Raw genomic sequence first — 72,089 nt, forward strand, 5'->3', positions numbered from 1 at the left:
GAGGATACCACTCTAACAATATAATGGAGGTGGCCCATGTAAAGCACATGTAAGACCCACACAGGGACGACCAGGGCTAACTGTGCCCACTTTGTCCATACACGATCCAATTGCCACCCAGACATAAGTGACCACTTCTGACCCATGCCCGTTTAACCCATACACAATCTATATGGGACCCAGACATAAGTAACCACTTCTTACCCATGCCCGTTTAACCCATACACAATCTAGATGGGACCCAGACATAAGTTACCACTTCTGACCCATGCCCGTTTAACCCATACACAATCTATATGGGAACCAGTCATAGGTGACCCATTCTAACCCATGCCAGTTTAACCCATACACAATCCATATGGGACTCAGACATAGGTGACCTGTTCTAAGACCAGACATGGTTGCCTAGAATTCCGTATTTTCACTTATGGAAGTGGCGGTGTATACACTGTTATAAATCTCCGTGCATTAACGGAGGAATTTCCTTCAAAACTTGAAAGAACACCTACCATTTTCACTGGAATGGAAGTATCTCCATAGAGCATCGCAGTTGAAGCCCCACCCCGTCCTCTCTCTGGTGTCGGAAGCGTTTTCCGCATTCATTTCTTCCATAGACATTTCATAAAGTATTTATTTAAACGTTTTTAAGCCTTGGACAAAGCCATCTCGGCTGGAGAGGGATCATGTCAATATTCACATTTTTTTTAATGCAAAGATAAATTAGAAAGCTGAAAAAAAGTGCAGGGTACAAGACTGTGTACATCATTATTTTTAAAATTGCGTTAACTACACTCCCAGAATGCCTTGCGAATGTTGTTGTTGTTTCCTGAAATATAGCCCTGAAATCGCGCTCAGTTTAGTTATCCAGGCCAGCATATGGCCTGAAATGTAGTGCTTGTTATCTCTGTGGACGCTCTTATCGTCATCCGTAACATAGTGCATCATATTTGTAAAAGAAAGACGATCGCTCACGGTGTTCTTCTGACGTGCAATAATCCGCCGGGAAGACAGGGGGCAGTAGCTACTTCCGTGGTAACCACAAGATATGTGAAAGAAGAAGAAGCTAGACCAATCACAGACGTCGATTTCACCGGATGTACATTTTTAGCAGTATGGGAAATGCAGTTCTTCTCCGTGCGATCTCGATTAAAACGTGTTTTTACTAAAACTAGAGTGATTGCATACATACTCGGGGGTTCTACAGGAGCATATAGAACCATTTTACAACCACCAGCCTAGTGGTAACCCTAACCCTATGGTGAAAATGAATGGAAAATGGACTTCCGACACCTCACTGCGTCGCAGTGACTGCGATGCTCTATATTGTGCAGCTTGCGCATGCGCACATCGCAGTGAGCGTCCCTCAGACATCTGAGCAACGCCCCGCCCATAAGGAGTTGGTAAAAGGAATCATTTTTGAGGTATGTGCTGAGACGACTGAAAAAGAAATCATGGAAAACTTAAAGGGAGGAGCAGTAGAGAGTGTAAAGAGGTTTAAAACCCGAGAGGGTGGAAACCCAAATGCCCCAGTGTTGATTACCTTTCAGGGACGCACACTCCCAGCAAGAGTGTTTATAGGGTGCCTATCATTTGTGGTAAAGGTGTATGAAAGGCCACCATTGAGGTGCTATAAGTGTCAGCGTTTCGGTCATGTGGCCGCCTCCTGCAGAGGAAGTAGACGTTGTGCAAAATGCGGGGGGGACCATGACATCCAGAAATGTGAAGAAGTAGCAGCATTAAAATGTTGTAATTGTGGAGGAAGCCATATGGCTTCATCAAAAGAGTGTACACACTTTGTTAAGGCAAAACAAATCCAGGATGTTAAAAAAGTGCACAATATCTCCTATGCAGAAGCCCTTAAAAGAGTGGAAAGACCCAGTGTGGGAAGGCTGCAGGTGGGAGCAGCAGGGCCCTTGGAATCTAATGTTTCCCCACCCATACAGGCAACCCCAGGGGGCAGCCAGCAAATAGTGGTCTGTAAGGAAGATTTGCTTGCATTTATTGCTGATGTAGTCTATTTGACCAAAAAACAGGAAACAAGATCTGATATAGCCAAATATGTGACTGAGGCAGCAGGCAGGTTTCTGGACTATGGGGGGTACTACTCTCCACAAAAACTATACAAGTTTATGGCCAAGAAGGGTGTTCAAGATAAAGCAAGAGACCAACCAAAAGCCACAGAACGGGGGGTTGAAGGTAGACCCGAGGAGGAGGCAGAGGAAAGTATGGAGGGAGACGTAGGTGATGACAATGATGACGGTGATGTTTAAGCTTTTAATTATGTTTTGCATACTCCAATGGAATGCAAGGAGCCTCATTGCTAATGGGCAGGAACTCAAGAAATGTATTAGGGACAGTGAAGTGAAACCGCATATTGTGTGCATACAGGAAACATGGCTTAAGCCATGCTTAGATTTTGTGATACCTGGATATATATGCCTGCGCAATGATAGACCTGGCACAACAGCAGCTGGGGGATGTGCAACATTTATTAAATGTGGGACACAGTACAAATTGAAAGAGTGCGGGGTGGCCTCTGAAAGTTTAATAGTGGAAGTATGGAGCTCTAAGGGGAAGATAAGCATTGTTAACTTCTATAACCCATGCAAGCCTCTAATATTAGACGAGCTTGAGGAAATGGCAACTAAAGCGGGTTCCCCTGCTATCTGGGTGGGTGATTTTAATGCGCACAACCCCTTGTGGGGAAGCCGGGAAAAAAGCGCAAATGGTGGTGTAGTTGAGGAGCTTTTGGATAACAGTAATTTGGTTATTATGAATGATGACAGGCCAACCCGGTATGACATTAAAACAGGTAAATTATCCTGTTTAGACTTAACATTTGCTTCACCAGGTCTAGGGAGAATAGGGGAATGGGAGGTCCTGAAGGACAATTCAATGGGAAGCGACCACTTCCCTATTATGAGCAAGTTTGGGTGAGCGCTGAGTACAGATCCTGTAAATACAGTTAAAAGATTTGACTTAGGCAAAGCTGACTGGGCTGCATTTATGGAAGGCACAATGGCCAGAGTAGAGGAGATCAACGGTGAAGGGACAATTGATGAGATTAATGAGTCTTTAAGTGAAATGATAATTAGTGTGGCAGAATTGACAATTCCCTGCAAAGCGCCCCCTAAGGACCGCATTATAGTGCCATGGTGGAACAAGGAATGCGATGAGGCAGTGAGGAAGAGGAAGCAAGCTTTTAGAGCTCTACGTAGCATCCCTACTCAGGCAAATGCAGTCGAATACAAACGATGTAGAGCAGTGGCAAGAGAAACGATTAAAGGTGCTAAAAAGAAATGTTGGAGGACATACTGTGGGACAATTGGGTCGGATACCCCGATTAGGGAGGTTTGGGCCAGAATCCATAGCATGTCAGGGAAAACCGTGAGATCAACAATGCCAGTATTGAAGAAAGGGGACAGAGAAGCAGCAAATAACATGGAAAAAGCTAATATGTGTGTTAGAACCTTTCAGGATGTGCACAATTCTAAATCATTAGGAGAAAAGGGCTTGAAGATGAGGGAGGAAGTCTTGGAGCTAGAGAAGTGGAGATTAAGCCATGATTGCGAAGGAAATAGTAATATTCCATATAATACATATTTTTCTCGGAAAGAACTCAGGGATGCAATACAGGCAGGGTCAAATACCACTCCAGGCCAAGATAGAATTAGATTTGGTAAATCGCTATTCGCAGATGATGGTGCTATCTGGAGGAGGGGGAAAAACATTGGGCACCTATTTAGGCAAACCCAAGAGGCCTTGAACAAGATTGTTCAGTGGGCAGACAAGTGGGGATTTAGGATTTCCTCCTCTAAAACCCAGTTCATGGTGTTCGGATTTAAGAGGAAAATTCCGGCCTTAAACCTGATTATGAATGGACAACCCTTAGAGAGGGTAAAGGTCTTCAAGTTTCTGGGAATGTGGATGGACGAAAGACTGACTTGGAAATCTCATATAGAGAAAGTACAGTGCAAGTGCGAGAAAATCAATAACATCCTCCGTAGTCTAGCTGGAAGTGATTGGGGGGCTGAAAGGGAGACCTTGCACATGATCTATCAAGCAATGATAAGATCCACTTTAGACTATGGTAGTATAGTGTTTGGGGCAGCTGCAAAGTCACATCTTTGCAAACTAGACCGAGTGCAGTCAAAAGCATTGAGAGTCTGCAGTGGAGCTTTTAAAACTACACCCATTCCAGCCTTGCTGGTTGAAATGGGGGAGGCACCGTTAAGCAACAGAAGAAACAAACTGGGACTACATTACTGGGCCAAGTTAAGTGGCTTTCAGTTCAGCTCTGCAGCTAAATGTATTTTGGAGGAGAGTTGGGAGTTTGTGGGGAAGAAGGAAAAAGTCCCCTTTTTCCACCACATTAAGCAGCTTGCCACTGATATTGGGCTAAAGCAACATAATATTATATGGTCTGTGTTTTCTCCTGTTCCTTTTTGGTTCCTCCCTCAGCTCGAAGTAGATCTGTCCTTGTTGGACCGGGAAGAGCTTACAAGCGACAATGTGCATAACTACCTAGATAAATTTAAGGATGAGTATGTACGAATATTCACTGACGGGTCTAAGGACCCAGTCTCTGGGAGGACAGGGTTTGGGATGTATGTTGAGGGGCTACAAATCCAGCAGAGCATCCGAATAACTGATAATATGTCTGTGTTTTCAGCTGAATTACTAGCAATCCTATGGGCCATGTGGTGGGTAGAGGAGGTCAAACCTGTTAAAAGCATTATATGTTCAGATTCAGCGGCTGCTCTGGTGGCTTTGAAAGGTGGGGAGTCAAAGGCCCGCTCTGACCTAATCTGGGAGATAGTATGCTGCATGTACAGGATCGAGAAAACTGGTTGCCAGGTTGACCTTGTGTGGGTACCTGGGCACTCCGGGGTCAAAGGGAATGAAACAGCCGATGGTGTGGCCAAAGAAGGCATAAAAAGAGAAAGTATTGACCTGAAGGTCCGGCTAGGGAAGTTTGAGTGCTTCAGCATTTGTAAAGAACAGTTAGAGGCTCAGTGGCAAAAGGAGTGGGCAGAAGAGGAAAGGGGAAGGATATATTTCACTGTGCAGCCGTCTGTTAAAAAAAGGGTGTGTACTATGCATTCGGGGAGGAGGGATAACGTCGTCATGACGGGGTCCTCCCTATGTTCCCAAGGTTCTATGTTTCCAGGTTAGGTTTAGGGTTAGGGTTAGGGTTAGGGGTAGGGTTAGGGGTAGGGTTAGGGTTAGTTAGGGTTAGGGTTAGGGTTAGGGTAAGGGTAAGGGTTAGGTTTAGGGTTAGGGTAGGGTTAGGGTTAGGGTTAGGTTTAGGTTAGGGTTAGGATTAGGTGGTAAATGGGGAATATAGAACCCTGGGAACATAGAACCTTGGGAACATAGGTACGGTCCCGTCATGACCAGGCTGAGGCTTGGGCATTGTGGTCTAGCCAGCTGCCTATATGTCATAGGCAAGCATCCAGATGGGCTCTGTGAGTGTGGACAGCAGGAGACTGTGGGACATGTCTTGTTCTCATGTGAGAAGTATACAACTGAGAGACAGCAGCTGTTTGAGGAGTTGTCAGACCAGGGTCTCAACGTCTTTTCCTTTAAATCTGTTTTTACTCAGAATGTGAAATCTCAGAAAATTGAGAGAGCAGTCATTAGATTTCTCCACTCCACTGAAGTGTATTCAAAAGTGTAGGAAAAAAGAGTAAAACCTCGCCTGTGGAGGGCAGCATTACACACACTAGTCTACTAGTGTACAGCCTGCCGGAAACAAAAAGAAGAAGAAGAAGAACGCCCCGCCCGCCCGCCATATTTGAATTCAAACTGCCTTCAGTGCTGTCGTTTCATAGTTCATACAGTTATATTTCAAAAGTAAAAAATATCTGGATATTTTGCTTGCTCGCGGTTGTGTTTTGGACATGGAAGGAACATGCTTTTCACCCTTAGGCGTCTTACTGGTAATTATGCAACTAGGTTGGTTCTTGGAAAGCAGCTCGGTGAAGACGAAGGACAGACGGAGCTCAAAGCAGCATGTCGGCTTGCTAACATCTCGGCAGGCCGCCGGTCGGATTAACATGCTTTTTATTAAAGAATACGGAAGATATGGGTACTTCTGCAGACTCCTACTTTATTTTAACATCCGTGGCCTGGGGTAAGTGCTTTATATTTGAAATATGAACGTTTATGTAGACGTAATGGGCAGATATAGCCGAAGGCTAATTATTTAGCCGTTGCTAAATCATGCACTTGCTAAATCATGCACTAGCCCTTAAACCGGGGTAAAGGCTGTACACCCTCTCCTCTGTAGTAAAAAATAATTATACAGTTTCGCTACGAAACAAAACAAAGGCTGTTTTATGGAGTTGAAAGACTACTTTACTTAGTGGCAACACTCTGATTCGACCACCTCACGTCTAAAATACACTTTATGGACAGAAAAGAAAATATTACACCTGAATTCTAAATCTGATCAATGGAATTTTCTATTGACAAGATCTGTAGAGGGCGCTGTGGAATAGCTAAAATCTCCGGCGAAAATTTTCCTTTTCTTACCATAAAGTGTATTTTAGACGTGAGGTGGGGGCTCAGAGTGTTGCCACTAATGAAATTAGGCTTTCAACTCCATAAATCCATAAACAGTCTTTGTTTTGGTGAGTAGCAAAAGTTTATTGTTTAGTTTTTTACTAAAGACGAGAGGCTGAGCCCTGGTCTACCGCAACTGTGAGTGATCACAATATAGGGCTACGGGTGCTAACGTTAGCCTCGTTTAAATTCGCCACAAAGCTTTCTTCCCCTCTAACATTCGGTCCAAATGAAGTTGTACAGTAAGTAGTCGATAGGTTTGGTATACGTGTGTGTGTTGTGTTAACACTTGGTCTTAAAAGAATGGTAGCATAACATAGCTATGATTATAATGGTAGCTAACGTTAGCTTCGCCGTTAGCTGTTGTTCCAAACGTAGGAGACGGTGTTTGAAGGAGCGCTCGTTTTATGGTTAGATATGTCACACTTATAGGCCTGGGCAAGCGCACGATAAACGCCCGCGCAGTCCAAGTGACCACAGCCGAGCGCTCCAGACCTCCGCTCCAGCCAATCACAAGCCGCGCCTTCTAATTTATGCAACCCCGTCTCCTACGGTAGGAATACTCGCAGCCCGCTAGCTTCTGTTGGCGCCACACTCTGTGTGTGTGTGTGTGTGTGTGTGTGTGTGTGTGTGTGTGTGTGTGTGTGTGTGCGCGCGCGCGTGTGTGCCGCGCGCGTTTTTTCACGGTTCAAATGCAGTAGTAAGTAGTCGATAGGTTTGGTTTACATGTATGTGTGTTGTTGTGTTGACACTTATATAAGAATGGTAGCTAACGTTAGCTTGTGTGTGTGTGTGTGTGTGTGTGTGTGTGTGTGTGTGTGTGTGTGTGTGTGTGTGTGCGTTTTCACAATTGAGCCTTAGTAGGTTGAAAGATATAGTTCAGTGGTTTCTTTCAACCAGTGGTCCGGCAACCACCAATGGTCCTTGAGGGGGTTCCAGGTGGTCCAGGTGGTCCCCAGCTAATGATTGAAGGATGGAGAGTTGGTAACCAAATGGACCCCTATAGAGCTTTCATAGACTTTAAAATGTCAAGAGTTAAATTAGCCATAGTCATAGAGGACCCTTATGGGTCCATTTGGTACAGTTTGACTGTATTTGTGTGATTGGAACATGTGTTTGTTTACTTTAATATTTATATTTCTGTTAGACAACCAGTGGCAGCATTTCAGGCAGGGCAGTGGTCCTTCCAGACTTGTGATTGATAATAAGAATATTGTCTCAAAAATATATATAGTTCTTTTGGCTGCACCAATTATGATTCAGTTTAAAAATATATATTGTGTCTGTAATTTTTAGCAATAATAATACATCTGTGAAATACTGCTTGTCTCAGTGACAGAACTATAAACACTGAAGTACTAAAGCTACAACATTACCACCACACACAGTCAAACCTAGATTTAATGTATTGTTAAAACACACGTTGCATGACATCAGTGAAAACAGCAGATCTGCAACCTTGTAGATTGAATTTTACACTATGGCTAATTTAACTCTTGAGAGCTTAAAATCATTTTAAAGTCTATGAAGGCTCTATATTGGCTACCAACTCTCCATCATTAGCTGGGGACCACCTGGAACCCCCTCAAGGACCACTGGTGGTACCCAGACTACTAGTGCTGTCACGATATGACATTTTACATGACGATTAATTGTCACTCAAATAATTGGCGATTAACGATTTAATTGTGTTTTTGTCGTTGATAATTACATTTCTGTTTGGTTTTCAGGCTTTGAAGTTGTACATGGTAGATATGAGACATAACCTACAAAGAAATTACTGACATATTTGACAACTTACTACTTAAAAAATAACTTTGATAGTGGAAATAGCCGATCTACAAGCTCACAACGCGTCACGATGCGACACGTTGTGAGCTTGTAGATCTGCTATTTCCACTATTTTTGAAATACTTAAAAATATAATATATTATGAACATTTTTCAACATGAAAACGATTATGAAAAATAATCACGATTATGTCAAATAATCACGATTAGACGATTATTTAATAATTGTGACAGCCCTGACCACTCTCTCTCTCAATTCACTGTGGACCAGGTCAACGCGCTGGTGGGGACCTACTTCGAGGTGAAGATCCCCTCCGACACCTTCTTCGACGTGGAGGACGGCACCACGGACAAGCTGCGCCTCTCGCTCAAGGAGAACCACTACGAGGCGTTTGGCGAGCGCTCCTGGATCCAGTTCAACACCACCAGCCAGCTGCTCTACGGCCTGCCGGACGCCGCACACGCCGGCAAGCACGAGTACTTCATGCACACCACCGACAAGGGCGGCCTCAGTGCCATCGACGCCTTCAAGGTGCGTGGTAGAAATATTTATAGAAGTAACAAATATGTGTATGTACTGTAGTCTACTCATTTAGATGTACCTGCAGCTGTCAATCTAACAGCTGAGTTCTCTCCCCCCATCTATGCTTAACTTCTTAGTCTGTCAGCAAATCCTTATTTCTGTAACTGTTTCTATGTCGCTGTGTTTAGAACATATCGTTGTCCAATGAAAACCTTGTATGTCCATAACCGTTCGTTTTGCATTTATCATTCAAAAAATGATTTAAGCTAGTGAAAACAGCCGATCTACAAGCACACAATGCCTCGCACCGCGAGGCATTGTGTGCTTGTAGATCTGCTGTTTTCACTACTTTTGTGTGACGGCCTTGTATGATGAAGCAGGGCTTTACTTTGCGAAAGAACGTACAAATTTGAAACTTGGAGATACGAGGTTTCCACCCGACAACAACGATATCCTTATAAGACCATGTTACCATGTTAGAATAGCATCACTGTCACAATGGACTATAAGAGGCGTATGAGAATGGGGCAAAGGAGGTCTTCTGCCCGACAGGGCAAAGCTCTGGCCAGCAGGCCAGAGCTCTCTGATGCTGTGAAATGCTGTTACTCTGTTGCTGAAATCTTCAATAAATGTTTGACTTCACCCTGACTGGATATTAATATTTTTCTATAACAGGTGCGCGTGAACCGCTGGCCCCTCAGCGACAAGAGCCCCGTGCTCTTCAGGGCCAAGTTCGACGGCGACCTGCAGTCAGTGACCAACAACGTCCACGCCAAGATCCTGCTGGTGAAGAGGCTGGCGCTGGCCCTGGGCGACCGCAACAGCAGCACGGTCAGCCTGCGGAACATCACCAAGGGTTCCATCGTGGTGGAGTGGACCAACAGGTAACAGGTTTACGTTGGTTTGACATGACGAACGATAACATAGCGACCTAGCTTGCTAGTGCTACTGTGTGCTGATGATGACCAGTGATCGGACACTATACTATCGTCGTAGGGTTAGGTAACGTGGTATTGGCACTGCTATGTTTAATCTTACACATTAAACCAACGTAAATAGTAAAGCTTTTCACACGGAAGGCTTTATTGAGCACCTGCACAAAGTCCCGTGAAACTAACTCACAGAGTGGTGCGTGATTCTCATGCAGTGTATCCTACACAAGTTACAACGCGTAACATCCCTCCCGTGCTGGAGTTAAATACTTATGCAAGTTTTTCTATGTGAGTCGCGGGTAACAGCCAGGATTTCCACGGCGGAGGTAAAGGCTCAGCCATCAGCCGCTCAGGGCAGGGTGGCAGGCTGCATTGTGCCACCCTCTCCACCTCTCCTCTCCGTGAGGAGAAACATGCTCGCAGGCGGCGCTGCAGAGCAGCCTGATGTAGGCGAAATGTGAAGTCCATCTACTGTATATTAGTCCCAAATCTCAAAATGTACTATGTGGTTTTAAAAGAAATCTACATCTTTTCCGTGCACCGTTAAAGCCCCGGTGAACATTTGTGACGGTGGGCTGCTCTGGACATGTGTATGTGATGAAAACAAGCATGCACTGGTGACGTTTAGGGCTTTTCGCTATGCGTCTTGGCCGGGCGCTAAAGATTTTAGGCCGGGTGGCCCGCCTGGCCAATAAAGCACTGCAGGAAACCCTGGTATTCCAATATTAACCTGCGGGCCGCATTATGTGAAAGTGGCAAATCAATGCATCCTACTCTTTACTGTTCAACATAATCTTTTACTTTAATTGATTATCTTGTGTTTTTTTATGTCTGTCTTAGGCTGGAGCACATGAGAGCGAGGACCTCAATCAGGCTAAGGTGTCGTCACTGGGAAATGTCCTTCTGCACTCCTCAGGCGTTCATCATTCTGGCTTTGGAGGAAAACACTGCTTCGGGCAGTTGATGTGTTTCAAGGTATTTACAGTATATTGTTTGCAATGAGTACCCAAAGCACTGTGTCCCATATGGGAATTCCTCCAGAATGTGGTCTATTGGGAGGACAGGAATCCCACAAAAGGGATTTTTTGCAAACAATAGATTGCTTTCCTGTCTTTTTTTAATTTGTTAAAGAATCCAAATGAAAGCATGCACATCGCAACTAATATTTAAATTTGTGAACAAAAATATGTACACTGGAGAAGGAAGGGGAGTCCAAACCAGAATGGATTGACATCACAGGAGGAGGGATGTCTGATTTCTGTATTAACAGATTGGCCATGGGCTTTGAATTTAGAACAATCATAATTCATAAAAATGGCCATGTCATAGAGACTGATTCTTGACTAAAGCAAGTATTCTGACAATACTCATGCTCCACTAGCTTTGTTATCTATCCAATCAAGTGTCAAATGCCCTTGTGGACTGTTTGTCATATAAGACATCCTGTGACATTCTGGTACTTCCTACCTCTCCATGAAAAGAGGTCTGAGAATGTCCTGTGATAACCCTTGAGTCCCAATTCAGGAAAACATTGTGTGTTGTGATCCCTGATTGTTTTTTTTTTTGTTTTTTTTCTTTTTGTTTCTCCAGTCAACTCCAGCGAAGTCTGAATTCTGTGAAGGGGAGCGTAGCCCAGTGAAATCTGTGGATGCTGTGTGGCCAACCATGGGACCTGCTACTGAGGAACCATGCTTGAATTCGACAATACAGATAAGGTCAAAACTGCCCGAGTGGCAGTCCTCGCCTACGCTGCTCTGCCCAAACAGCAGTGCTCCCCATTCATGTACCCTGACACCTCATGCCCGAGGTTTTGCCCTGTCCACCCATGTACACTGACACCTCTTCCCGAGGTCTTCCCTTTCTCCACACCTACACACACTCACCCTTGCGAAAAAGAACTGAATTAAGGAACACTGAACACTCACTCTCATGAATCCCCAGAATCCCTCACGTATTGTATATAGTTATTGCAATTTTTCTATTTTTGAGAGCTCTTTATTTTTCATATTGCAGCGCTGCAACTGTAATGTTTATTGTTGTTGTTTGACTGGCAACAACTAACAAACCTAGGTTGATGTCTTAGCGCAGGGGTCTTCAACGTTTTCAGGCCAAGGACCCCTTAGTTGAGAGAGAGATGAAGCAGGGACCCCCACAACCTGTTCATAGATTCCATAGTTTCATCGTTTGACAGCACAATCATCAGTGTATTTTGGATTGATGTCAATTTCAGATATTTAACCACTTGAGCCATCAATACATAACAAACTTGACCTTTCATTCTGTATTGGTCTGCTCTTTTCCCCCTTTGCACCAAAGCTCTATGCCGAAAATAGCCTATCTACAAGCTCACAATGCCTCGCAGTGCGAGGCGTTGTGAGCTTGTAGATCGGCTATTTTTGGCTAGTTCTAAGAATATGGGCGCTAGGGTTCAAGTGGTTAATATATATAAAATAAAATAAATTGTATCACTCAAAGATTTGGAGGACCCCCTTTAGTAACTCTGAGGATCCCCTAGGGGTCCCGGACCCCCTGTTGAAGACCCCTGTCTTAGCGCTTTTTGTTCTTTGTCATCGGGGTGGGATGGGGGCGCTACATTTCCTTTTAGGGGGCCCTGGAAAAAACATTTTGAGATGGGGATCCACGGCTAAATACATATTCTTTTGGGGGTCCTTGACATGACAAAGTTTGAGAACCACTGATACAGCAACATGTTTTTTTTTTAAAGAAAACTGTTATCTATACCTACATTTTAGAACTGCAGCCAGTGGTTTTTGTCAGTGTGTAAGTGACTGACTCAGACACGACCAAATGCAGCACTCCAATTGGCTAGGAAGATCACGTGGCAAACGTGCCGACGTCCTCACGCACACGTCCTCACGTCACACCAGCGCCACACAAAAGTCAACACAGAGAGAGAGAGAGAGAGAGAGAGAGAGGCTTTACAGTCCCCGTGGCTCTAAACCGAAAGTGAAACTTTACAACGGCATGGAGAAAGGCAGCACAGCAGTCCTCAATTATTCATTACTAGAGGTTCGCGGCCCTTCGGGCCGCTCACATCTAGAGTCCACGCCCGCTTCTTTACTAAAAAACTGTTTTTTTCAACAAAAAAAAAGTGTTTTGAAAAAAAAAAAAAAGTTACAAAAAAAAGAAAATATATTTTTTTTTAAAAAGAAAAAAAAAAAAAGTTTAAAAAAAAAAGTAATAAAAAAATAATAATAAATAAATAAAAAAATTTGGGGGGGGAACTATTGTGGCGGAACTATTTTTTTTTTTACTTTTTTTTAGTCAAGAAGCGGGCGTGGACTCTAGATGTGAGCGGGCCATAGGCCCGCGAACCTCTAGTAGATATACAATGGGGGAAATAAGTATTGGATACACTGCCAATTTAGCAGGTTTTCCCACTTCCAAAAAATGGAGAGGTCTGCAATTTGTATCATATGTATACTTCAACTATGAGAGACAGAATCTAAAAAGAAATTCCAGGAAATCACATTGTATGATTTTTAAATAATTAATTTGCATTTCATTGCAAGAAATAAGTATTGGATACGCCTACCAATGAGCAAGAATTCTGGCTCTCACAGAACTGTCAAATATTTTTTTAAGAAGTCCTCCTATTCTACACTCATTACCTGTATTAATTCATCCTATTGATCCACGTTTTACGTTGTTACCTGTATAAAAGACCCCTGTTCACACACTCAATCAATCAGACTACCTCAAAATAATTTGTTCCAGGGACCCCCAGAAACAAATATTTGCGTTAAAAATGTTCACGCTGAATTTGTGTCTTACCTTAAGCTAGATGCATAATAGTTACACGCAGCTCAGACCTTTGGCAAACCTGACCGCATACCAAAAAAAATAAATGTAATGTAATATCACAGACATTCTAGGGCTAGCATCTACTGTTCCACACTGATGGCCTCTAACCACCTGCCCTCGATTCCCTTATTAGGAGAATTGATCTCCACTAAATTGCATTTCCCAGATTTACAAGTCCTCTGCATGGCACAAGATGTGCAGCCTGAGCCTTGTAGATCAGGTGGTTATGTCAGTGGTTTCTTACAGCTGTCTTTGATTGTGACTGTTTTGTACATAACATGCCTACCCTACAGCCTTGTGAAATTTTTGTTTTGTTTACATTTTGCAAGTTTTTTATTCCTGAATGAAAATAAATGTTCTGAAGGATATTGTCTGATATGGTATTTTCACCCTGTTAAAACTTAAAGTTGCTAAACTTTAGACATTTTTTGCTGCAGTTAAAAATGGGTCATCTACTGCTAAATTCTCCCATTTAATTCCCTCCAGGACCAACTCATCTGGGTGGCTGGAAGTGGGATCTACAAGGGTGTCAAAATTGCCCAGTTGGACTACACTCAAGGCCTAGATCCCACTTCAAGCAAACAGAGCTGAGGACTACATGGGCAGTTGTATATCCAAACCATCTAGGCCTCACTTGTGTTTGCCCACATTGTTGTAAGTCGGTTCTGACTAGGTCAGAAGTGGGGTATTATAGGCAATCTTATGTCAAACCCATTTAGGGCTGATATGCAATTGCCTATATGGATCCCACTCCGTACCCAGCTATAACCCACTTACAACAATGTGGGCTAACACAAGTGCGACATAGATGGGTTGGAGATGCAACTCCCTATTTGGACCCCTCTAAAGGCACAGCAGGAACCTCAGGCGAGCCTAGGTAGAACCCACTTGAGGCCCATTCTTATCCCAGTTCCAGCCTATACAGGCAAACAAAGGTGGTGCCCACATGGGCCTGATATAAAATTGCCTACATGGTGCCCATCCAATACCCAGTTAGAAACCCTGTAAGACTAGGTGGGCTGCCACACATGAGCCCCAAGTGGAGCCCGTGTTCAAAACACGGGTCAGCCCATGCCCACTTTGCCCATCCAACCCTATATTGGGGCCCATATCTTTAGCCCAGGTAGAACCCACTTAAGGCCCATTCTTATCCCAGTTCAAGCCTATATAGGCAAACAAAGGTGGCGCCCACATGGGCCTGATATAAATTTGCCTACATGGCGCCCATTCAATACCCAGTTAGAAACCCCTGTATGACTAGGTGGGCTGCCACATATGAGCCCCAAGTGGAGCCCGTGTTCAAAACACGGGTCAGCCCATGCCCACTTTGCCCATATAAACCCATATGGGCCCCATTATAAAATGTTCGCTGGGATGTGAATCAACCCAATGCTGCGACCACAGTGGAAAGGAAACATGGCATCTGTTGAGAAGGAGCACCAAGGACTAGTAAAGATGATTTATATCATCTGAGAGAAAGTGTTTCAAAGTAACAATAACTACTAAATTACTCAACAATCATAATCCATGATCCACAGCCTCTCCATCAGTCCTCCTCCTCTCCTCTGATCAATCTATTGTGACACTGCATTCCTTTCAATGCTGTCATGGCCTTCATTAATAACTCGTCATGAACATAATTATCTGTTTGGACTGTCAAGCATTCCCCATTGTTGGCTCACCTTAGACGTTCTCATCGGTGGCGTCAGTTCAGAAAAAGCTAAGGTATGGCAAAATGACTGGTGTCTTGCACACACGCGAAGGCATGATACATTTAGTTTAAGAAGTACATTTCATTTTCCGCCCCGTTTCTACGGTTTCTTTGGCTGGATATGGCAGCCTGGAACGGTTGTTCAAGTGCAGCTAAACTCGGCATAGTAAATGTAACACAATTAACCCCTGCATTCTAATACCACATGATTTATCTTATTTACATGATGATATTTCATTGTCTCCACCAGGCCAAAAGGCAACACCTCTATTGTCATGTGATCAAGATAGATCTGTCCGATATTAAATATTCCATCCTGATTGGCTAACATTGGCTTCCAAAGTTTGCAGGATTGGTCCGTTGTGAACAAAATGCCTCAAATCATGAACTAGGTCAAGGAACAAATCCCACCCTTTTCACATTGGGCTGTTCAAGTCAAGTCAAGTCAAGTCAAGTTTATTATGTCCCAAACTGGGCAATTTTTATTACAGCAAATGATAAAAATGTTATGCCAGAATTAAAATAATGGTAGCTGTTTTCAGTGGTTGCATAGACATTTATCATGTTCTTTTCATGAAAACATGCTCACCTAACCAACCAGAAAATATGAACAAATACATTGCATGTCTGAATTCAAGGCTGAGGCTGTTTGTCAATCACTCACTGCCTGATGCAACTTTGCGTGTGTATATGCGCGCGTGCACAGACGAATGCTAGAGAATAAGTGTTAGGGTTATTAGGGCTTATTCTGTGTAAAATGACATATTTAACTTGTACACATGCCCCCAACCACTGAAATAAGAATTTCTAAAACAATAGAAAGAGGTACATTAATTAATTTTAACACTCATCTTTTATATTATTTAATTACAATCTAAAATATGAACCCTTGTTGTAAAAAAATAAAGTTGTCCTTTAACATAAAGAAACATTACTGAATTTTCCCCTTGGGATAATAAAGGTATCTATCTATCTATAAAGGCCTGTCCATACTGTCTCCGACCACCAAACTTTTCGTCGGAGAGTTCAGACTTTCCAACGTGCAGCTTTCCCAACTCTAATTCAGGGTAATGCTTTACAGAAGATGCGAGTGACTTCATTTTGTAGTTGAACCTGACCTTTCAGAAGAAAAGTTAACGCATAAGAGCTGCTACAATCAAAATACAGCCCTCAAAGTTAAAGACCTGTTAGGGTCCATTTGGTCTCAGTTTTTCTTTCCTTTTTATAAGTGAACATTTTTAACACAACTTGTCACTTCTGGGGTCTCTGATACAACATATTTTCAGAAGGGGATTCAAGGCCAAATATGTTTCATTTTGGGGTTCCTTGACAACATGTAAAACTTTATTAACCCTTAAGTGCTGTTCGGGTCATTTTGACCCGTTTTACATTTTCATTTGGAAAAAAAAGGTAGAAGTTAAAAATGTTTCCACCTGAAACTCACTGGCCTTAAAGATTCTTCTGAGATGAACATGTAAAAAAAATATTTTTGCACTACACCCATGCTACACCCCCCTCATATTTTTTGAACCTTAAAGGGATATTACACTTTCAAAAAACTTTTGGTCATTGTATGGTCTAATCAGGCTTGTATGAACACCCTGAACAGTTTTTAATTTGCTTCATTCAGTATTTAGATATTTGATGTAAATGTTACCAGCTCCAACACGCCCAGGCCCTCTCCACATACACCCATTGTAACTTCAAACTCCATTTTAACCATGATAGATTCATCAAAAACACCCATTATTTTTTCTGGTGACTCATAATACCCTCCTAATACGTGAGCAGACCGTGTTTTTTCAATAACTTTTTTCATTTATTTTCAATAAAATATTATTGTATTTAATGTTTTCCATTTTCCCAAAGAATTATTAAAAATAAAAGAAAAAGGTTATTGAAAAAACACGGTCTGCTCACGTATTAGGAGGGTATTATGAGTCACCAGAAAAAATAATGTGTGTTTTTAATGAATCTATCAGGGTTAAAATGGAGTTTGAAGTTACAATGGGCATAGGCGATTCTAGCCTCTTCCAGCAGGGGGTGCACGACCTCTATTACCTCATGCACGCGCGCGCAGCGCGCGTGCACGATGCTCGCGCGCGCGCTTAGCGGTTTTGTAATGTTGTTTTAGCGGATTTCTGCAGTTAATTTTGTACCCAAATGTAACACAATATAAACAAAAAAAGTGTAAAACAGGTGCTTCTTTTTCTAGACACCATGAGCATATGTCTATAGGATTTATTTACTTATTTTGCAGACAGAGGCAGCACAGCCAGGACATATAAAGCCAAACATCAAGTTAATCATCATTCATCAAGCAATCAAGCAGTCATTTACATTGGTGTTGTGGCACAACCACACCACCAAAGATCCATAACCAGCAGCTACCAATATTTACAAGCAAGTGAAGCAAGCATGCGCGCTCGCTCGCGCGCGCACACACACACACACACACACACACACACACACACACACACACACACACACACACACACACACACACGGAGGAGAAGAAAACAGGCTGGCTAACTCCACAGTGAACAGATAGTTAAATAAAGCCATGTCTTACCTTAAGAAAATGACAAGAAAATATCCAATGTTATATTGAGGTGCCCAAAAGAAAGTGTTATTCCTTGGAGGCACAGAACACATCGTGTAATCCAGCCTCTTTGAGCAGCGCCGAAAACTTTAGTTCACGTATGGTAAATGTAAAAGCTATCCACATGTCCTATGGATGTCTGTAGTTAACCCCAGGTAGCATATTCCACTGTGAAACAACTGTTTAATTCTGTTATTTAGATAAATCTGCAGGTGTCATCATCTGCCGTTTGTTTTTCAGCGGTGCTGTCAGAGACGTTCAGACAGTCACTGTGATTGGTTGAGAAACCAGTAGTCCTATTACCTCCCGCCCCCCATTTGCTGTGATTGGTTTAGAAGTCATGCTATGGGTGCTTCAAAGGGTCAAAAAAGGCGAATTTGAGATGTTCTTCTTCTTAATCATATTGCGTGTTTATTATGATCAAAAAAATCAAAATGGCCGCCTGGCGGCCAGGGGGTGCACGTGCACCCTAGGACACCCCTTAAAATCGCCTATGACAATGGGTGTGTATGTGGAGAGGGCCTGGGCGTGTTGGAGCTGGTAACATTTACATCAAATATCTAAATATTGAATCAAGCAAATTAAAAACTGTTCAGGGTGTTCATACAAGCCTGATTAGACCATACAATGACCAAAGGTTTTTTTGAAAGTGGAATATCCCTTTAAGTGCTGTTCGGGTCATTTTGACCCGGAAGCACAGAAATACACAGTATTATGCCAAAACACAGACACACAGTCACCCCCACTTCTAACACCCCCCTTCCGAAGCCCCATTCCGAACCCTCCCCCCCTTCCTATAAGCATGAGCAATATTGCCCAGTATTAAATGAAGTATTTTTTTTACATGGATTTCAGCTAAATCAGTAAAAACGCCTAGCTCTTTCAGTGTTTAATGTGATATAGCAAAGCAGAAATGCAAACATTTACCAAATATATCATATGAATTGTTTGGTATTGAGTCAAAGTCAATGTATCATGATGATTTGTTAAGTTAAAATTTATATTAGTGTTGTTTTTTTTAAACCAAATATCCACCGGGTCAAAATGACCCGAACAGAACGAAGGTGTAGTGAATCTGAACAGAACTTAAGGGTTAACACCTGGAGTAGCTAACAGTGCAGGGTCATTTTAACGTTTCCCCCCGGGGAGTGCCGTGGGACCGTTCAGGAACGTGTTAACTGGTTACCATGGTAACCAACAGCCAGCGCTCTACCAGGGGCAGGAGTGAGGGAAAATACTCAGTTTCCCATGATGCCTAGCGACATAATGTAGTCAGGATATCCTCTCATCCATTCACTTGTATTCATCATGGCTGCTGACACATGGATATATCTCAGATTCTTTTCCCAAATCGCGCGTTTGGTCAAAACAGACCGCTTTCTATGGACTATAACTTACACACAGATCATCATGTTTTCTATGGACCATAACTTACACACAGATCATCATGTTTTCTATGGACCATAACTTACACACAGATCATCATGTTTTCTATGGACCATAACTTACACACAGATCATCATGTTTTCTATGGACCATAACTTACACACAGATCATCATGTTTTCTATGGACCATAACTTACACACAGATCATCATGTTTTCTATGGACCATAACTTACACACAGATCATCATGTTTTCTATGGACCATAACTTACACACAGATCATCATGTTTTCTATGGACCATAACTTACACACAGATCATCATGTTTTCTATGGACCATAACTTACACACAGATCATCATGTTTTCTATGGACCATAACTTACACACAGATCATCATGTTTTCTATGAACCATAACTTACACACAGATCATCATGTTTTCTATGGACCATAACTTACACACAGATCATCATGTTTTCTATGGACCATAACTTACACACAGATCATCATGTTTTCTATGGACCATAACTTACACACAGATCACCATGTTTTCTATGGACCATAACTCATCGTGGTTGTATTTTCTCTTCTGGTTCGTCTCCTGTGAACATAATGGACACATGGTGTTTACACGGAGCCCTCGGACATCAGGTAAAAACTATAAAGTTAATCTGCATTAGTTTGATTAAAACTATGGCTGTCAAAGTGGAGATGTGTGCTGTTGCAGGGTAGCTGCATGTGCTTGATTGCATCAGGTGTGAACTGCAAGACAGATGAAGTTTGTTTGTTAGTTTGTTTCCCAGTAGCTGCCTTGTGTCTACATTCAGATTATAGAAAAACATCCTTTCAATCCATTCAATCTGTTTGCAAAGGTCTGGTTCAGGTCTGGTTCAGGTCTGGTTTAGGTCTGGTTCGGGTCTGGTTTGGGTCTGGTAAAAATAGCCGATCTACAAGCTCACAGTGAGCTTGTAGATCTGCTATTTTCAAATGATTTTTCATTGGAAACTTGTGAAGAGACATTCTGCATTATGAGTACGTTCTACAACTTTAAGTACATTTTGATTCCAATACTTTTGTACTTTTACTCAAATGCATTTTAATTCCAAACCTCTACTTGTGGCAGAGTATTTCTACATCGCAGTATTGATGCTTTTCCTTAGTAAAGAATTTAAGTAGCCTACTTTTCCCACCACTGTTCATTTAGAAAGGAACGGCTCCCTCCCTACCACGAACCGGATCCCATCGTTCATTTCAAAGAGCCGTTCAAAAGACTCGATTCGTTCACGAACGCCCCATCTCCAGTGTGGTCAACCTATAATGAGCAGCAAGATGACCATGCACCAGTTATATTCTGGTTTCTTTTTCATCATGTACACAATCTGTTTTGATTTCAATTACCGTTCATTTACCATTTACCGTCTCACAGGGTGCCGCGCTGCGAGCTTGTAGATCTGCTATACTCCTGCCATGCCCACTGTACCAAGACATCAGAGACACACATTTAATATTTAAGAAAAAAAACTGCTGCTAATTGTCCCAAACATGAGACTGCAAAACCCCCAACGATTTGATAAATAGTAAATACAAATCTTATTCCAAAAAGCTATCATTGCTCCCTATCACAAGTGACTCATTGTAATTAATATATAGAAAAAGTGATTTGGGGTTTCATATCCCTTTAAGGTGGTTGTATAGGGCACTTAGTTCTTTGCTAGGCCTTTACAGTAGTTCCCTTCCCTTCCTTTAAGGTGGTGGTATAGGGCACTTAGTTATTTGCTAGGCCTTTACAGTAGTTCCCTTCCCTTCCTTTAAGGTGGTGGTATAGGGCAATAGTTCTTTGCTAGGCCTTTACAGTAGTTCCCTTCCCTTTCTTCCCTCCCTTTCCCTTATTTCTCTCTTATTTCCAGTGCACTTGTAGTAACCTGACTCCACCACATGGTGGTGTCTTGCCTTCCACTTCCAAGACTTCTAGTCAGGGAAAATGAGCAGAATACCTGTCATTTCTTCACCAATGTGTTTGTAAAGGTGTCTAGTAACATATCTAACAAAGATTGAAATTCGACATTCCTAGGAAAATCTTTGTCAGCTAGGGTCATTCTGGGTCTCATTCACTATACACTATACTATAAGGGAAAAAATTACTCCCCAAAAATATGCTTTAAGTGGGATGTGAGGGGTCTAACTAGGTGTTTTTAATTATTCTGAATCGATTGCAAGCATTTGTTTTGCACGAAAAACATTCATTGGGCTAAAAATGGACCCCCATGGGGCTGTTAAGTCTGACATCATTTTGTAGGCAGAGGAGAACTTTTGCCCCCCAAAAAAGCAAATCTTTTTACTATTTTTACTATTTACACATTTTTCTTCTCTTTGTTGTTGAAAGGAAAGTGGTAGAATTATACTTTAGTCGTTATTTTTGTCTTGGATCTGTTGAAATAGCGAGGGACAGATATTGACAATAAATCTGCTTTGAGGTCTGACTACAAAATGATGTCACGGCTTAAAAGCCCCATACCACTGTGAAAAGTGATGACTCATCACTAAACCATCATTTGTATGGGCTGTTTTTAGCCCAATGAATGTTTTTCGTGCAAAACAAATGCTTGCAATGGATTCAGAATAATTAAAAATGTATTAACAGGTTTGTATTAATATTCCCTGACTATTCCAGCCTGAACTCACTCAATGTTGCCACCATCTGGCAGGGTCAGGTTAGTGCACTAGAGCAGAGGTTCTCAAACTTGGGGTCGGGACCCCAAGTGGGGTCCTCAGATTATTTTGTGGGGTCCCCAGATGATTTGCTTAATGTAAAATAAAAATCTCACTCAACGGTAAACAAACCAACATAAGTGTATGCAGGGTACCTGTACATTTATACAGTGACAATTTTTGGATTTTCAAGACCGTTTTAATGCCAAACTGGCCAAACTGTCGAATATTAAGTAAGCAAGAGGCGAACATTGTGAAAATAGCCGAACTACGTGCTCACAAGCAAGCATGTACGAGCACGAGCATGTAGATCTGCTATTTTCACAATATTTATCTGTGAAACCGAGTCACATTAAATATAATTCCTACAATTCCAAGTGCTTGTCAGGGTGGGGGTCTGCACTAGAGCATAGAGATTCTCTTTTTAACTTATGTTTTAAACTATTTTCATGCAATGAAGTCCTTTCTTATCATTGCTGAACTAAAGATTGTACTCTTGGGGGAAATCCTTGTCATCTTTTATGTATCAAGAATCTTGAGTTTTTGGTTAAGTTGAATATGTGAAAGGTCTTTTAACCCCTAGATGCATAAGTGGGGTCAAAAATGACCCCAGGGGTTGTTATTCTTCAAAATCTTTAAAAGTAAATATGTTAATATTTTCATATTCCAGGGATTCCTCATAAAACATGTTTGTGACATGAGGCCATTTGCATTTTTATTTATTCTTTCATTAATTTTAAGAAATTACAGTTTTTGTATCACTACCCCACTCTTCAAAAATTACCCCAATTAAAATCAATGCGTTTTTGCAATAAACTACTTTGCTCTCACACATAACTCTGCCATACTTTTGCCTAGCAACGTGATTTCAACTTTAAAACACTCACACGACTTGGGCCTTTTTTTCCGCCAATAGGGAAGAGCTGTAATTGTGGAAGCCCCGCCCCCTCTGTCTACTAAACGTGTGCAGCAGCTGTCACACTTTGCTCTCACACGTAGCTCTGGCATGCTTTTGCGTAGCAACGTGATTTCAACTTTAAAACGCTCACACGACTTGGCACTTTTTCCGGCCAATAGGGACAAGCTGTAAAAGCTGTAATTATTGCCGCTCTGACATCACGCTCTGTTTTATGCCCATACATGGAGTTCCCTGATGTCATCAATCTTAAGCCCATATCTAACAGGTCTTCATATGGGAATACCGATATATGGAGACCACATCGGCCACATACCACACAGAATCCATATATGGCCAAGACAGATGGCCAAGACAGCCCATATCTGAGTAGATGGTTCTACAGACAGACAGAGGACAGGGACAGGGATCTCAATGTATGAATACCAGTAAGACTCCCTAATCGGGAGATAAGCGACCGTCAGGTCGCAGCGTGATTTTAGGCCAAAATGTGTAGAAGTGTGGAAAAATGTGTGTGTAAAAATCGGCCTGATGGTGGCGCTATATGGGACAGATGCATGTTGATGAGATGAGTGCAGCCATACTGTGTACAGATTTGCGTGATTTTAGGGCAACATCTGTAGGAGCAGTGTCCAAAAATGTGTTTGAAAAAATCTGCCTGATGGTGGCGCTATATGGGACAGATCCATTTTGATGACATGAGTGTAGACATGCTGTGTAGCGATTTGCGTGATTTTAGGGTAAAATTTGTAGGAGCAGTGTCCAAAAATGTGTTTTAAAAAATCGGCCTGAAGGTGGAGCTAAATGGGACATATCCATGTTGATGAGATGAGTGTAGACATACTGTGTACCGATTTGGGTGATTTTAGGGCAAAAATTGTAGGAGCAGTGTCCAAAAATGTGTTTTTCAAGAATCGGCCTCATGGTGGCGCTAGAAGAGGGCCATGTGAGAATTGATGATTGATTGATAGTATGTGTGCAAAATTTGGCATGGATCGGGGCAACGGTTGCGGAGATATGAGCAGGGCAAAAGTGTGACGTGTGACGGACGGACGGACGGACGGACGGACGGACGGACGGACAGACGGACAGACAGACAGCCGGTGGAGGTTTTGGTAGTAAGTGCGACCTGACTGTCGCAAAAAGGGATTCTGTTAGTGTGACATCACAGTGAAGCCAGAGCGACGAGCGTGATGTCAGAGCGGCAAACCCATTCTGTTAAAGTTGTTCCCCTGACATCACAGTGACATCAGAGCATGATGTCAGAGCAACAAACCCATAGAAACACAATGTCAGGCGTGACAGAGATACATACATACATACGGACAAGCTGTGACCTTTCACATTTGCCTGGTTAATAAACCAGACCGAACACAACACCACCCCCTGGCGGTAGTGGTGTTGTAGTACGGTCTGGCACAGATCGATTGAGATTCTATTTCCTCAACCAGCTTCAAGGGTTGGCCAATCAGGGTTGTATGCTTGGGGCACGTGGTTTCTGTAGGCTTGGGGAACGTGGTTTGGGGCAATGACGTAGAAATGAAAGCTCTTCCTGAAATCCCAGACTCTCTTCCCAAAACGAAGTGTGTGATAGAGGCTGGCAACGCCAGGCAACGTTCACTAAACTTGCAACCTATAGTATAGTAGTATAGAGTCTCAAACTGAGGTTCTGTGACCATCCTCTGGAAAGGATGTTTTGATGATTGATTTGACCTCTATGGACCCTTTATAAAAGATGTAGCCCCCAGGTCCCTCACAAAGATCCCGGCATTTTTTGCTAAAGGGTCAAATTCAAAATGGCGCCCGACATCTCTAAAAATAAACTTTTGATCCAGATGACCTAGAATCATGTATGAAGACACTTTTTCAAACAAGTCAACCATGAGGATTCCAAATCTGACACCATTTTAATCATAACCATGGCATCACTCGACCTGAGTGAGTGGGAGGGGGGTGCGGTGTTGGAGGAACATTAAACTGGAATGAACCTTATGCTGTTTAATAAAACTCCCTCACTGCAAACATGTTATTGTTGACACTGGGTGTTGACACTTCTCCAACAGGATCTGGCATGTCCGGGTACCTGTGCCTCCCTCGAGGCTCAAGATCAAGTTTTCCGAGGAGCCCTGGCCCAACGCCAGTGAAAACAGGATGCAAATAACAGCTGTGTGTCTTCCTCCTTCTCCTCTTTCTGCAGCATCTCTCCCCCCCCCCCTCCCCGTCGGATTGGTTAACTCCATGCTTGTCCTCTTCCTCACCCTGTCTTTTGGTCTGCATCCTCCTCATCCTGTGTCACACTGTTCTCTTTGGGTCTGCGTTTTTCCTCCTCCTGATAAATCATACTTTTTCTTGGAGACATATTATATACTAATATATTAGTTTTATATATTGAAATATAGGTTGTCCGGTCTCTATGGCAATATTATTCATATCCATTGCTAGTAATACTGAATGATCTGCAGGTAGCTCAATTCAACTGCAGGTAGCTCAACTCAATAGGTCATTAGTTATCGTAAGGACGACCCTAGAGCATAGCTGTTTCATCATTCTTCCATATATGCATATCGGTTATTAGGATGGATTAGGCAATTTAGGCATGAACACTTTGAAAAACGTTAGATTATTCATCATGTACTGTAGGTTTATTGAAGGTAGCCTGTAACGTGGCCATGCCCTGGAGATATTGTGATATCACATGAAGCAAACGGCCAAGAAGGAGTCCTTGAACAAAGGCTTGTGTCACCAATTCCTCATGGAAATTATACAAATTGTGATAGCTGCATTGGATTAGACAATTTAGCTTGATGGCATATGCTCCTATCAAGGCAATTAAGGTGGGCAGATGTTTCCTTCTCAGACAGACCAGCCAGAGTTGATCCACTATTTCAACCTGGAGGCACTAGATAATGATTGACCCATTCCCGTTAGGTAAGGTAACATGGCACCTCATCTACGGTGCGCTATTAGTGCAGCGCTACCAATGCAGTGACATTGCTCCCTGTATCCCCCTCAGACTGCACTCATTGGCTGCACTGGCCTTCTGGCCAGTATGGGTGGCATCTTTTGAGATTTAAACTGGTACGTCACCCACTTCTCACTGGCACCCAGCTCTAGCTCTGCCTCTTTCCAGAGAATCCTTTCCAAGACATTTCAGCTCTTATTCAGATTGATATGTGTTTTGTGTCTGTAAAAATTACAACCCCCAAACAAAGTATGTTCCTATTCAAAAGTTATGTTTTCACTCTACTGGATGGTGGCCATCTTGAATTACGGGGCCAAAACTAAGTATTGTGATTAAAATGGTGTCAGATTTTGAATCCTCATGGTTGACTTGTAAAGTTTGGATACGTTTGGTATGTGACCATGTGGTCTAGAAGTCAAAATAAACATTTTTTATGGACATACTAGCTTTTTACATGACAACAACAAATAGCACTTTTTTTTATATTTACTGCCTCATTTGTGGTCAGATGTACTGGAATAATAATATTTGTAAAAATAAGTACTTGGAATAACGCAACAGAAAATGAACACGTGTTTGCTTTGAGTTGTTTCATATAATGTATAAAAAAAATTGAATTAAACATGCATTATGCTAATCAAAGGAGGTCTTATGATTTACATGGTGTCAGATTTGGAATACTCATGGTTGACTTGTATGAAAAAGCGTCTTCATACATTCTATTTCATCTGGATCAAAAGTTCATTTTTTGAAAATGCCAGGATTTTTGCGAGGGACCTGGGGGCTAAATCTTTCTTAAAGGTGAAAACATCCTTCCCAGAGGATTGGCGGAAAAAAGGCAAAAGTCGTGTGAGCGTTTTAAAGTTGAAATCACGTTGCTAGGCAAAAGTGTGGCAGAGTTATGTGTGAGAGCAAAGTAGTTTATAGCAAAACCGCATTGATTTTAATTGGGGTAATTTTTGACCCCACTCATGGAATAGTGTAGGTATTGGTAGGTCATGCATCCAAGGGTTAATTCAAAAGACCGTCAGCATGCGTTTATTATTAATTAGGCTGCTGCCAGGTCCTACCTGATTTAATCCACTTTCCATGTAAAACTCATGGTGTCTTGTACTGCTTCCATCGCACGGTGTTGTGTGCATGCCTTGAATAGATGTACAAACTGCAGATCTGCTATTTACTGTGCACACAGGGGTGTCACAACAAGGGGTCTTCAACAGGGGGTCCGCGACCCCTAGGGGGTCCGCGGAGGTACTGCAGGGGGTCAGCGAAATTATTGCTTGATAAAAAAAAAGAAAACCCTAACCCATTTTCCACATTTATGTTGAAAAATAAATCATGATTCTATCCATTTTGAATAGCTTGAATACATGATTACTATGCAATTGACAGATTGTTGATATTATTGACATTTGTTCTCAGTTAATAAGTAGTATGTTTAGAAATGGTAGTGGTACGGCCCACCCTGCTCGCTGTAACTTGTACTTGTTTAAAATAAAAAATATGTCGTAGCCCCGACCCCCCCACCCTACGAGGTGGTAGGGGGTCCCTGCTCCATCTCCCCATCAGTTTGGGGGTCCCCGGCCTGAAAACGTTGAAGACCCCTGAAAATAGAGGGTATGCACGTGACATCACTGTTACTGGAAGTTATGTGGGAACGCCTACTGAGTGGCAAAACACTAATTTCTGCCATTGATTTCAGCCCATACATCCAAACAGAAAAGTCCTATCTGATTGTATTAAACAAAGTTAAACTCACCAACATTGCGGCTGTACTGAAAGCTTGAATTATCCTCTTTCTATCTGCAAAGTTTTTGTTTCATAAAAATCCACCATAGACATGTTATGAGCTACTTTCTGTCAAGACATTCTGTGCAGGTTTTTATTTTTCCAAGTGTCAGAGTTTGGAAGCGCTCGTTTTCTACAACAGAACATCCTGCTGCCTCCTGCATTATGTGCAAATTAGAAACAGGTGGTATGCAGGGCTGTTGAGTGATTTGCAACTAGCACTTCCAAACTCCAATGCTCCAAGCTGCTCAATGTTTTGCCACTCAGTCTAGATTAGGGGGGCGGGTCCCAGTGGACGCGCATACCCTCTATTCTGGGCCCTGGGTACGAGGGTTCATTAAAGGTTTATTAAAGGGGAGATATAATGGACAAAGTCAAGGTTACTTTCTTTTCATGCTGAGTTTTATAATGTCAGCAGCAGTAATACAACCATGAATAAATGCCAGCTTGTGATGGGGGGGTGGGTTACTTTGCACAGGGCCTCACATTTCTCCCAGACGTCTCTGCTAAACGTATTAACATTTATGCACATTTCACAGTTTGTACCATGCGATGAACATGACCAACATCATAATATAACTACAGACAGGCTGAATTATACTTCTGTTAGCCATACCGGGCCAATCCAAGATGGCTGCCACTCTGAAGCAGGGTAGCCTACATCATAAACTTCTGAATCAAACATCATAGAATCATAAGTGATACCTCATGGGTTTATGAGGATGTAGACATTACTTTGAAGAGTCAGGACCTCTCAAGCTCAAGGTTGAACCCCAGCGCACAACTAAACTCAGCAGGACATACTGTGTAATAAACATGTAAATGAGGATCACACAACTAGGCTTAACTTTAACATACAAACAATGGTGGCATTGGCTCAGGGGTCGAGTGGCTGCTTGGCAACCGGGAGGTTCCCAGTTCGATCCCAGGCTCCCCCAGAGTTAGTGTTGAAGAGTCCTTGAGCAAGACTCTGAACCCCTAACTGCTCCTGATGAGCAGGTTGGTGCCAAGCATGGTTTCCTTTGCCATCGGTGAATGAATGTGAATGTAATGAATGTGTGTGTGAATGGGTGAATATAATGAATGGGTGAATGTGATGCACAATCGCTGTAAAGGCACTATATAAATGCACCATTTACTCATATGCGACAGAGCACACGAGCGGAGTGGAGCATGCCGGAAAGCCGTTCCGCGCTCCTGGGGTCTATGGTACCGTTCGCTCTTCGCTCATGCCGCCCCTCCCGCCGCTCCGCTCGACCCCGCTCCGCCGCTCACCTTGATTTGCGTATCGCTCGCTCACCGCGCACTCCGCGCTCCGCTCAGGGTCGTCAAAAAGCAGAAAAAAAAAAGTTTGCTACCATGTCCGAAACACTTTCTCTTTTGCCAGTGATATGGTGAGCCTCGGCTTGTTGGAGATCTGTCTATAGGCAGTCTAAGGCATTGTATTTTAAGACGGGCAATATTAAATCCTGTTGGTTATTGATTAGGCTAAACACCACAACCGAGAGAGGGAAGCGACTCGTGGCGTGTGTTTTTCATTCAGCCAAATCAGTCTCACTTGCATTTCAAATCGTATCCTTTGACTGCTGGTGGTGATGATATAGTCTATAACTTAACTGACACAAGGTAGGCTACTTATTATAACATAGCCTACTTGTGTGGATGATATAGGCCTACTGTAGATACATTTTGTGAAATCTTAATAAAGGGAATTCTCTGTCTCCTCCACTCCTCTACACGGTGCCGACATGGCTCATCATGATGGCTCCGCCCAGAGACTGTTTGTTGGCAACATGTGGCGCGCAGCCGCAACAGGATCGGCTAGTAGTGGAGGAGGTCGGCGCTCCAAGGAGCGGAGGAAAATCCTCGCTCCAAAGCCGCTCAGACCCATTTGAAAAGTCGCTCGCACAGGTCAAAAACGCTCCACTCCGCTCGTATGCCCTGATATGTGATTGTATTTATATTTTAGAAATCTTCCTTGTAGCATGAAACTATGGTGATTCGTCAGGACACATCTAACTAGGTGTGACCCTGCATTCCTTCAAATCCTGCCATGCTCTCTTAACCGATTTAGTGCCATTCCCGAGAATACTCGTGAAATATACTCGAGTATCTCGAGTGCCATTCCCGAGATGTCTCGTGAAAAGTAATATATTACTGTAACGGCAGTTATCCTACCAAGTACAATGGCGGAAGGTCCCGAGCCGATCTCCGTCGCTGATGTCTCATCATCACGGATCCACGAGCACAAAATAGTAATCCCATAACATTGAGGCAGACGGGGGATCTCATCTTTAATGTCCATTATCTCAAAACAACACTTTCAAAGCGCAGATGGCAATAGATGCTCGCTTATGTTACACGTGTTGAAAAGCTCCGTTCCGCCATTACACAACACCACGTAAACAATGATCGATTCCGGTGAAGGACGCGATGACGTCAGACCGGAAGTGTTTACGCTATGGACTTCTGGCCTTCAAAATAAGACAACGGCCGGATATTTTAATCCGTTAATTTCTGAGGCTCTTAACTCATTTAGTGCTCCTGAAATTAACGGATTATAAAGTCCACGATGCCACCTTCAGGCTGCATTCACTCCCGTTATCTTATTTGGTTATTTGGATCACTCCCGTTATCTTATTTGGTATTTGGTATATCATTAATCACTCATCATGCACATAATTATCTGTTTTGACTCCAGTATTTGTTGGCACACCTTAGACTTTCTCATCAAAACTACAGCACATGTTCACCTTGGAAACCACAACTATTAAAGCTACGTTGATAAACTAGTTTAGCTGGTAGAAGTGAATCTCCTCATGTCCTCAAGTAACCCTGTCCTCTGAAAAGACATCTGTCAACCTGTGGTACAAGTACCACTGGTGGTACCATAGCATTTCATTTTCTTTCATTATTTTCCTTTGTTTTGTTTTGTGTGTGAAATTTTTATTTGTGTAACATCGTTATAACCCTTGACGTATTTTACCTTGGTATAAAAGTGTATTATTATTTTGTTGTCAGCAGTGGCCCGTGTTTGATGCTGACTCCTCCTCCTCTTGAGACGCAGAGTGATCTGATTGGATGCCTGAAAGGACCAGTCTCTACCCACTGTCTACCAGGCCGTGCAGGAAACTTCACTGTATCTCTGCGGAGTACAGCCTGCCTGCCTGCCTGCCTGCCTGCCCGCCCGCCCGCCCGCCTGCCTGCCTGACTGACTGATAGTCGTACTAAAATGGCTCAGCAGGGAGTTGAAGTAGATGGGGAACAGTTGACCTGTTCTGTCTGTCTGGATCTCCTGAAGGATCCAGTGACTGTTCCCTGTGGACACAGCTACTGCAGGAGGTGTATCGAGGGCTTCTGGAACCAGGATGATCAGAGAGGGCCGGTCAACTGTCCACAGTGCAGACAAACCTTCTTCCCAAGACCCGTTCTGAAGAAGACCACCATGTTGGCTGGAGTGGTGGAGAGCATGAAGCAGACAGGTGAGACCACTAAAGAGAGATGTCTTATTACAAAAACATTACATAATTTATGATATATCCGTAGAAGTGGAAGATTTTCTTTTTATTTATTTTTTGCCTTCGGATGTGCGGCGAACTCCTAAATACCAACTGATGAGTGCTATAATTTTTTATTTATAATAGTTTAATTGTACTTATTTATAATAGAAATATACAATAAAATATGATACAATACTGGAGGTAAAGAAAAGAAGAGTTAGGTTTCAAGACAGGTACAATAGCTCATAATTTCGTAGCAGCTTCAAAAACCTGCAGGTAATGAGTTAGCTAAAGTATAGCGCGTGTCAGGCAGACTCGCCGAAAGCATATTCGCCAAAATGCATTTGGTCCTTTTGCCGTAGTGAAGAGTCTTTTCACCTACTAGTATCTGTCCGATTCACCTACGACACCTGGCCGTGAAAGAGACATTTAGCCTACCCTCAATTCTGCTGTCCATGTTTGCATATTATCCCTTTGTCATTTAAATATCATCCCGTATTTTCCATACACATCTGCCCCACACACGTGAACACTGAATTTAACAATAATGAACAAAACTCAGGTAATATATTAAAGACAGCTAAACTGTTCCGGTGGGAGAGGCGCGCAGATCCTCCCGCGAGCATAAACTTTGCTCTGTGCCAAATTCTGTCTGTCTGTCTGTCTGTCTGTCTGTCTGTCTGTCTGTCTGCCTGTCTGTCTGTCTGTCTGTCTGTCTGTCTGTCTGTCTGTCTGTCTGTCTGTCTGTCTGTCTGTCTGCCTGCCTGCCTGTCTGTCTGTCTGTCTGTCTGTCTGTCTGTCCGTCCACAGCGTGGCAGCGTTGCCTAGTTAAAGACACCCGACTTGACATCATTTTTATATCTAGTTTACATAAAAAGTAGGACTTTAAAAAAAGGTCGTACATCCAAAATGTCAACCCAGAGGAAAGCAGAATCCATGATTGAGCCCTCATCTATTGCTCTTTTGTTTCTCAAGCCACAAATGAGATCAAGGTGATACAAAAAGGAGATCTCAGGTATTGCTCCTGTTTCTCCTCTATTTCTGGGGAGCAACATGCCTCAGATGGAAGCTCTGATGAGCTATACAGGAGAGCTCAATAATGTCTCAAATATTGCTCAATTCATCTGGATTGTTGCGTCTCAAACTTAGCTCCAAGTGATATAAAAAATAGCTTTCAATATAATCTCATTTAAAGCTCAATTAAGGCTTTTTGTTACATCTCAGGTCTGTCTCAGAATGACCACTGTTGAGCTGTAAAAGAGCTCTCAAGATTATCTCATTTAAGTCACATTAAAGACTCAGATTGGCCAGTATATAGCTATAAACGATGCAGTCTTCAATCATTCTCATTTGATCATGCATTTGTGTTTAATGCTCATTTTAATTCACTTGCTTTATTTATAGCATATTCAGAAAATGTCTTAAGTATATATCATTCTAGCTAGTACAAGCTCTCGAATGATACCAACAATTAGATAAATTATGTCTCAATTTTATCACATACAGAACCAATCTCATGCCAATTTAAGAATGTTAAAAGCAATGTATCAGATAGTTTATTAAGATAAAGTATAGAACTTACAGAAACGTTATCTAATGAAAACTAAGGGTCTGCATCAATAGAATGCTAATTTGGGGGATAACCATTATAAGTTAGTTACATTTTAAGATATTATTACTACTACATGAGTTTCAACAATTTATGCAGCATGACTAAAACTTCAACTTTGCCCTACATTTGTCACATGCCTTTTATAGCGCCACCAGCAGGCCGACTTACGTAATACATATTTTCTTATATTACTCCTTCAAATTTCACACAAATCGCTAGTCATGTGATCAAGACTGATCAGTTAGATCTTTCTTAGTCTTATCCCGTCACGTAAAAATGCTTTAGTCGATTTCTAACCCTTCTAAAAGAGCTAGCTCGGGTTCTAGGGGACGCACAGACACATGGCAAAAAGATTCTTGATCAGCTCGCTGAGACGAACGCGTTGATGTATGACCCCTAGAGGGCTAACCCTAATTCTAACTTTAGGGGCCGTTCTCTCGGCACAGGAGTGTCGTATAGAGGAGTTACACACACACACACACACACACACACACACACATACACATGTTCGTCTCTGCGAGCTGAACACGCCAGTATAAGGTTCATCCCACACAGACACTCCTGTGAGGAGATAGCTTTCTCTGGCCTGGCATTCAATGTGCTCTAACGTTTATAGACTCTATGACCCTTAGTCAAATTGGAGATCCCAGGGAAGAAAGGTCGTAGGAGGATAACCAAGACATCCACACGTTCGTCTCGGAGAGCTCTACAACATATCTCGGAACCAAGGTCTGATGTCGCATCGTCTTTGACTTATAACGCGAAATAGCTGACCCTAGGGTTAGCTATTTCGTGTTATAAGTCCGAAACCATCATGTGTCAAGGGCGCATCTTTTAGTATGTTGAATAGCTCACCGAGACGAACACGTGGAGGTGTGTTTTATTTCTGTGCGACATTCCTAGGATTAAACTAGGGTTAGCCTCCTTTGAATTACTATAAAATCACGATAGGATATTAGGGTTACTGAATGTCGACCTGAGGCTTAAAATGACATGCAGACATGAGAAAAAAATATATCGGAGCACCTACCAACTCGTAATACCCAAAACACACCAGGAAGTGGCAGTTTTGAGACACTTCCTGTTTGCGCATTGGAATAAAACCTGCATATTCTGACTCAGCGCATGTGATTTAGGGGGGGTAGCCAGAATCCTGGAGCAGAACAATACCAGTAAGACTCCCTAACCAGGAGATAAGCACATGTATGATCGGCTACTTTTGACTTTTTGGCAGTGGCGCCAGGGGGTCCCTGGGGGTCCCTGGAGCTCCAGGGGTCTCTGGAGGGGTGGAGCTTGTGGATTGGCAGGCAAGGAGTGTGTGTGCAAAGTTTGGCATGGATAGGGGCAACGGTTGTGGAGAAGGGCAAAAGTGTGGTGTGCCGTGATGTGGACGGACGGACGGACAGACGGACAGACGGACAGGCAGACAGACTGCCAGTGAAGGTTTTGATAGTAACTGCGACCTAACGGTCGCAAAAATGGCCTCTCAAAAATGTTACCAATGCCATTGTAAGCTTGTAGATCTGCTCTTTTCAAAGATTCTGCATAATGAGTACTTTCTACTTTTGCACTTTAAATACATTTTCATACCAACAGTTTTGTACTTTAAGTAAATTTAGAATGATTTGTTACAGAGTATTTCTACATGCAGTATTGACAAAAATAGTATTTTTTCCAATGATGTATAGGCCTAACACTTTATAGTATGTTTATTATAATTATAATAGTTATAACTGAGATACCTTGTAGGGTAGGGAAGGGGGCTACAACATATATTGTATATTTATGTATAAAATTGTGTAAAATCACATTGTGCATTCAATACTGCTATAATAATAATGCTATTAAAATATATATTTTTTCTTTTTTTTCTTTCTTAAAATAAATTATATATTTATATATATCCTATATATTTCCCCCCCCCCCTTTTTAGGGGACCCCCTGCAGTATCCCCGCGGACCCCCTAGGGGTCGCGGACCCCCTGTTGAAGACCCCTGATCTGATCTGATCAGATCTAATCTTTAGATAAGTGTACAGTAGTTCATGAAAAACAATGCATTATTGCTTCAGCAGCAGTCAGTCAAAGGGTTAATTGCCCAAACAACAACTGGGAAGGATGAGAACAGTGACATCACATATTGCTTTGATCTAGCAGGAAACAGAGCTCTGTAGGAGGCGGGGCATATCCTTATTATTATACTTTCTCAGAGGAAACATTTGCTGCTCATTTGCTGCTCATCTATTGCTCCTCAAGACAGAGAGGAGCTATTGGAACGACTTGGAACTGGTTTGAACCAGTCTGGGCTGGCTGCCATTTTGAACCTCAGTCAGTCAGTGCTGAAGAGAAGAACAACCAGGAGTTATATGCTCTCATGGGCTTTATCCTTTTTAGGTAGGTGAAACAACATAGCCACTGGATAAAGTAACCTACATGTACTGTATGTTACTTAAGAATGTTGTCTGCAGTGTTTTTGTACAAAGTGTGTATTTTTCTGAAAGGTTCATCCAACCAGTACAACTAAGCTAATGCTAACGCTAGCTAATGCTAACACTAGCTGATGCTAACGTTTTTACAGTAGACTACATCCTAATGGAACTGAATGTTCAAAATGTGTAAGATAAGCTTCCCTTTTGATAGAAGTGGACGTTTTTTTATTTTGTATTAACAGAAGGTGCTTTGCTGTGTATTTGTGCACAGCTTGCAGCCTGTTGTGTGGTATTGTGGCTAACAGAGCCAAAGTTAGCTAGCAGCTGTTCAATACTGTGTGTGTGTGTGTGTGTGTGTGTGTGTGTGTGTGTGTGTGTGTGTGTGTGTGTGTGTGTGTGTGTGTGTGTGTGGTATTTGTGGCTAATGTTAGCTAGCAATGGTAGTAGAGTATACAAATGGAACCAAATTAACCCTAACAGGTCCATCTGGTTCCATTTGTACAGTTCTAGGGGAGTTATGGATGATGGGGGATCATGGCCATATGCATACTAAAAACAGGGGGTCCTTTAAATAAAAAAACAGTTTGAGAACCAGTTCTTAACTAGAAATACTGTTCATACAAAACAGTGTGGGCTCATATGGGCACAAATATATACCCCTGTGCCCTTAGCCTCATTGGCTAAGGGCCCTGCCTTTGTACTGTTGGTATTTTTTATTTATTGTATATTTTTGAGGAGAATATCCTTGGTCTATCCTATGAAGTTTTGGTATAATATACTGGTCTCAAGCCCACTTGTTGTTATTTATATCCTGTGGCACTTGTTGGTGGTGATGTCACCAAGAACACTGCTTCTCATAATTAATGTAATCAGTGATCCTGTTGACTGTTAACCACTTAAGCCCCCCAAATAATCATATTTGAACTGGGGACCCCCCAAAATAGTCATATTTGAACTGGGGACCCTCCACCCTGACAAGCACTTGGAATGCAGTGAGCTTGTAGATCTGTTATTTTCACAATTGTTGCCTCTTATATCATTTGACAATTTGGGCAACGTTTGACCAGTTTTTATATAATTTGTTTACTTTTAATGTTATAACGGTCTTTTCTTTCCTTTGTTCCCCTGTTCTTTTGAGGTATTAGAAATGTGGTTCTCAACCTTTGGGTCGGGACCCCCAGGGGCGTCCCTAAATTATTTTGGGGGGTCCCCTGATGATTGGCTAATCATTGTTTTCTCAACAGTAAACAAACCAACAAACTTTAAGTGTATAGAGGGTATTTGCACATTTCTAAAGTGACAATTTAAGGACTTTTTAATACCTCTAAAATGACAGACTAAACATTGGGCCAAATGATCAAATATTAGACTCAGAGATTGTGAAAATAGAAGATCTACATGCTCACAAAGCCTCGCAATGCGAGGCGTTGTGAGCATGTAGATCTGCTAGACTTTCACAATAGAACAGTGTTATACAAAATGTACTGTCCCAACTCTTAGTGCTCGTCAGGGTGGGGGGTCCCCAGTTAAAATATGATTATTTTTGGGGTTGCGGCCTGAAAAGTTTTAGAACAACTGCAGTACGTGACAGCAGAGTTAGTACCAGACGCTAAATAAGTAGGCTACTGGCAGCAGTGCGCAAAAGCACTTCATGTTGTTTGATCCGGCACGCAATATTTATTTATAATATCTCTTTTACATTACTCTTAACACAAATGATCCCCTCTTGCTAATCACATGTTATTATAATCACTCCTGTTATGTCAACATGCTAGATTCAGTGAGGCTCACTGAAACTAGCCTTTCTCAGCTCCAGTGCAGACAATGGGGACTGATGACACCACCATTTTGCAGCCGTGTCCTGCCCAAAGGAACAGAGCTGACCTGACTCATCTCGCTCAGGTAAGATTTGCAGATGACTGTTTGAAATGGAGATCAAGATGGTGATTCTGATAAAGGGGGCAGCAGGGGGGTAAATGGCAAAGTACAATTGCGGAGAAGTATGGGGGGCATGGTTTACATTTGTGCTACTGTAAATATATTTGGCCACCAAATCCCTGTCCCCCCCTTTTCCCCCCTCCCACTTAGATGATTGAAAACATTCTGATGGCCAAACCTGGAGGAGAGAGGATCATTACAGAGTGTCAGAATCCCCTGTCAAAACCCAGTGTTGTGAGGCCATCGCACTGATGAACCATACAACTGATGAAGCAATCGTCGAGGAGAAGATGAAACACACCTTCACCCATCGCCAAGCAATGGTTCATGACCCAGTGAAGTCCTCTGAAATATTCACCACCTTTCCAAGATTTCTTGACATTGCGGGAATGGTATGTATTGCCTTAAAGTCGAACTGAAATGAAAAATGACTTTAAACAGATCACAGCCCTGGTCATAAGGTGAACCTATTAAAAATGTATGCCATGTTGTCGTCTGTATTCCATCTTGTCTGCAGATGGAGCAGAATTTCAGTCTGATGTTTGGTGATGACATCGCTGCATCGCTGCCCCTTTTCCAAGTTCCTGGAAAAGGGGCCTACTCGCTACAGGCAGAAAGTCCTTGAACAAAGCCATGGCCTCACCCAGACAGGCGACCTTGAAGATCTGCTTCATAAAGCTGAATCCCAACAGGACAACTGGAAAATGGTATGCTGGAATTAAATGACTAATACTAATGGAAGAGGGAATTGGTTTCGAAACCAAAATGAAGAGATTTTAGTAAAAATGTCTGGTTTTTTTTCTCTCCCTTGTATTTTCAGGATGGGACAGTGAGATGTCCTCCATCTTGCCTTATCCACCTCATGCCACCCTCACCTCAAGGCCGCAACAAGAGACCAGGGAAGCTCTCAGCCCGACAAGCCATTGACCACCTTGTGAAGTTCATCTAGGTAAGGTTATAGTTCAATTAAAGTTTAAGATGGCTCACTGTTCTGTCCCTAATAGTCACCCTTAAAACTATACTTTTGTGAAATCATGCGATAACCATGCTCATCTGTAATCAGCGACTGCCCTGTGATAATTGTCTGCTTTCGCCCCCCACAGATCTATCCCCATCAGCCTGAGATACACCGATATGAATATGTTTATTTATTTTACATTTAGCAGAATAAAGATAAGGCAGAATGTTGTTGGTTGCATTTTGTGGCAAGAAGTGATTCTGGTGGCTATCTCATGAAGTTGGGGCTCTAAACTGCAAACATATTAATTGTAATAACATGACTAATGAAGTTCTCTTGTCACAGACTGGGACCAGTGTCGAGGGGCATCTGGACAGCATCACGAGAGTCGTCAACCCTATCTACTGGCTGTGGGGACCCAGAGGTGTACCATACACAAATACTTCATTGTGATTGACAAACGTGCAATCCCGTGTAAGTCACCAGACTCCCTTGCCTCTTTCGACACGCTTTTTAAAAATCATTTCGTCTTCGCTACCTCGTACAACCGGGATCTGGCTAATGTCTACCACTTCTTGCAAAGTGCTGTTTACCAGATAGATGCTGCTACCACCAAGGTCAATCCCAGGGTCAAATAAATGAGAGCTCGGATGCTGCACTGATTATTATTTTTATTTTGTTTTTATTTATTTAATACTTTTGAGATTATATTGTCTCCTACCGGTTGGGTCCCCTACCAGAGACTCCCGGCTCTTGATTCTGCACTGATTTCTGATACTTTTGAGATGGTTTTGAGGGTTCTGATGCTAAACTGAGAAGATTTATTTTGAGGGCTCTGATGCTGCACTGAATTTTAATACTGAAAAGTATATTGTTATCTGAGTGCTCTGATGATGCACTGATTTGATACTGAGATGTTTTGTTTTATTTGTAAAGTCCCTCAGGCCAATGCCAACTCACTAACAACGCACTTGAAGTTAATCCACAGACTTTGTTCAGGAAAGACACTTTGTCTTAAATGCGGTCAGCCTGGTTGTTCTAATTTCTTTGGTACTTTATCTTAATAAAGCACACAAACCTTGTGATTATCCTGTTGAAAGCCCCTCTAAAACTGAAGGTTTAGCTGGAAGTTTTGTTGATGACTTTACATCAAACAGTGCCCCTTCTGGGTCCTTCTTAATAAGAGTCTTGTAGATAGCTGCGCTGCAACAGTCGCTGAACAGTGGCAGGTGTAGGCCGAAACGATCATTAACTCTTTGGTTATTTCAATGGAAGAGATTGTGTCTCAGGGTTTAATGTAACATTGTATCTTTTATTTTCCCCCACTGACTGAGAGAAGGTTCGAACGACATCACTGGCGTGGGGAAAACATGTTGACTGTGCTTATATAGCTAATTTCATCTTCCCTGTCTGCAGACTATGTCTTACGGTATGGCACCGAAGCTGGATGGAAGGCGGTGTCCGTGGAAACACTGGTCGCACAACGCAGAGGCGATTCACAGGAAGGGTAAGAACAGCCTGCTCTTCCTGAGAAGACGGGATCGTTTGGCGTGTGCAACAGGATGCTACAGATGTTCTACCAATCTGGTATGGCAAGTGGAGCAGTTTTCTTTGGAATAACGTGCTGGGGAGGAACAACTGAGCGGGTGACACCTTCAACCTCAACAGACTGGTGAGGAAGGCGGACACCGTTGTTGGGTTCTCCTTGCAGGGGTGGAGGAATTGGCCAGGGTGCAGGAAACTTAATACAATCTTTAAGAACTCCCACCCGAGATCCTCGGATACTGGAGTAAGAGACAGAGGAACAGATAGATTCATCTACCCAGGACGGAGACGTGAGAGACTGGCAGTCCTTCGTGAATGTTGTCCTCACATTATACAATGAAACACAACGGTCGTTTGGTAAGGACAACTGTAACTTATAACTGGAATAGTTATCACTGACTGTTTGTTCCTGTCCGGTTTTGCTGGGAGTACATGTCACTTCTGCTTTTTGCACTGACCAATGGGCACTTTGCACTCTTAAGTGAACTTTTAAGCTGTGCGCATTTAATTAGTTAAGTATTATTGCATGTGTTTTTTTTTGCATGTATTTGACTTAAGTAGCAGTGACTGTTTTGGTCACATTGATTTGATTAGGGTCACTTTCTTGTTTGGCACTGCATTCATGAGTAGTAAGGGGAGGAACTGTGATGTTTGTTTTTATTTTATTTGGAATAAAAGACCACTTTGGTCATAGTTTGGGTTGTTGTATAACTAAAATGTATTGTTTTCTTGGCCACCTTAGAGTTACATCATGGCAAGGTAAATACACAACCCAAACCTTTTCCAAAGTAGTCTTTTAAAAGACTACTGTTAAAAGCACTTCATCTTCAGCCACCTTACAGAAAATAAAGTTTTATTGAAGGAAATTAAATAAAGTTTTATTGAAGGAAATTATTGTATTGTTTTTATATCAAAATATCTGCATGTATACTGTATCTCATTTACAGCTCCAAGTGAGAAAAAAAGGTTCTGGGTAATTAAATCTCAATTATTGCTCATTAATGGCTCAAAGTAAGAATCTTGGGTCACAGTTAAGAGACTTAAATGAGCCATCAGAGAGCTCTCACCTATGTCTCATTTATTGCTCCTATCATCTCAAATAAAGCTACTCAATTATTTCTCATATTTGGCTCAATATGAGAGTAATATAGGATACACTAATGAGTCAATAGAGAGTGCTCCCCTACATCTCGTCTCTCACTCCCTGTAATCTCAGAATAAGATACTCAAATTCTTCTCAAACATGGCTCCAAATGAGAAGCTCCTTAAAGATCCTAAAGCACCTTTAGGATCTACAAGGAGCTTCAAGGAGAGCAATATCTGATCTTCTAATGAAGCACACATGAGAAACAAAAGTGTGGCTCCCTTACGTCTCATGAGCAACTGAAAAGCTTTAAATGAGAAGCAGATTTTTCCTCTGGGAAGTACTCAAATGTCCACTTTTCTTTTATTGGCACACACCAACAAAGAACGCTTACGCCTTTCAGAGCCTTCATCAGAGCCTTTACTGTATACTGTATGTTATAGGCAGTGGTGTATTCTAGATTTATTTTGAGGTCATACACTCCACGGCTTGTGTGTCCAGGGCAGACGCCAGTGCACAATGCCTATCAGATACGCTACTTTGAAAGGTTCCCGAGGGCAGACGCTGTTCATATTTGTATTTCCGTCAGCAGACGGTGTATACGTGCGTTACAGGTGGAACACAGCACTGGTTATAGGATAGATCTATGGGCCGTATGAGGACAGCATAACAGGACATTCTTAACGTATAGACCAGGGGTGGCAACGTTGATGATGGAGAGGGCCACTATATTTTCACACTCACTCCAGAGGGCCACAATACATATACAGGCAAAAATAGCCGATCTACAAGCTCTAAACGCGTCGCGCTGCACTGTCTCTGAGATGCGCTGCGGCGCGCTTTGAGCTTGTAGATTGGCTATAATGTGAGTAGTGTGTGTATGGTATACATAGTGAAGGATGTAATGTGTATGGTATAGACATAGTGAAGGATGTAATGTGTGTATGGTATAGACATAGTGAAGGATGTAATGTGAGTACTGTGTGTATGGTATAGACATAGTGAAGGATGTAATGGGAGTACTGTGTGTATGCAAATAGGTCGTTAGGTTGTTTTTACTGTAATAGCAAAGTCATTCAGTCTTTTTAATAACTACGTATGACCCTGTGAACATCTTGAGAGTTCAGTAAACAATAACCCTTTGACTGAAACAATAATATTGTGATACCTAGATTTCCTACAGATTGTTATAAATGTACTTTAAGCCCATGTGGCGAAACACGCATAACACTTTAACCCTGGTGTCCTGGTTTTGAGGACATCATTATTGGCAGAAATTTTCATTCATTGCAATTGCTGTGATAGAAAAACTACAAGGACTTGTAGATTGATATTTTTAAGGCTGTCCGAGTTAACTCATTTAATCGCAAATTAACTCACCGTTATGCTAATCTCGATTCATTATTTTAATCACAAGTAATCCCATATTTATTTATTTAACCATTTGGCCTACCCGTGGTTTAGGACAGTGGTTCTCAACATTATTGTTATTTCAGCAATTATTTTAGGAGGTCCCCAGATGATCAGCTTAATGTGCAACATTGTTTTCTCTTTCAACAGTAAACAAACCAACATACCTGTACATATAAGGGTACCATACATTGTCACATTTATAAAGTGACAATGTATTGACTTTTAATTATTTTTAATTCTAAAATATGTTTTTTTAATAGGGGTATAAAAGACTTGAGAACAGATAATAAAACTGATGACTTATTTGTAATTAATTGTGCGATTAACTAGATAAATCATGTGATTAATCGTGAGTCAAATATTTAATTGTTGGACAGCACTAATATTTTTTGTGTAATAATCATATCACTAAAGTATAAAATAGGATATTTGATTATTATTATTGCCATACTTTAGATAAGTAGATATACAGTGCCAAAAAACATTCAGTTTGCAGTTTAACGTTCGTCAGATAGCTAAGGAATTAACCAATCTGAACTCTTGAACTTGTGAAGTTGTGATAGAAAGGTTCTTTTTGTTTTTACTTTGATTGACATCCTACATTCACAAGGTGATGCGATCATGCATGGCCAGTTTGTGCTTGCAGGGGCGTCAATTGGGTATGGCAGGGGTATGCAGCTGCCATACCCTGGGTCCAGGGGGGAAAACAAAAGTTACTTTTAAATATAAATCCACAAATGTCTCTTTGTCTATCTGTGCTGGTTATGTTGTTAAATTACAGTAAAATAACTCCAAATGCAACATTTAACAAAATGGTCACTTTAACAAGGTATTATTGCGACCGTCAGGTCGCAGTTACTATCAAAACCTCGACCAGCTGTCCGTCAGTCAATCCGTCCGTCAGTCTGTCTGTCACACGTCACACTTTTCTCATTGCTCATATCTCCGCAAACCGTTGCCCCGATCCATGCCAAATTTTGCACACACTCTCCTTGGCTGCCAAACCACTACCTCCATCAATTCTCACATGATGCTCTTTTAGCGCCACCATGAGGCCGATTCTTGCAAAACACATTTATGGACACTGCTCCTACAATTTTTTCCCTAAAATCACGCATATCGGTACATAGTAGGTCTACACTCATGTCATCAACATGGATCTGTCCCATTTAGCGCCACCTTCAGGCCGATTTTTTAAAACACATTTTTGGACACTGCTCCTACAGATTTTGCCCTAAAATCACACAAATCGGTACAGAGTATGTCTACACTCATGTCATCAACATGGATATGTCCCGTTTAGCGCCACCTTCTGGCCGATTTTTTAAAACACATTTTTGGACACTACTCCTACAAATTTTGCCCTAAAATCACGCAAATCTGTACACACTATGTCTACACTCATGTCATCAACATGGATCTGTCCCATATAGCGCCACCATCAGGCCGATTTTTTCAAACACATTTTTGGACACTGCTCCTACAGATTTTGCCCTAAAATCACACAAATCGCTACACATTATGTCTACACTCATCTCATCAACATGGATCTGTCCCATACAGCGCCACCATCAGGCCGATTTTTTCAAACACATTTTTGGACACTGCTCCTACACATTTTGCCCCGAAATCACGCTTTACAGTAACACTACTAGTGTTACATAAGTCATATCTGCCAATCAAAGATTGTGGTGCATCTTGGGAATGGGCTTATTGTGTATACAAATACATACACTTGCACACATGCCCCATGCCCAAAAAAATCGTCTAATCAGGCTTTTGTGAACACCCTGGACAGATTTTAATTTGCTTGATTCAATATTAAGATATTTGATAGATTAATCAAAAACACCCATCTTTTTTTTTTTTACTGGCGACTCACACTACCCTCCTAATACGTGTTTTTACGTTTATTTTTGATAATCTTTTATTGTATTTATTAAGTGTGCCTGCCATGCAATGCAATGGCAAAACACTTATTGTAATCTGCCATACTTAAAGTGGGCGTGACATGGCCAAAACAGCTAATTATGGCTATCAAATTAGCCAATTTTTTTAATGATGTCATGTACCCCCATGTTAAATTACCCAATCAAATTAATTTATTGTAGTTACTGTACTGAAAGTAGTACTTTCTGTACAGTAACGGCAATACATTAATTTGATTGGGCTAATATGGGGGGAGGGGCGGAGACTCGCGGAGTCGAGTATCCATATCATTATCTTTTGAAACTGCCCCAAAAAAAGCTGTCCGAGGCATGTTGCCGACTTTCTAAACCAACTTTAAAACTATCAGTTCTAGGGGTAAAAATTATACACCATTCGCTATAAAATGGTAAAAAAGTACATGTCTTCTTCAAAAAAAAGGTGTCAGAGATTCGTTACGAGGGTCAACACGCTTCTCCCCGTCTAAGGGACGGTTTTGACGGCCATACCCTGCTGTGTCTTCCGCTAAACCTGACTGGAGGACCTGACCGGGACGCGTGATTATGGATCCCACTGGGAAAGATGGAGAACGAGCGTCCAGCGATCTCCTTCTGTTAACAAATGCTAATGCTAATGCTAACATATGCTAATGCTAACACATTCTAATGCTAAAAAATGCTAATGCTAATGCTAACACATGCTAATGCTAACAAATGCTAATGCTAACACATGCTAATGCCAACACATGCTAATGCTAATGCTAACACATGCTAATGATAACAAATGCTAATGCTAATGCTAACAAATGCTAATGCTAATAAGTGCTAATGCTAACAAATGATAATGCTAACACATGCTAATGCTATGCTAACACATGCTAATGCTAGAAAAATGCTAATGATAAAAATGCTAATGCTAATGCTAACAAAGGATAATGTAACAAAATGCTAATGATGTAAAATATTCTAATAATGATTTTAATGTTAATGCAAAATGCTAATGCTGACACCAACTGCTTGCACACACTTAGCGAGCTGCAGGCACACTTAAAATTTCTTAGAAATGTTCTTTTTTAGTATAATAATAATAATAATCTTCCCGCAAATTTCGGCACGTAATAACTGCCGAACAAATTTACGCCACCGCCGCAATATATACATCAAAACGTGCGGCTCGGCTGGGACTGGTGTGCTATTACTTTTCTTTCCGATCCGCGTTACCATTGCGACGTAATTCGCAAAAAACGACGCCCAAAAACCCCATTGACTTAGAATGGGGGACTCAAAAAAAAAAAAAAAAAACTTTGGCGCCACATAACTCTGCTATACTTTTGCCTAGCAATGTCATTTAAACTTTAAAATGCACACACAACTTTGGTCTTTTTCCGGCCAATAGGGATGAGCTGTAATTGATTAAGCCCCGCCCCCTCTGTATTCCTATTGGATGGGCTTTAAACAGCCATAACTCCAGTTCACAGCATGGTACCGTCTTGAAACTTGGTGTCTGGACTTGAACAGCCAATAGGGACTCATTACGTAAGCCCCGCCCCTCTTAAGCCCCGCCCCTATATTCCTATTGGCTGAGCTTTAAACAGCTATATCTCCAGTTTGCAGCATGGTACCGTCTCCAAATTCGCTGTGTGTACTTACATGGCCAATAGGAATTATCTGTAATTGCTTAAGCCCCGCCCCCTCTGCCTTCCTATTGGCTGGGCTTTAAACACCCATGTCTCCACTTCCCAACACGTTACTGGTCTCAAACTCGGTGGGTGGTCCCACAGTCCCAACGGCTAACCACTAATGCTAACCGCTACTTCCGCTAATGCTAAGCTAAAAATGCTAATGCTGATGTTAATGTTAATGCTAAAAATGCTAATGCTAACACCAACCGCTACACAAGGTTGCACACACTTAGAGAGCTGCAGGCACACTTAAAATTTCATAGAAATTTTCTTTTCTAGTTTCTTTTCAATTTTCCCAAGTTCCCACAGGGATTTCTTAGCCTTTGTTGCAATTTGTCCTAGGTTTTTCCTTAGAATGCCTGTACTATGGTAAGGGAAGAAAAACAAGCCAAAAAGAAAAAAACTAAACAATATTCATCAGGCAGCGGAGACATGCTGACTCCTATAGGCTACCTACCACATATGAGGTTACAAGCACATACAAATGAAATAAATGTTTTATCAGATTGATTAAAAACATGTGTATCAATCTATCAACAGGACTCCAAGATGGACCAGGAGACCATAAGAAACACAAGCCTCAGGAGAACATCTGCTCTCGTCACGACAAGAAGAAGAAGGTTTTCTGTCGCACCGATCAGCAGTTTATCTGCTCTCTGTGCTCCATGGACGAACACAAAGGTCACGATACCATCTCAACCGTAGAGGAACGGACTGAGAGACAGAAAGAGCTGGATACGAGTCTGCAGAACTTTGAGCAGAGAATCCAGGAGAGAGAGAAAGACGTGAAGGTGCTTCAGCAAGAGGTGGAGTCCATCAAGCACTGTGCTGACAGAGCAGTGGAGGACAGTGACACCATCTTCACTGAGCTCATCTCTTCCATGGAGAGAAGAGGATCTGAGGTGAGGCAGCAGATCAGAGAGCAGCAGGAACGTCAAGTGAGCGGCGCTGAAGAAGTGAGGAGGCGAGTGGAGCAGGAGCTCTCTGAACTGAGGAGGAGACATGCTGAGCTGCAGCAGCTGTCACTCACAGAGGATCACATCCACTTTCTACAGCGTTTCACCTCCTCTCTCTCAAGGACCAGTGAATCTACACACCCAGTCAGCAGCCACGTCCGTCCTCTGAGATACTTTGGAGATGTGACCGCGGCCGTGTCCAAGATGAGGGACAAGCTAGAGGACGTTCTCACAGAGGAAGGGACAAACGTCTCAGAGACAGTGAACAGAGTGGATGTTTTACTGTCAACACCACCAGAGCCCAAGACCAGAGCTGAGTTCTTACAATATTCACGTCCAATCACATTGGATCCAAACACAGCTTATCAACACCTGTCTCTGTCTAAAGGGAACAGGAAAGTAACTTATATGAACCAATCACAATCATATCCTTATCACCCAGAGAGATTCACTGGATGGCAGCATGTTCTGAGTAGAGAGGCTCTGACTGGACGCTGTTACTGGGAGGCAGAGTGGAGTGGAGGCAGGGTTGATATAGCAGTCTCATATAAAGATATCAGCAGAACAGGGTCTGTTGGTGAATGTCTATTTGGATCCAATGATAAATCATGGTGTTTATACTGTAGTACCAAACAAGGTTATCAGTTCATACACAGAGGCAGTGTAACTCCCCTCCCAGGCTGTGTCTCCTCCAGAGTAGGAGTGTACGTGGACCACGGTGCAGGTACTCTGTCCTTCTACAGAGTGTCTGCAGACACCATGACTCTCCTTCACACAGAACACACCACCTTCACACACAACCTCCATGCTGGATTTTATCTTTATCCAACTGCAGGAACCACTGCTGAGTTGTGTGACCTCAAGTAGATCACTCTGCTGTTTAGTCTCTCATGTCAGGAGTCAGGAATCGTTTCTTTATTATTTCACTGTTTTTCTCTCAGCCTGCTTTGTGAGCTTATAGATCAGCTATTTTTGCTATGGGTCGTATGATGAAATATAATAGGGTCTTAAAGTGGTTAATAATCTATTTTAATATTTTGTTGTCTTGTATTCATACACCGTCTTGATTTGTCTTGTTATGATGTATTCATTACTTTATGGATTTGATATTCCATGTGAAATATATATTTTATTTTTCCATATTTTCTTATTCTCAAAACAACGGTTGTTTGTTTGTTTTCCCGTTGTTTTGAGTTATTTTGTGTTTATTTTCTATACAGAGGTTAGATGTGTATTTACAGTTAAACACCAGGTTTATGTTCTGCTAAAATATCATCATCCTTTTTAAATGCACTCCAAAGACGCTCCAAGCATTGGAAAGGCTTCACTTCATACCACATCCCTCACTGGCAAGTCTTTGTTGTTCCACTGCCTTTACCAGTACATTAAACATTAGTGTGTGTAAATAGTGTGTATTAATGTTTTATGAGTGTACTTTATGTCTTTATATCTGCACTGGACAGAGAGTCAGTGAATGACATGTGATTTATGCTTAACCTCCACCGGCTGTCTGTCTGTCTGTCTGTCCGTCCGTCCGTCCGTCCGTCTGTCTGTCTGTCACACGTCACACGTCACACTTTTGCCCTGCTCATATCTCCGCAACCGTTGCCCCAATCCATGCCACATTTTGCACACATACTCCTTGCCTGCCACACCACAACCTCCACCCATCAATTCTCACATGGCCCTCTTCTAGCGCCACCATGAGGCCGATTCTTGACAAACACATTTTTGGACACTGCTCCTACAATTTTTGCGCTAAAATCACGCAAATCGGTACACAGTATGTCTACACTCATCTCATCAACATGGATATGTCCCATTTAGCGCCACCTTCAGGCCGACTCTTTAAAACACATTTTTGGACACTGCTCCTACAAATTTTACCCTAAAATCACGCAAATCGCTACACAGCATGTCTACACTCATGTCATCAAAATGGATCTGTCCCATATAGCGCCACCATCAGGCAGATTTTTTAAAACACATTTTTGGACACTACTCCTACAGATTTTGCCCTAAAATCACGCAAATCGGTACAACGTATGGCTACACTCATCTCATCAACATGCATCTGTCCCATATAGCGCCACCATCAGGCCGATTTTTACAAACACATTTTTGGACACTTCTACACATTTTGGCCTAAAATCACGCTGCGACCTGACGGTCGCTTATCTCCCGATTACGGAGTCTTACTGGTTATCTTGTGATTAAAGTGAGATTAAATAATAATCTTGTGAATAAAGTGACATTAAATAATAATCTTGTGAATAAAGTGAGATTAAATAATAATCTTGTGAATAAAGTGACATTAAAGATAAACAAAGCAAACATCTCTGATCACTGCTTTGTTCTTTATTCTAACAGTCTGTGTAGAAAGGTTGACTCAGCAACTTTTAACCTATAGTTAAATGTTCTTTATTCTAACAGTCTGTGTAGAAAGGTTGACTCAGCAACTTTTAACCTATAGTTAAATGTTCTTTATTCTAACAGTCTGTGTAGAAAGGTTGACTCATCAACTTTTAACCTATAGTTAAATTTTCTTTATTCTAACAGTCTGTGTAGAAAGGTTGACTCAGCAACTCTAGTTAAATGAACATACTGTACAACAAACTGTACATACTGTAGATACAGTGTTTTATTGATAATCTTCATGGCTGCTTTGTCCAGGGTGCAGAGACACAAGTCCAGGACTGCTGCAGAATACTGTGATCATATTTGTTATCAAAAATACTTCAGTTTAACCTCTTAGACGAGAGTCTCTAGACTTAGTAAAAGACCAGATTCTTTGTCAGCTTATACAACAAATCTCTTCGTCAAAAATAGCAGATCTACAAGCTCACAACGCGTCAGGACATGACGCGTTGTGAGCTTGTAGATCTGCTATTTTTGGTGAATGTTCCCCTCAGAACAGGATGCTGGGGTTCAGGTGGTTAAAATGTCTAGAATAAAAGTTATTTCCAATCTGTCCTTTTTTATTTATTTATTTTTATATATTATATTTTATATTCATAGACAGTGGTGGAAAAAAGTACTCACATTTTGTACTTAAATAAAAGTATAATGTAGAAATACTCCGTTACAAGTAAAAGTCTGGAATTCAAAATGTACTTGAGTAAAAGTACGAAAGTTTTGGCATCAAATTGTACTTAAAGTACCAAAAGTACTTTTTTTTTTGGGGGGGGGGGGGGGGGGGGGGAATAGCCAAGGTATAGAATATGACACGCAGCCACTCACCTTTGCAGCCCCTTTGCTCCTACAGTGTAAGATGGAAGCACAGTCAGTACTGATAAAAAACAATGATTGAACTAGAAAATATTGTTCCTTCGAAACAATTGTGGGCTCGCTTCAAGCCAGAAAACAATGGCTAATAAAGTACAAAATGTCAAGATTGCAGGCAGTGCTCTCTTTGACGTTACTGACGTCAAAGATTGGTCCATTTTGTACCAAAAATGTGTTGTGCAAAAGTTGACCCGCTGGTGGCGCTATAACAGGCCAATGTAAGAAGGGTGGTATCTGTTCCTTGACCTATTGGGAATGTGCTTGCAAGATTTCACGCACATTGCAGGCTGTGTTCATGATTTGAGGTGTTTTTGGCTTTGGCCACTTTATCGCTGCTTGCAGCTATATTTATTATTATTATTATATTTTGTGTGTGTGCACTTCTTAGGCACAAAATGGCGGAAGATCTATGGGCGGAGCTTACTTAACAAAGACACAGATGTCTTCCGCTTGAGTCAAAGCACGCGTGTAAGCAAGTTGCATGTCTTCAAACGAAACGAGGCATGACTTATGCCTGTTTAAAGTTTGAATTTTCAAACGCTTCGTATAGCGCCCCCCCTTTGGCCGATTGGAATAAAATTGGTTTCAGTGATACTTTGACTAACCCTCTACATCTTTGCCAAATGCCATGAACGTGTAACTTTGCATGTATGATTTAGAGGCCAAAGAATAATTTGCATAAAACCGCAATATTGATTGAATTATTAAGTGTGCCTGCCATGCAATGCAATGACAAAACACTTATTGTAATCCGCCATACTTAATTAAGTGTGCCTGCCATGCAACGCAATGGCAAAACACTTATTGTAATCCGCCATACTTAATTAAGTGTGCCTGCCATGCAACGCAATGGCAAAACACTTATTGTAATCCGCCATACTTAATAATAACTAGAAAAGAAAATTTCGAAGAAATTTTAAGTGTGCCTGCAGCTCGCTAAGTCTGTGCAACCTTGTGTAGCGGTTGGTGTTAGTGTTTCGTTTTGAGAGGGTCGTTCCACCTGAAAAACACGTTTTGGCATGAAATGGTTACGTTTTGCGCGTTTGTGGTGCCCCCTATGGGTCGAAGTGGAAATGCTTTTGGGTATATGTTCAGTATAGCGCCCCCCAATTGTGGTTAAAATTTGGTGTTTCGTGGATGTTTCGTTTGTGATTTATGGCTACTTCTTACAAAACGGGCTCCTCCCGCTAACTTTGGAACCCTGTTACGGAAGAACGGTATGGACTATCAAAATATCGTTTAAATATGTTTATCGCATGAGTCCATAGATCGTGTGTATCGATTTTTGTGACATTTGGAGAAAATATGTAGGAAAAGGAGCAAAAAGTGTGTTTTGAAGAAAATTCAAAATGGCGGAAAATCTATCCTGACGCAAATGGGCGTGGCCTATATGAGGAGATGCGTCATGACCCAAGGAATCCAGGGAAAAGGGAATTTTAATTTTCCGACCCACGGTTCAAGAGTTACAGGACGAAAGGTAAAGTGGACTGTTATAGCGCCACCATTAGGCCAACTGACGAGATTATTTTTTCTTTAATCCTTGATATCATTAAAAAATCTCCTCTTCAAGTTTTGAAACTGTAGCCCCTATGGTTTGCGAGAAAAAAAATATTGAATGTGAGTTTTTGCGATTCCCATTATAAGTCAATGGGTAAAATTAATTCACTAATAAATTAATATCAATTAAACGATACAACTTTTCTCTTAGAAAAGTAATAGCACCCCATTCCCGGCCGAGCCGCACGTTTTGATGTACATATTGCGGCGGTGGTGTAAATCGTGCGGCAGTTATTACGTGCCGAAATTTGCAAGGAACTTAATTACTTAAGTATGTCGGATTACAATAAGTGTTTTGCCATTGCATGGCAGGCACACTTAATTAAGTGTGCCTGCAATGCAATGGCAAAACACTTACTGTAATCCGCCATACTTAATTAATGACGATCCCACAAATTTCGGCACGTAATAACTGCCGCACAATTTACGCCACCGCCGCAATATATACATCAAAACGTGCGGCTCGGCCGGGAATGGTGTGCTATTACTTTTCTTTCCGATCCGTGTTACCATTGCAACGTAATTAGCAAAAAACGACGTCCAAAAACCCCATTGACTTTGAATGGGGGACTCGGAAAAAAAACCAGAAACTTTGGCGCCACATAACTCTGCCATACTTTTGCCTAGCAACGTCATTTAAACTTTAAAATGCACACGCAACTTTCGTCTTTTTCCGGCCCTTGGGGATGAGCTGTAATTTATTAAGCCCCGCCCCCTCTGTATTCCTATTGGCTGGGTTTTAAACAACTACTACTCCAGTTCACAGCATGGTACCGTCTTGAAACTTGGTGTCTGGACTTAAACGGCCAATAGGGACTTATTACTTAAGCCCCGCCCCCTCTTAAGCCCCGCCCCTATCTTCCTATTGGCTTAGCTTTAAACAGCTTTATCTCCAGTTTGCAGCATGGTACCGTCTCGAAACTCGCTGTGTGTACTTACATGGCAAGTAGGAACTATCTGTAAATGCTTAAGCCCCGCCCCCTCTGCCTTCCTATTGGCTGGGCTTTAAACAGCAATATCTCCACTTCCCAACACGTTACTGGTCACAAACTCGGTGGGTGGTCCCACAGTCCCAACGGCTAACCGCTAATGCTAATGCTAATGCTAATGCTAATGCTAACAAATGCTAAATCTAACACATGCTAATGCTAAAAATGCTAATGCTAAAAATGCAAATGCTAACAAATGCTAATGCTAACAAATGCTAATGCTAACACATGCTAATGCTAACAAATGCTAATGCTAACACATGCTAATGCTAACACAAGCTAATGCTAAAAATGCTAATGCTAACAAATGCTAATGCTAACACATGCTAATGCTAACAAATGCTAATGCTAACACATGCTAATGCTAAAAATGCTAATGCTAAAAATGCTAATGCTAACACATGCTAATGCTAAAAAATGCTAATGCTAACAAATGCTAATGCTAACAAATGCTAATGCTAACAAATGCTAATGATAACACATGCTCCACTAACACTAACATGGCACCACCTGAGAAGGTGGTGCCACCTGAGAAGGTTGAGGAGTTCTATGAGGACCTCACAACAGCAGTCCGAGGTGTCCCAGCGCACAACTTCCTGGCAATCCTTGGCGACTTCAACGCCAGGATTGGACAGGAGGATGCACCATTCCCATACCATGAGTCTACCAACCGCAACGGCACATACCTCACAGCCCTTCTCATGGAACACCAGCTCCTGGCAGCGAACACCATGTTCCGGAAGAGAACAGGGAAGAGATGGACTTTCCGAGACCGAGCCTCACGGCCTGGGGAGCAACCTAGGCTATATCAGTTGGACTATATCCTAGTGAGGCAAAAGTGGAGGAATTCCATCCTGAACGCTGAGCCATACAGCACGTTCAGCTCTGTAGGCTCTGATCACCGTGTGGTCTCCATGAGGGTGCGACTGAGCCTCAGGGTCCCCAAGCCAAGCCCCAAGATTCGGCATGACTGGAAGGCATTCACGACCAATCCGGGCCTTCAAACCAGGTACACGGAGGAAGTCAGGAAGCGCTTTCGGCAGCTTGATAGGGGAGAGGAGCCCAGCCGTGAATATGGGAGATTCATCACAGCGAATGAGGAGGCGACCAGACTGTGCGTACCAGTGTTGAACAGAGTAAGAGCACCACCATGGTCCAGACATCCGAAGGTTGTAGCAGCACGAGGCAGGATGGAGGAAGCACGACTCAACTTTGAGCGTGAACCAACAGAGGAGGGTCGCGAGACACTGAACGAAGCCAAACAGTCTCTCTTCAGCACCTACGACACCATCAAAGGGGAGGAAGTGATGGAAAGTGTGCGAAGAGTGCAGGCAGCGCAAGGTGAAAGGCAATACGGGGAGGCCTGGAAGGTAATAAATGAGATGACAGGGCGGAAGAGGGCCAAGGAGGGCCAGGTTGAGGGACACAGCCCAGAGGAGAGAGTGGCAACATGGTTCGACCACTTCCAAAGGCTCATGGGAACATCAGTGGAAGAGGGAGTGGAGGAAAATATACCAACAGTCCTCCAGGGCCTGAACATCAACGATGGACCCTTCACAATCAGCGAGCTCGCCAGGGCAAAATCCACCCTGAGAGAGGGAAAAAGCGCTGGGCCGGATGGCATACCTCCAGAGGTCTTGAAGAACTGCGACCTAGACAACCTCATCCTAGACTTTTGCAACAATGCTCTACAGCACAACAAGCAACCTGAAATATGGTCTCTGTCTAACATCATCCCGGTGCCTAAAGCTGGGGACCTCTCAAAGCCAGACAACTACAGAGGCATCAGCCTGACATGTATCACTGCTAAGGTCTTCAACCGAATGATACTGAACAGGATACGGCATGCCATCGACCCTCACCTGAGAGAGAACCAAAATGGTTTTCGAGAGGAGAGAACAACCGTAGCACAGATCCTGGCATTAAGGAGATTAATAGAGGAGGTGAAAAAGGACAACCTAGCAGCTGTACTGTGCTTCATTGACTTCAAAAAGGCTTTTGATTCTATCCACAGAAGCAAGATGGTGAAGATCCTTGAGGCCTACAATGTCCCTCCCAACATTCTCCGGGCTATCGAGACCATGTACGCAAGAACAAGGGCCAAAGTGGTGACCCCAGATGGCAGCAGTGAGGTGTTTGACATCCGAGCTGGTGTAATGCAAGGAGACACCATAGCCCCCTACCTCTTCATCATAGTTCTAGATTATGCGCTCAGGAAAGCCATAGGTGGACGAGAACAAGAGCTTGGCTTCACGCTAACACCAAGGAGGTCAAGGCGGCATCCCGCAGTAGTTCTGACAGACCTGGACTATGCGGACGACATCAGCCTGCTCTCCGACAGCATGGAACAAGCACAAGAACTCCTGAACAGGGTGGAGATAGAGTGTGCCAAAGTTGGTCTCAGGCTAAATGCTAAGAAAACTGAGGTTATCACCTATAACCTACCTGATCACTCACCTCTGACAACAACAGAAGGAGCTGTGTTGAAGGAAGTCAAGGACTTCAAGTACCTGGGCGCATGGGTCGACTCAACTGAGAAAGACCTTAAAGTAAGGAAGGCACTCGCTTGGAGGGCCCTGAACGGCATGAACAGTGTATGGAACTCTAGCCTCCCCCGCCAAATCAAACTTAGCTTCTTCTTCGCAACAGTGGAGTCTGTTCTCCTCTATGGCAGTGAATGCTGGACCCTGAAGCCAATCCTGCAGAAGTCTCTAAATGGGTGCTACACTAGAATGTTGCGTGCAGTACTCAACATCAACAGGAGTGCACATGTTACCAACAGGAGCCTGTATGAGGGTATACCAAGGGTAAGCGAGAAAATTGCCACCAGAAGAATGAGACTAGCAGGACACTGCCAAAGACACCAGGAGCTTCCAGCCAGCAAATTGGTACTGTGGGAGCCAACACATGGGCACCGGTCGCGAGGACGTCCCACAAAAACATACGTGGACGTACTCAAGGAAGACGTAGGGACACAGAACACCAATGAGCTGGCCAGATGTATGGAGAACCGAGATGACTGGAAACAACGATGGAGGGCTCGTCTGAGGACGACCTAGATAGATATAGATAGACACATGCTAATGTTAAAAATGCTAATGCTAAAAATGCTAATGCTTACAAATGCTAATGCTAACAAATGCTAATGCTAACACATGCTAATGCTAACAAATGCTAATGCTAACAAATGCTAATGCTAACACATGCTAATGCTAAAAAAATGTTAACAAATGCTAATGCTAACAAATGCTAATGCTAACACATGCTAATGTTAACAAATGTTAATGCTAACAAATGCTAATGCTAACACATGCTAATGCTAATGCTAACACATGCTAATGCTAACAAATGCTAATGCCAATGCTAACAAATGATAATGCTAACACATGCTAATGCTATGCTAACACATGCTAATGCTAAAAAATGCTAATGCTGAAAATGCTAATGCTAATGCTAACAAATGCAATGTTAATGTTAAAGCTAATGATAAAAATGCTGATGTAAAAAAATCTAATAATGATTTTGATGTTAATGCAAAATGCTAATAATAACACCAACTGCTATACAAGGTTGCACACACTTAGCGAGCTGCAGGCACACTTAAAATTTCTTAGAAATGTTCTTTTCTAGTTAAGTGTGCCTGCCATGCAATGCAATGGCAAAACACTTATTGTAATCCGCCATACTTGATTAATTAATTAATGATAATAATAATAACTAGAAAAGAAAATTTCTAAGAAATTTTAAGTGTGCCTGCAGCTCGCTAAGTCTGTGCAACCTTGTGTAGCGGTTGGTGTTAGCATTAGCGTTATTAACATTAGCATTTTTTTGCATAAACTTTAACATTATTGTTCTTCATATGACACCACCCACATGTCTGTACGACAAACGGTTCACGAGAAAACAGGTCACTTCCTGTTTGGTGAGGGGCACTTCCTGTTTGGCGAAATAGGCCCCAATTAAGTTTAAGGACTCTTAATCTTGTCATTTGACGCAACCCGCGTGTCTGTATGACAAACGGTTCACGAGATCAAGGGTCACTTCCTGTTTGGTGAGGGGCACTTCCTGTTTGGCGAAATAGGCCCCAATTAAGGTCATGGACGATTAATGAATTAAAGCTGCAAGCAGCGATGACCGGGCCCTCGCAGCTCTACCCACGTCACAAGGCCAGCAGCCAATCAGAAACCAAACAGGAAGTCAGCCATTTCGACTAATTAGTGGCGTTTTGGCGCATTTTTGGCCGTTATCACGGGTCGCACTTTAACAACAGTTTTGTGAGAAAAAAAAAGTTTTTTGAGAAAAAAAAAAGTTTTTTGAGAAAAAAAAAATAGAGAAAAAAATGTTTTTGAGAAAAAAAAATTGAGAAAAAAAAATTTGAGAAAAAAAAATTTGAGAAAAAAAAATTTGAGAAAAAAATTTTTTTTGAGAAAAAACAATTTGAGAAAAAAAAATTTGAGAAAAAAAATTTGAGAAAAAAAAATTGAGAAAAAAAATTTGAGAAAAAAAAATTTTGAGAAAAAAAATTGAGAAAAAAAAAATTGAGAAAAAAAGATTTTTGAGAAAAAAAAATTTGAGAAAAAAAAAATCTTTGAGAAAAAAAACATTTTGAGAAAAAAAAATGTATGACACCAGCCGCGAGTCTGTACGACAAACGGTTCATGAGATGTAGAAGCACTTCCTGTTTGGCAAAGGGCACTTCCTGTTATAGAGGGGGCGGGGCTTAATCAATTACAGCTCATCCCTATTGGCTGGAAAAAGACCAAAGTTGTGTGTGCATTTTAAAGTTTAAATCACGTTGCTAGGCAAAAGTATGGCAGAGTTATTTGGCGCCAAAGTTTCTGGGTTTTTTTCGGAGTCCCCCATTCAAAGTCAATGGAGTTTTTGGGCGTCGTTTTTTGCGAATTACGTCGCAATGGTAACGCGGATCGGAAAGAAAAGTAATAGCACACCATTCCCGGCCGAGCCGCACGTTTTGATGTATATATTGCGGTGGTGGCGTAAATCGTGCGGCAGTTATTACGGCTCCAAATTTGTGGGATCATTATTAATTAATTAATTAAGTATGGGGGAGTACAATAAGTTTTTTGCCATTGCATGGCAGGCACACTTAATGATCCCACAAATTTGGTGCGGTAATAACTGCTGCACAATTTACGCCACTGCCGCAATATATACATCAAAACGTGCGGCTCGGCCGGGAATGGTGTGCTATTACTTTTCTAAGAGAAAAGTTGTATCTTTAATTGATATTAATTTATTAGTGAATTAATTTTACCCATTGACCTATAATGGGAATCGCAAAAACTCACATTCAATTTTTTTTCTCGCAAACCATAGGGGCTACAGTTTCAAAACTTGGAGAGGAGATGTATAATGATATCAAGGATTAAATAAAAAATAATTTCGTCAGTTGGCCTCATGGTGGCGCTATAACAGTCCACTTTACCTTTCGGCCTGTAACTCTTGAACCGTGGGTCCTTTTTCCCTGGATTCCTTGGGTCATGACGCATCTCCTCATATATATATCTCGCCCATTTGCGTCAGGATAGATTTTCCGCCATTTTTAATTTTCTTCAAAACACTTTTTGATCCTTTTCCTACATATTTTCTCCAAATGTCACAAAAATCGATACACACGATCTATGGACTCATGCGATAAACATATTTAAACGATATTTTGATAGTCCATACCGTTCTTCCGTAACAGGGTTCCAAAGTTAGCGGGAGGAGCCCGTTTTGTAAGAAGTAGCCATAAATCACAAACGAAACATCCAGTCAACACCAAATTTTAACCACAAGTGGGGGGCGCTATACTGAACATATACCCAAAAGCATTTCCACTTCGACCCATAGGGGGCACCACAAACGCGCAAAATGTAACCGTTTCATGCCAAAACGTGTTTTTCAGGGGGAACGACCCTCTCAAAACGAAACACTAACACCAACCGCTACACAAGGTTGCACAGACTTAGCGAGCTGCAGGCACACTTAAAATTTCTTAGACATTTTCTTTTCTAGTCTAGTAATAATAATGATCCCACAAAATTTGGAGCCGTAATAACTGCCGCACGATTTACGCCACCGCCACAATATATACATCAAAACGTGCGGCTCGGCCGGGAATGGTGTGCTATTACTTTTCTTTCCGATCCGCGTTACCATTGCGACGTAATTCGCAAAAAACGACGCCCAAAAACCCCATTGACTTTGAATGGGGGACTCGGAAAAAAAACCTGAAACTTTGGCGCCACATAACTCTGCCATACTTTTGCCTAGCAACGTGATTTAAACTTTAAAATGCACTCACAACTTTGGTCTTTTTCCGGCCAATAGGGATGAGCTGTAATTGATTAAGCGTCGCCCCCTCTGTATTCCTATTGGCTGGGCTTTAAACAGCCACTATTCCAGTTCACAGCATGGTACCGTCTTGAAACTTGGTGTCTGGACTTAAACGGCCAATAGGGACTTATTACTTAAGCCCCGCCCCTCTTAAGCCCCGCCCCTATCTTCCTATTGGCTTAACTTTAAACAGCTATATCTCCAGTTTGCAGCATGGTAACGTCTCGAAACTCGCTGTGTGTACTTACATGGCAAATAGGAATTATCTGTAATTGCTTAAGCCCCACCCCCCTGCCTTCCTATTGGCTGGGCTTTAAACAGCCATGTCTCCACTTCCCAACTTGTTACTGGTCTCAAACTCAGTGGGTGGTCCCACAGTCCCAACGGCTAACCGCTAACAAATGCCTAATGTTTAAAATGATAAAGGGAAAAATTCAATGATAATGCTAAAAATGCTAAAGCTAATGCTAATAAAAATGTTTCTAATGATAAAAATGCTAATGTAAAAAATTCTATTAATGATGTTAATGTTAATGCAAAAATGCTAATGCTAACACCAACTGCTTTACAAGGTTGCACACACTTAGCGAGCTGCAGGCACACTTAAAATTTCTTAGAAATTTTCTTTTCTAGTTAAGTGTGCCTGCCATGCAATGGCAAAACACTTATTGTAATCCGCCATACTTAATTAATTAATTAATTAATTAAGTTCCTTGCAAATTTGGTGCGCTAATAACTGCCGCACAATTTACGCCACCGCCGCAATATATACATCAAAACGTGCGGCTCGGCCGGGAATGGTGTGCTATTACTTTTCTAAGAGAAAAGTTGTATTGTTTAATTGATATTAATTTATTAGTGAATTAATTTTACCCATTGACTTATAATGGGAATCGCAAAAACTCACATTCAATATTTTTTTTCTCGCAAACCATAGGGGCTACAGTTTCAAAACTTGGAGAGGAGATTTATAATGATATCAAGGACTAGAAGAGAAAATTTCTAAGAAATTTTAAGTGTGCCTGCAGCTCGCTAAGTCTGTGCAACCTTCTGTAGCGGTTGGTGTTAGCATTAGCGTTATTTCATTTGACGCAACCCGCGTGTCTGTATGACAAACGGTTCACGAGATCAAGGGTCACTTCCTGTTTGGTGAGGGGCACTTCCTGTTTGGCGAAATAGGCCCCAATTAAGGTCATGGACGATTAATGAATTAAAGCTGCAAGCAGCGATGACCAGGCCCTCGCAGCTCTACCCACGTCACAAGGCCAGCAGCCAATCAGAAACCAAACAGGAAGTCAGCCATTTCGACTAATTAGTGGCGTTTTGGAGCATTTTTGGCCGTTATCACGGGTCGCACTTTAACGACAGTTTTTTGAGAAAAAATTGTTTTGTGAGAAAAAAAATTTGAGAAAAAAACTTTTTTGAGAAAAAGAAATTTTGAAAAAAAAATTGTGAGAAAAAAAAATCTTGAGAAAAAAAAATGTGAGAAAAAAATTTTTTGAGAAAAAAATAATTTTGAGAAAACAATTTTGAGAAAAAAAATTTTTGAGAAAAAAAAAATTGAGAAAAAAATTTTTTGAGAAAAAAAAATTAGAGAAAAAAATTGAGAAAAAAAATTTTTGAGAAAAAAAAAATTTAGAGAAAAAAATTGAGAAAAAAAAAATTTGAGAAAAAAAAATTTGAGAAAAAAAATTTGAGAAAAAAAAAATTTTGAGAAAAAAATTGAGAAAAAAAAATTTTGAGAAAAAAAATTTGAGAAAAAAAAAATTGAGAAAAAAAATTTGAGAAAAAAAATTTTTTGAGAAAAAAAAATTGAGAAAAAAAAAATTTGAGAAAAAAAAATTTTGAGAAAAAAAAAATTTGAGAAAAAAAAATTTGAGAAAAAAAATTTGAGAAAAAAAAAATTTGAGAAAAAATAAATTGAGAAAAAAAAATTTGAGAAAAAAAGAAAAGGTATGACACCAGCCGCAAGTCTGTACGACAAACGGTTCATGAGTTATAGAGGCACTTCCTGTTTGGTGAAGGGCACTTCCTGTTAAAGAGGGGGCGAGGCTTAATCAATTACAGCTCATCCCTATTGGTCGGAAAAAGACCAAAGTTGTGTGAGCATTTTACATTTTAAATGACGTTGCTAGGCAAAAGTATGGCAGAGTTATGTGGCGCCAAAGTTTCTGGGTTTTTTTCGGAGTCCCCCATTCAAAGTCAATGGAGTTTTTGGGCGTTGTTTTTTGCGAATTACATCGCAATCGTAAAGCGGATCGGAAAGAAAAGTAATAGCACACCATTCCCGGCCGAGCCGCACATTTTGATGTATATATTGCGGGGGTGGCGTAAATCGTGCGGCAGTTATTACGTGCCGAAGTTTCCCCCATTCTAAGTCAATGGGGTTTTTTGGCGTCGTTTTTTGCGAATTACGTCGCAATGGTAACGCGGATCGGAAAGAAAAGTAATAGCAACCTATTCCCGGCCGAGCCGCACGTTTTGATGTATATATTGCGTGGGTGGCGTAAATTGTGCGGCAGTTATTACGTGCAGAAATTTGTGGCGAAACTATGGACTTAATTAATTAATTAAGTATGGCGGATTACAATAAGTGTTTTGCCATTGCGTTGCATGGCAGGCACACTTAATTAAATAAAAAATAATTTCGTCAGTTGGCCTCATGGTGGCGCTATAACAGTCCACTTTACCTTTCGGCCTGTAACTCTTGAACCGTGGGTCGGAAAATTAAAATTCCTTTTTCCCTGGATTCCTTGGGTCATGACGCATCTCCCATATAGGCCACGCCCATTTGCGTCAGGATATATTTTCCGCCATTTTGAATTTTCTTCAAAAGACACTTTTTGCTCCTTTTCCTACATATTTTCTCCAAATGTCACAAAAATCGATACACACGATCTATGGACTCATGCGATAAACATATTTAAACGATATTTTGATAGTCCATACCGTTCTTCCGTAACAGGGTTCCAAAGTTAGCGGGAGGAGCCCGTTTTGTAAGAAGTAGCCATAAATCACAAACGAAACATCCAGTCAACACCACATTTTAACCACAAGTGGGGGGCGCTATACTGAACATATACCCAAAAGCATTTCCACTTCGATCCATAGGGGGCACCACAAACGCGCAAAACGTAACCGTTTCATGCCAAAACGTGTTTTTCAGGGGGAACGACCCTCTCAAAACGAAACACAAACCATCTCGGGAGCGACGGGACAACGTAATCGCCTTGCGGAACTTGTGGGAGGAGCCTATTTCTTAAAAACAAGAAACCATATTGCTAATGCTAACACATGCTAATGCTAACAAATGCTAATGCTAACAAAGATGCTAATGTTAACACATACAAGGTTGCACACACTTAGCGAGCTGCAGGCACACTTAAAATTTCTTAGAAATTTTCTTTTCTAGTTAATTAATTAATGATAATGATCCCACAAATTTGGTGCGCTAATAACTGCCGCACAATTTACGCCACCGCCGCAATATATACATCAAAGCGTGCGGCTCGGCCGGGAATGGTGTGCTATTACTTTTCTAAGAGAAAAGTTGTATCGTTTAATTGATATTAATTTATTAGTGAATTAATTTTACCCATTGACTTATAATGGGAATCGCAAAAACTCACATTCAATATTTTTTTTCTCGCAAACCATAGGGGCTACAGTTTCAAAACTTGGAGAGAAGATTTATAATGATATCAAGGATTAAATAAAAAATAATTTCGTCAGTTGGCCTCATGGTGGCGCTATAACAGTCCACTTTACCTTTCGGCCTGTAACTCTTGAACCGTGGGTCGGAAAATTAAAATTCCTTTTTCCCTGGATTCCTTGGGTCATGACGCATCTCCTCATATAGGCCACGCCCATTTGCGTCAGGATAGATTTTCCGCCATTTTTAATTTTCTTCAAAACACACTTTTTGCTCCTCTTCCTACATATTTTCTCCAAATGTCACAAAAATCGATACACACGATCTATGGACTCATGCGATAAACATATTTAAACGATATTTTGATAGTCCATACCGTTCTTACGTAACAGGGTTCCAAAGTTAGCGGGAGGAGCCCGTTTTGTAAGAAGTAGCCATAAATCACAAACGAAACATCCAGTCAACACCACATTTTAACCACAAGTGGGGGGCGCTATACTGAACATATACCCAAAAGCATTTCCACTTCGACCCATAGGGGGCACCACAAACTCGCAAAACGTAACCGTTTCATGCCAAAACGTGTTTTTCAGGGGGAACGACCCTCTCAAAACGAAACACAAACCATCTCGGGAGCGACGGGACAACGTAATCGCCTTGCGGAACTTGTGGGAGGAGCCTATTTCTTAAAAACAAGAAACCATATTGCTAATGCTAACACATGCTAATGCTAACAAATGCTAATGCTAACAAAGATGCTAATGTTAACACATACAAGGTTGCACACACTTAGCGAGCTGCAGGCACACTTAAAATTTCTTAGAAATTTTCTTTTCTAGTTAATTAATTAATGATAATGATCCCACAAATTTGGTGCGCTAATAACTGCCGCACAATTTACGCCACCGCCGCAATATATACATCAAAGCGTGCGGCTCGGCCGGGAATGGTGTGCTATTACTTTTCTAAGAGAAAAGTTGTATCGTTTAATTGATATTAATTTATTAGTGAATTAATTTTACCCATTGACTTATAATGGGAATCGCAAAAACTCACATTCAATATTTTTTTTCTCGCAAACCATAGGGGCTACAGTTTCAAAACTTGGAGAGAAGATTTATAATGATATCAAGGATTAAATAAAAAATAATTTCGTCAGTTGGCCTCATGGTGGCGCTATAACAGTCCACTTTACCTTTCGGCCTGTAACTCTTGAACCGTGGGTCGGAAAATTAAAATTCCTTTTTCCCTGGATTCCTTGGGTCATGACGCATCTCCTCATATAGGCCACGCCCATTTGCGTCAGGATAGATTTTCCGCCATTTTTAATTTTCTTCAAAACACACTTTTTGCTCCTCTTCCTACATATTTTCTCCAAATGTCACAAAAATCGATACACACGATCTATGGACTCATGCGATAAACATATTTAAACGATATTTTGATAGTCCATACCGTTCTTACGTAACAGGGTTCCAAAGTTAGCGGGAGGAGCCCGTTTTGTAAGAAGTAGCCATAAATCACAAACGAAACATCCAGTCAACACCACATTTTAACCACAAGTGGGGGGCGCTATACTGAACATATACCCAAAAGCATTTCCACTTCGACCCATAGGGGGCACCACAAACTCGCAAAACGTAACCGTTTCATGCCAAAACGTGTTTTTCAGGGGGAACGACCCTCTCAAAACGAAACACAAACCATCTCGGGAGCGACGGGACAACGTAATCGCCTTGCGGAACTTGTGGGAGGAGCCTATTTCTTAAAAACAAGAAACCATATTGCTAATGCTAACACATGCTAATGCTAACAAATGCTAATGCTAACAAAGATGCTAATGTTAACACATACAAGGTTGCACACACTTAGCGAGCTGCAGGCACACTTAAAATTTCTTAGAAATTTTCTTTTCTAGTTAAGTGTGCCTGCTATGCAATAGCAGAACACTTATTGTAATCCGCCATACTTAAGTCAGTCAGTCAGTCAGTAAGTAATGTTCTTGCAAATTTCTGCTCGTAATAACTGCCGCACAATTTACGCCACCGCCGCAATATATACATCAAAACGTGCGGCTCGGCCGGGAATGGTGTGCTATTACTTTTCTTTCCGATCCGCGTTACCATTGCGACGTAATTCGCAAAAAACTACGCCAAAAAACCCCATTGACTTAGAATGGGGGAAACTTCGGCACGTAATAACTGCCGCACGATTTACGCCACCCCCGCAATATATACATCAAAATGTGCGGCTCGGCCGGGAATGGTGTGCTATTACTTTTCTTTCCGATCCGCGATACGATTGCGACGTAATTCGCAAAAAACTACGCCCAAAAACTCCATTGACTTTGAATGGGGGACTCCGAAAAAAAACCAGAAACTTTGGCGCCACATAACTCTGCCATACTTTTGCCTAGCAACGTCATTTAAAATGTAAAATGCTCACACAACTTTGGTCTTTTTCCGACCAATAGGGATGAGCTGTAATTGATTAAGCCTCGCCCCCTCTTTAACAGGAAGTGCCCTTCACCAAACAGGAAGTGCCTCTATAACTCATGAACCGTTTGTCGTACAGACTTGCGGCTGGTGTCATACCTTTTCTTTTTTTCTCAATTTTTTTTTTCTCAATTTTTTTTTTCTCAAAATTTTTTTTTCTCAATTTTTTTTTTCTCAAATTTTTTTTTCTCAAAATTTTTTTTTTCTCAAATTTTTTTTCTCACATTTTTTTCTCAAATTTTTTTTCTCAAAAATTTTTTTTTCTCAAAAATTTTTTTTCTCAATTTTTTTTTCTCAATTTTTTTTTTTCTCAAATTTTTTTTTCTCAAAAATTTTTTTTTCTCAAATTTTTTTTCTCAAATTTTTTTCTCAAATTTTTTTTCTCAAAATTTTTTTTTTCTCAAAAATTTTTTTTCTCAATTTTTTTTTCTCAATTTTTTTTTTCTCAAATTTTTTTTCTCAAAAAATTTTTTTTCTCAAAAATTTTTTTTCTCAATTTTTTTTTCTCAAATTTTTTTTCTCAATTTTTTTTTCTCAAAACTTTTTTTTTTCTCAATTTTTTTCTCTAATTTTTTTTTCTCAAAATTTTTTTTTCTCAATTTTTTTTTTCTCAAAAATTTTTTTTCTCAAAATTGTTTTCTCAAAATTATTTTTTTCTCAAAAAAATTTTTTCTCACATTTTTTTTTCTCAAGATTTTTTTTTCTCACAATTTTTTTTTCAAAATTTCTTTTTCTCAAAAAAGTTTTTTTCTCAAATTTTTTTTCTCACAAAACAATTTTTTCTCAAAAAACTGTCGTTAAAGTGCGACCCGTGATAACGGCCAAAAATGCTCCAAAACGCCACTAATTAGTCGAAATGGCTGACTTCCTGTTTGGTTTCTGATTGGCTGCTGGCCTTGTGACGTGGGTAGAGCTGCGAGGGCCTGGTCATCGCTGCTTGCAGCTTTAATTCATTAATCGTCCATGACCTTAATTGGGGCCTATTTCGCCAAACAGGAAGTGCCCCTCACCAAACAGGAAGTGACCCTTGATCTCGTGAACCGTTTGTCATACAGACACGCGGGTTGCGTCAAATGAAATAACGCTAATGCTAACACCAACCGCTACACAAGGTTGCACAGACTTAGCGAGCTGCAGGCACACTTAAAATTTCTTAGAAATTTTCTCTTCTAGTTAATTAATTAATGATAATGATCCCACAAATTTGGTGCGCTAATAACTGCCGCACAATTTACGCCACCGCCGCAATATATACATCAAAGCGTGCGGCTCGGCCGGGAATGGTGTGCTATTACTTTTCTAAGAGAAAAGTTGTATCGTTTAATTGATATTAATTTATTAGTGAATTAATTTTACCCATTGACTTATAATGGGAATCGCAAAAACTCACATTCAATATTTTTTTTCTCGCAAACCATAGGGGCTACAGTTTCAAAACTTGGAGAGGAGATTTATAATGATATCAAGGATTAAATAAAAAATAATTTCGTCAGTTGGCCTCATGGTGGCGCTATAACAGTCCACTTTACGTTTCGGCCTGTAACTCTTGAACCGTGTGTCGGAAAATTAAAATTCCTTTTTCCCTGGATTTCTTGGGTCATGACGCATCTCCTCATATAGGCCACGCCCATTTGCGTCAGGATAGATTTTCCGCCATTTTTAATTTTCTTCAAAACACACTTTTTGCTCCTCTTCCTACATATTTTCTCCAAATGTCACAAAAATCGATACACACGATCTATGGACTCATGCGATAAACATATTTAAACGATATTTTGATAGTCCATACCGTTCTTACGTAACAGGGTTCCAAAGTTAGCGGGAGGAGCCCGTTTTGTAAGAAGTAGCCATAAATCACAAACGAAACATCCAGTCAACACCACATTTTAACCACAAGTGGGGGGCGCTATACTGAACATATACCCAAAAGCATTTCCACTTCGACCCATAGGGGGCACCACAAACGCGCAAAACGTAACCGTTTCATGCCAAAACGTGTTTTTCAGGGGGAACGACCCTCTCAAAACGAAACACAAACCATCTCGGGAGCGACGGGACAACGTAATCGCCTTGCGGAACTTGTGGGAGGAGCCTATTTCTTAAAAACAAGAAACCATATTGCTAATGCTAACACATGCTAATGCTAACAAATGCTAATGCTAACAAAGATGCTAATGTTAACACATACAAGGTTGCACACACTTAGCGAGCTGCAGGCACACTTAAAATTTCTTAGAAATTTTCTTTTCTAGTTAAGTGTGCCTGCTATGCAATAGCAAAACACTTATTGTAATCCGCCATGCTTAAGTCATTAATTAAGTCTTTCGCCACGAATTTCTGCACGTAATAACTGCCGCACAATTTACGCCACCGCCGCAATATATACATCAAAACGTGCGGCTCGGCCGGGAATGGTGTGCTATTACTTTTCTTTCCGATCCGCGTTACCATTGCGACGTAATTCGCAAAAAACGACGCCAAAAAACCCCATTGACTTAGAATGGGGGAAACTTCGGCACGTAATAACTGCCGCACGATTTACGCCACCCCCGCAATATATACATCAAAATGTGCGGCTCGGCCGGGAATGGTGTGCTATTACTTTTCTTTCCGATCCGCTTTCCGATTGCGATGTAATTCGCAAAAAACAACGCCCAAAAACTCCATTGACTTTGAATGGGGGACTCCGAAAAAAAACCAGAAACTTTGGCGCCACATAACTCTGCCATACTTTTGCCTAGCAACGTCATTTAAAATGTAAAATGCTCACACAACTTTGGTCTTTTTCCGACCAATAGGGATGAGCTGTAATTGATTAAGCCTCGCCCCCTCTTTAACAGGAAGTGCCCTTCACCAAACAGGAAGTGCCTCTATAACTCATGAACCGTTTGTCGTACAGACTTGCGGCTGGTGTCATACCTTTTCTTTTTTTCTCAATTTTTTTTTTCTCAATTTTTTTTTTCTCAATTTTTTTTCTCAAATTTTTTTTTCTCAATTTTTTTTTTTCTCAAAAATTTTTTTTCTCAAATTTTTTTTTCTCAAATTTTTTTTCTCAATTTTTTTTTTCTCAATTTTTTTTTTCTCAATTTTTTTTTTCTCAAATTTTTTTTCTCAAATTTTTTTCTCAAAAATTTTTTTTTCTCAAAAAATGTTTTTCTCAACATTTTTTTCTCAATTTTTTTTTCTCAAAAAATTTTTTTCTCAATTTTTTTTTTCTCAATTTTTTTCTCAAAATTTTTTTCTCAAAATTGTTTTCTCAAAATTATTTTTTTCTCAACATTTTTTTTTCTCACATTTTTTTTTCTCAAGATTTTTTTTTCTCACAATTTTTTTTTCAAAATTTCTTTTTCTCAAAAAAGTTTTTTTCTCAAATTTTTTTTCTCACAAAACAATTTTTTCTCAAAAAACTGTCGTTAAAGTGCGACCCGTGATAACGGCCAAAAATGCTCCAAAACGCCACTAATTAGTCGAAATGGCTGACTTCCTGTTTGGTTTCTGATTGGCTGCTGGCCTTGTGACGTGGGTAGAGCTGCGAGGGCCTGGTCATCGCTGCTTGCAGCTTTAATTCATTAATCGTCCATGACCTTAATTGGGGCCTATTTCGCCAAACAGGAAGTGCCCCTCACCAAACAGGAAGTGACCCTTGATCTCGTGAACCGTTTGTCATACAGACACGCGGGTTGCGTCAAATGAAATAACGCTAATGCTAACACCAACCGCTACACAAGGTTGCACAGACTTAGCGAGCTGCAGGCACACTTAAAATTTCTTAGAAATTTTCTCTTCTAGTTAATTAATTAATGATAATGATCCCACAAATTTGGTGCGCTAATAACTGCCGCACAATTTACGCCACCGCCGCAATATATACATCAAAGCGTGCGGCTCGGCCGGGAATGGTGTGCTATTACTTTTCTAAGAGAAAAGTTGTATCGTTTAATTGATATTAATTTATTAGTGAATTAATTTTACCCATTGACTTATAATGGGAATCGCAAAAACTCACATTCAATTTTTTTTCTCGCAAACCATAGGGGCTACAGTTTCAAAACTTGGAGAGGAGATTTATAATGATATCAAGGATTAAATAAAAAATAATTTCGTCAGTTGGCCTCATGGTGGCGCTATAACAGTCCACTTTACGTTTCGGCCTGTAACTCTTGAACCGTGTGTCGGAAAATTAAAATTCCTTTTTCCCTGGATTTCTTGGGTCATGACGCATCTCCTCATATAGGCCACGCCCATTTGCGTCAGGATAGATTTTCCGCCATTTTTAATTTTCTTCAAAACACACTTTTTGCTCCTCTTCCTACATATTTTCTCCAAATGTCACAAAAATCGATACACACGATCTATGGACTCATGCGATAAACATATTTAAACGATATTTTGATAGTCCATACCGTTCTTACGTAACAGGGTTCCAAAGTTAGCGGGAGGAGCCCGTTTTGTAAGAAGTAGCCATAAATCACAAACGAAACATCCAGTCAACACCACATTTTAACCACAAGTGGGGGGCGCTATACTGAACATATACCCAAAAGCATTTCCACTTCGACCCATAGGGGGCACCACAAACGCGCAAAACGTAACCGTTTCATGCCAAAACGTGTTTTTCAGGGGGAACGACCCTCTCAAAACGAAACACAAACCATCTCGGGAGCGACGGGACAACGTAATCGCCTTGCGGAACTTGTGGGAGGAGCCTATTTCTTAAAAACAAGAAACCATATTGCTAATGCTAACACATGCTAATGCTAACAAATGCTAATGCTAACAAAGATGCTAATGTTAACACATACAAGGTTGCACACACTTAGCGAGCTGCAGGCACACTTAAAATTTCTTAGAAATTTTCTTTTCTAGTTAAGTGTGCCTGCTATGCAATAGCAAAACACTTATTGTAATCCGCCATGCTTAAGTCATTAATTAAGTCTTTCGCCACGAATTTCTGCACGTAATAACTGCCGCACAATTTACGCCACCGCCGCAATATATACATCAAAACGTGCGGCTCGGCCGGGAATGGTGTGCTATTACTTTTCTTTCCGATCCGCGTTACCATTGCGACGTAATTCGCAAAAAACGACGCCAAAAAACCCCATTGACTTAGAATGGGGGAAACTTCGGCACGTAATAACTGCCGCACGATTTACGCCACCCCCGCAATATATACATCAAAATGTGCGGCTCGGCCGGGAATGGTGTGCTATTACTTTTCTTTCCGATCCGCTTTCCGATTGCGATGTAATTCGCAAAAAACAACGCCCAAAAACTCCATTGACTTTGAATGGGGGACTCCGAAAAAAAACCAGAAACTTTGGCGCCACATAACTCTGCCATACTTTTGCCTAGCAACGTCATTTAAAATGTAAAATGCTCACACAACTTTGGTCTTTTTCCGACCAATAGGGATGAGCTGTAATTGATTAAGCCTCGCCCCCTCTTTAACAGGAAGTGCCCTTCACCAAACAGGAAGTGCCTCTATAACTCATGAACCGTTTGTCGTACAGACTTGCGGCTGGTGTCATACCTTTTCTTTTTTTCTCAATTTTTTTTTTCTCAATTTTTTTTTTCTCAATTTTTTTTCTCAAATTTTTTTTTCTCAATTTTTTTTTTTCTCAAAAATTTTTTTTCTCAAATTTTTTTTTCTCAAATTTTTTTTTCTCAAATTTTTTTTCTCAATTTTTTTTTTCTCAATTTTTTTTTTCTCAATTTTTTTTTTCTCAAATTTTTTTTCTCAATTTTTTTTCTCAAAAATTTTTTTTTCTCAAAAAATGTTTTTCTCAACATTTTTTTCTCAATTTTTTTTTCTCAAAAAATTTTTTTCTCAATTTTTTTTTTCTCAATTTTTTTCTCAAAATTTTTTTCTCAAAATTGTTTTCTCAAAATTATTTTTTTCTCAACATTTTTTTTTCTCACATTTTTTTTTCTCAAGATTTTTTTTTCTCACAATTTTTTTTTCAAAATTTCTTTTTCTCAAAAAAGTTTTTTTCTCAAATTTTTTTTCTCACAAAACAATTTTTTCTCAAAAAACTGTCGTTAAAGTGCGACCCGTGATAACGGCCAAAAATGCTCCAAAACGCCACTAATTAGTCGAAATGGCTGACTTCCTGTTTGGTTTCTGATTGGCTGCTGGCCTTGTGACGTGGGTAGAGCTGCGAGGGCCTGGTCATCGCTGCTTGCAGCTTTAATTCATTAATCGTCCATGACCTTAATTGGGGCCTATTTCGCCAAACAGGAAGTGCCCCTCACCAAACAGGAAGTGACCCTTGATCTCGTGAACCGTTTGTCATACAGACACGCGGGTTGCGTCAAATGAAATAACGCTAATGCTAACACCAACCGCTACACAAGGTTGCACAGACTTAGCGAGCTGCAGGCACACTTAAAATTTCTTAGAAATTTTCTCTTCTAGTTAATTAATTAATGATAATGATCCCACAAATTTGGTGCGCTAATAACTGCCGCACAATTTACGCCACCGCCGCAATATATACATCAAAGCGTGCGGCTCGGCCGGGAATGGTGTGCTATTACTTTTCTAAGAGAAAAGTTGTATCGTTTAATTGATATTAATTTATTAGTGAATTAATTTTACCCATTGACTTATAATGGGAATCGCAAAAACTCACATTCAATATTTTTTTTCTCGCAAACCATAGGGGCTACAGTTTCAAAACTTGGAGAGGAGATTTATAATGATATCAAGGATTAAATAAAAAATAATTTCGTCAGTTGGCCTCATGGTGGCGCTATAACAGTCCACTTTACGTTTCGGCCTGTAACTCTTGAACCGTGTGTCGGAAAATTAAAATTCCTTTTTCCCTGGATTTCTTGGGTCATGACGCATCTCCTCATATAGGCCACGCCCATTTGCGTCAGGATAGATTTTCCGCCATTTTTAATTTTCTTCAAAACACACTTTTTGCTCCTCTTCCTACATATTTTCTCCAAATGTCACAAAAATCGATACACACGATCTATGGACTCATGCGATAAACATATTTAAACGATATTTTGA

General features: G+C 41.2%; 1 protein-coding gene and 1 long non-coding RNA gene across 2 annotated transcripts; both read left to right on the top strand.

Moving 5' to 3' along the window:
• Window positions 1-30,940: 30,940 nt before the first annotated feature.
• Window positions 30,941-47,615, top strand: LOC308296225 (E3 ubiquitin-protein ligase TRIM65-like; the record flags this gene model as incomplete). The annotated part of the gene is made up of 2 exons (XM_080739408.1): window positions 30,941-31,190; window positions 46,333-47,615. 2 exons carry the CDS (start codon window positions 30,941-30,943, stop codon window positions 47,613-47,615), a joined length of 1,533 nt encoding a protein of 510 aa, XP_080595534.1.
• Window positions 36,834-40,370, top strand: LOC308306064. Its single transcript, XR_013963146.1, has 3 exons — window positions 36,834-37,892; window positions 38,006-38,134; window positions 38,489-40,370. It is a non-coding gene; the product is annotated as an uncharacterized lncRNA (long non-coding RNA).
• Window positions 47,616-72,089: the final 24,474 nt, after the last annotated feature.

This window comes from Nannobrachium achirus (assembly GCF_963921795.1).
Source record: "Nannobrachium achirus genome assembly, chromosome: 2".
Lineage (NCBI taxonomy): Eukaryota > Metazoa > Chordata > Actinopteri > Myctophiformes > Myctophidae > Nannobrachium > Nannobrachium achirus.